This window comes from Phalacrocorax carbo, chromosome 11, assembly GCF_963921805.1.
Source record: "Phalacrocorax carbo chromosome 11, bPhaCar2.1, whole genome shotgun sequence".
NCBI lineage: Eukaryota > Metazoa > Chordata > Aves > Suliformes > Phalacrocoracidae > Phalacrocorax > Phalacrocorax carbo.
Window position 1 is genome coordinate 14,669,681 of NC_087523.1, and position 72,089 is coordinate 14,741,769.

At 38.7% G+C, this 72,089-nt stretch overlaps 2 protein-coding genes across 5 annotated transcripts; both read left to right on the top strand.

Moving 5' to 3' along the window:
* The first annotated feature begins 23,441 nt into the window (after positions 1 to 23,441).
* On the top strand, positions 23,442 to 57,305 carry FMR1 (fragile X messenger ribonucleoprotein 1). 4 transcript variants are annotated; one of them, XM_064463172.1, is made up of 15 exons: positions 23,442 to 23,577; positions 32,101 to 32,153; positions 33,192 to 33,285; positions 34,277 to 34,348; positions 34,623 to 34,771; positions 35,803 to 35,896; positions 35,985 to 36,101; positions 40,764 to 40,934; positions 41,050 to 41,128; positions 43,812 to 43,921; positions 47,279 to 47,365; positions 50,428 to 50,623; positions 51,930 to 52,109; positions 53,477 to 53,559; positions 55,347 to 57,305. In XM_064463172.1, exons 1-15 carry the CDS (start codon positions 23,527 to 23,529, stop codon positions 55,506 to 55,508), a joined length of 1,698 nt encoding a protein of 565 aa, XP_064319242.1. In that variant the 5' UTR covers positions 23,442 to 23,526; the 3' UTR covers positions 55,509 to 57,305. The 4 variants fall into 4 exon arrangements, with proteins under 4 accessions (XP_064319242.1, XP_064319244.1, XP_064319243.1 ...); XM_064463174.1 differs by having other exon boundaries at positions 55,398 to 57,305; XM_064463173.1 differs by having other exon boundaries at positions 51,966 to 52,109.
* A 4,482-nt stretch (positions 57,306 to 61,787) lies between these two features.
* On the top strand, positions 61,788 to 71,985 carry FMR1NB (FMR1 neighbor). The gene is made up of 5 exons (XM_064463581.1): positions 61,788 to 61,857; positions 63,946 to 64,059; positions 65,561 to 65,698; positions 68,422 to 68,518; positions 71,779 to 71,985. Exons 1-5 carry the CDS (start codon positions 61,788 to 61,790, stop codon positions 71,879 to 71,881), a joined length of 522 nt encoding a protein of 173 aa, XP_064319651.1. The 3' UTR covers positions 71,882 to 71,985.
* The last annotated feature ends 104 nt before the right edge of the window (positions 71,986 to 72,089 follow it).

Below are 72,089 nucleotides of genomic sequence, written 5' to 3' on the forward strand. Positions count from 1 at the left end.
GAATTCTGCTGTGCAATAATGTTTCTTACTTTGGCAGGAGGATCACTGAAGCCCAAAATGAAAAATCAGATCATTGGGTGATATGGATTCCCCTATCTTTAATTCCTGTTCTAACGATCTTTTTCCTGTGCTATTTCATTGCTTCTCTAGGGTGTTCTGCACCAATCAAACTTCCTGTAGAACTAATTTCATAGCACGTGAGGGCTGATCCCTGAACTGAGCTCCTGTTGCACCACTGAATCGTGCACTACATTAATTTATACAAGCTGAATTAGCTCTTTGTGGGATTGGGAGAGGGAATAGCAAACCAGCAATGTATCTCATCCTTGCTAGGGGCCTGGATCTAGATTGCTCCATTTATGAGGGCTAATTCCATAGAGTGATTTTTCTGAATGTGCTCATTGCTAGCTTTTTCACAAAACAAAAAAGAAGAGGAAGGATCATATGGTGATACTCATTAGCTCTTCTCAAAGTAAAAAGCCTCTGTGAAAGGCATTTGTAGAGGTGTTGCCATCTGTAGCTAGACAAATGCAGGTAGCTAGAGTTCCACATAATGTGAAGTTCAGGCATGGCAAAATGCTGTAGTAGACTGAGAAACTGAATTTCAAGCTAGAAACTAATAGTTGCTGTTGTAACAATTCCTAATGCACAAAGTTATAGTCCAAAACAACATACACTTGAAATCATAAAGGAAATGTCACACTAGAAGCGGTGTCCAGCAGAATTATTTGGAGAAAACAAGGACTAGGATCTGGGGTAAAATAAGATATAATAGGGTGATGCCTTCAAGGGGACCCAGGCTCAACTGAAGATAGACCATGGAAACAGAAAATTGATTCCTGAAAGCCACGAGTTTGTCTTACAGGAAAGATCCATTTTGTTGCTTTTGCAAGCTGTTTGCCATTCCAGTGGTGTTTCTTTTAATAATACTTTTTAAATAAATCTGCTGTTACATAGTAAGAGTAACACCTATTGTCAAAAAAAAAAAAAAGGTCTTGCAGGACATTTAACTCCTGGAGCATTTAACAAAGCAAGGAAATTATTTTCTCCCATTAAAGTACACTGCAGAGAGTTACAACAGGCACTCAAAATCCAGAAATTTTAAAGCCTAAGGAGGTGACATGAGTTTGAACGGGTACAGGTAACACCACCTTAAACAAAATCTGCTCAATTTGCCTCTGATTTGCAGGGAGAAGAGCAAACCTAGTGTGTATTGTGCTGGCTACCTGGGCTTCTGCTTACAGATCAGACCTGCACGTAGCAGAAATAACTGGAAGGCTCTTAGTAGGGTTGTATTTGCTTTGTTGCCACGTATCAGTTCACAGGTAAAGCACTAGAGACACTAAGACTTGCTCTTTGATACCCCAAGCTACATCCCTTTTCCAGCATGGAACTGCTAAATGTTTGTTCCACATGTACACCAACCAATTCACGTCCTTGCCCTAACCAAGGCTCTTCCATATGAGTCTTGTTTAGTCTTGTTCTTATTTACCAAGTTGCTTGATCAAGGCCTATGGTTTCAGCTGGGATAGAGTTAAATTTCTTCACAGTAGCTAGTATGGGGTTGTGTTTTGGAGTTTTGCTGGAAACAGCAATGATAATGTGGAGATGTTTTAGTTGTTGCTAAGTAGCGCTTACACTGGTCAAGGACTTTTTCAGCTCCCCGTGCTCTGCCAGGTGCACAAGGAGCTGGGAGAGGTCACAGCCAGGACAACTGACCCCAACTGACCAACGGGATATTCCATACCATGTGGCGCCATGCTCAGCACGTAGAGCTGGGGGAAGAAGGAGGAAGAGGGGACATTGGGAGTGATGGCGTTTGTCTTCCCAAGTCACAGTTACACGTGATGGAGCCCTGCTTTCCTGGGGATGGCTGAGCACCCACCTGCCCTTGGGAAGAAGTGAATGAATTCCTTGTTTTGCTTTGCTTCCGCGCGCAGCTTTTGCTTTCCCCATTAAACTGTCTTTATCTCAACCCATGCGTTACCTCACTTTTACTCTTCCAATTCTCTCCCCCGTCCCACCAGGGGGGAGTGAGGGAGCGGCTGCGTGGGGCTTGGTTGCTGCCTGGGGCTAAACCACGACACTCCATTTTGGCACCCAACGTGGGGCACGAAAGGTTTGAGATAATGACAGATTTGATTGGAATGTGCTAGATGGAATTTATAGCGGTTATTGCTGTTTAGCTATTGATTGGCAGGCTTCTGTGCTTGCTATGGGGCTTGCCCGACTTACTGTATGCCTTAAAATCTAGTGCTCATTAGTGGTACTTTTTGCTTTCGCTGCTCGCTGTACTGCTGTACTGCTTATCCCCTCCCCCTGCCGGGCCTGGGAACACTCTGATAACAGCAGTGGCGATGTGCCTGGGCTGGCAGATGGCCAAGGGCATCGCTGCCGTTTCTGTGCTGCTGCACTGGACAGGCTGGAACTCCGGCGTGAACCCGAGTCAAAGGGTCTGTGAGATGTGGATGAGTCCATGTGAGAGCAGGACACCCCAAAGCATCTGTGTCTATGTATAAGCCCACACCAGAGCAGGTATATCTCGAAGCATCTATGGCCTTGGTTATGTCTGTGCCACAGTAGGTATATCTCGGAGGCAACTGTGGCCCAAGGATATATCCATCTTGGGGAAGGTACACCTCGAAGTGTCTGTGGCTGTAGATAAGTTGGTGCTGCAGCAGGTACACCTTGAAGCATCAGTGGTTGTGCATGAGGTCATGCCAGAGCACCTTAAAGTGCTTGGCCATGGATAAGACCACAACGGAGCAGGCTTACTTCTGGAGGGACTGCAGCCATGGGAAAAGCCATGTTGGAGCAGGCTTTGGAGGGACTACAGCCATGGGCAAGGCTGTGTTGGAGCAGGTTTACTTCTGGAGGGACTGCAGCTGTGGGTAAGGCCGTGCTGGAGCAGGTATAGCTCTGAAAGCATTGAGGCCCATGCAGAAGGCCATGCTGGAACAGGTGCACCTCAAAGCGACTGTCGCTCTGGATAAGTCTATGCTGCAGCAGGTGTGCCCCTGGAGAGACTGTGGCTCCCGGGTAAGGCTCCACTTGGAGCAGGTACAACCCTAAAGGACTGCAGTCTGTGGATAAGTCCAAACCAGAGCAGGGGCAAGGGGAGGAGTTCATTGCAATGTTAAACCTGATGGTCTGATCCAAATGGACCAGGGGTGGAGACTGTAATGGAAATACCTTTAAATTGTTCTAACCTGGGATTTGAGTTACATATTATGGAAATTACTATAGCAGAAACCCCTTGTTGCTAGCCAGGCTGGGAGCAAGGGGAGGAGTTCATTGCAATGTTAACACCTATAACCTGGCCCAAAGGGACCAGAGGTAGAGATTGTAATGGTTCTACATTTAAATTGTTGTAACCCGTGATTTGAGTTGCATGTTATGGGAATTACTCAGCAGGAACCACCTGCACCAATGGAGGACAAGCCTTACAAGAAGCAGTGCAAGTGCAGCAGTGACCCGACCTGAGCTGGCTTTGGTGTCCAGTAACTCCATGCAACACCCCACCTCTCCTGTCCTGAGTGACCACAAGAACAGATGGAGACCAAAGCTGTGGACTAAATGATACCCGTGTATTTTACCAAAGGATGGGAAGGAGGGGGTGGAGGTTAATGAGGTTGTATTGGATAGTGTGGAACCTGGGCATGATGTAAATGGTATGGAATAAGGGGTAGATACTGTCCTGGTTTCAGCTGGGATAGAGTTAAATTTCTTCACAGTAACTAGTACAGGGCTGTGTTTTGGAGTTTTGCTGGAAACAGCAGTGATAATGTGGAGATGTTTTAGTTGTTGCTAAGTAGCACTTACACTGGTCAAGGACTTTTTCAGCTCCCCGTGCTCTGCCGGGTGCACAAGGAGCTGGGAGGGGACACAGCCGGGACAGCTGACCCCAACTGACCAACGGGATATTCCATACCATGTGGCGCCATGCTCAGCACGTAGAGCTGGGGGAAGAAGGAGGAAGAGGGGACATTGGGAGTGATGGCGTTTGTCTTCCCAAGTCACAGTTACACGTGATGGAGCCCTGCTTTCCTGGGGATGGCTGAGCACCCACCTGCCCTTGGGAAGAAGTGAATGAATTCCTTGTTTTGCTTTGCTTCCGCGCGCAGCTTTTGCTTTCCCCATTAAACTGTCTTTATCTCAACTCGTAAGTTTCCTCACTTTCACTCTTCCGATTCTCTCCCCCGTCCCACCAGAGGGGAGTGAGCGAGCGGCTGCGTGGGGCTTGGTTGCTGACTGGGGCTAAACCACGACAGCCTGTTATGATAGTCTATCTTTTTCCCATAGCTTCTCCTAGCTTCTTACCAGCTTTCAAAAACGATCAAAGTGTCACCTGCTTGCCAGCCTTTAAGCGTCAACTCTGCTGAGCTGGGCAGCCATAGCTGCAGGTTGGGTCATCCTTTCTCTGACAGAAAGGTCTCTCCAAAGTCCAGCTGGGCTACTGCGTGGTTATTGTATTTCCACCCTGTGGTCAGTGTTGCTTTTCAATATACTCTTACTCACCAGGCACACAGCCACTGTACCTGTCTCTGCTAAGAAAGATGACGATTTTTAGTCTGAATGTTTTCATTAAAAGTTAAGTGAAATTGTGTTACATATATAAAATTTCTCAGTAATATTTTGGTGGTTATGAAAGTAACAAGTATGTGCTGAGCAAGAGTTGGACCAGATAAGTTCCAGAGATCCCTTCCAACCCAGAATGCCTTGGGATCTTATGATATTGGGTTTTGAGGGATCGAAGTTACTTATGAATTCCAATTAAACTTGGTAAATAATTCTGCCTGGAAAATGGACAGAAGCATTTTCCAGTTTATGTTAATATCACATTTTCAAAATTATTTATTTAAAAAACTTAAATTGCTGCACTTTTATATTTTCTAAATGAAAGTTTTCATTACAAAACATGATTTTTCTTTTAAATCTGAACCTAAATTAGAGGAAGATTCTAGGGGACGAATCTGGAAGTTAAGAAGCCCTGAAGGGCATTGGACAGAACCAGCTACATATATAATGAATTCCCAAGAATATTTGAATTTTCAAACTAATTTTGCAAGATTTGTCCTTTTCTTAGCTTGAATTCTGTAACTATATATATAACAAATTTTAACTGCCAGCAAGGGAGACTTATTACTGCAAGTCATAAACAGTGAAGTATAAGCAAAGGCCTTTGCCACAGTTACAGTTCCTGTAAGCTTTGCTGCCGACTTGCTGAGGGCTCCTTCCAGGCCCCCCTCCTTGTCCTCTAGCCCGTGACACTGTGCCATGGGAAGCCATTAGCGATGTCCCCTGGGGAACAGGCGCTTCACTGCGGTGGGTCACTGGACTCTCGCTACTGGAGTCAGGTTTGTAAATTGCTGCAGAAAGAGCTTCAGCTGTTTGATAATGAAAGCTTTGTCTCTGCTAGAGAAAGAGAGAAATTTAGAGCCAAGGATGAGATATTCAAAAAATACCAGTCTTTCATCCAAGTTAGATTCCTGAGTGTGCTCTAAGATATCTTGATATTGGTTTTAAGTGTGCAGACCTATGCAGCAGGTGCTGAGAAAGGTGAAGTACCATGCCAACCTGACTTGGAGGTGGACTATCAGTTCACATGTGCTTTTCTGCTTTCAAGCTGAGACATTATACCTACCCAGCAATACACTACATTGCGTGGACTAACAGAGTCAGGCCAATGAGAGTTTAGGATCTCTGTCCTGTACTCAGAGATTCCCAGATCCTGCTGGTTTTTCTTGTGATTCCAACTTCAGTGTGTCTACTGATTAGTTCTGACTCTTTTTATTTTAACTTTTTATTTGATTTAATAATGCTTTTCTATTGCCAACATGCATCTTGATGCACTCTCACAGCTACATATTTTGTTTTTTTCCCTATTTGCATGTTTTTCTTTTTCTCAGTGAAGTTGAGGAATTTCTTCAGGACTTTGCTCTGTTGCTTTGAGTAAGCTATTTACCTGTTGTCACAGTAGCAGCCTGAAACCAGCAGCTTTTCTCTCTCAAGCTGCTGAGGGAGAATGTAAAGGAAGCCCTTGTGACATGATAGAAGCAGCAAGATATTATTTTCTGTTTAAAATCTTACGAAGTGTTACTGATCATGCTTTGAATGAAGCATAGATATCTCTTCCTAACTTCAAAAAGCAATTCTTAACTACATATCAACCCTGGAAGTCTTCTTCCCCAGTCAGTCAGAGGTTAGCAGCAAACAAAAAAAATGAGTGACAGTTGTATAAAGCCTTATACAACCTCATCTCCCTCTAACCACAAAACTTGCTTTCTGTTTTGCCGTTCCAGAGCACCTAAATCACTTTTCTGAGGCTTCTAATGAATTTAGCCTGGACATTGAAAGTTCAGCCTCAAATCATAAGATTTTAAGAACACTAGAAGGATTCAAGTGACAGAATAGACCAAGCCTTTATTGCAGACTTCTTCAAGCAAAAAATATAGTTCCCAATTAAATAGAGCTCTTCAGTTTGAGCTTGAGTACAATCATGACTGTCATATATATAAAAAAGGATAAATATTGTCACTGATGTATCTACTCATGGGTTTAAGGTCCATAGCTACTTGCATCTTTTCCTTAATAATGGGAGGAAAACCTGTAAGTTATACAGATATTCTTTGTTATTCTTAGATTCTTTTTGGTGCTTTGAAGATGTAAAGTGTCTTAAGACTAGTTGTGGTGTCTTACTGCTTATGAATTATCACAAGAACAGAAGACTGTAGGTTACCTGGAAAAAGATGGGAAAATTCAATAATGTCCTAAACAGGTACCATCAAAGCTAGCTTTTGGCTTTTCATCCTGCGAAGCTGAATGCTAATCACGCAAGCAGGTGTAAATCTTTAGTAACTTCTCTGCAATCTGCTAAAACTATTTAACCTGGTATGATTTAGAACAGATTGCTTCCTGAAGTACGCATTTTTCTTTCTTTCACCTGAGGAAGTTTTTCACCTACACGTAGAAAGGTGCTCCTTTATTCTGGAAAGAAAAATCTATTTTTTATTTGAAGTTTTCTTTGGCAGAAGAGAAACTCACTTGTCATTGCTCTTAGGACCCTGTGGGAAATAAAGGAACAGAGTATGCTGAAAGGTGGGGGGAAAAGGAAGGGAAATATCTTCAAATATGTGTCACTATATTATTCTGAACTATAGAGGCCTTTCACAGCATAATGCAATACAATTTATTTTAGGTGGGATAGCACCCCCATGAGGCGCAATTTCAAACTGATAGATGTCAGAACTGGGAGGGGGGAGCATAAAGAGCATACAGGGGAACTGCTGCTTGCTTCTGGCACATGTTTATATAAAAATCAATTTGCTGTGAAAAATAGTAGCTTTGGAAGCAGAGTAGAGAGAAGTGTGCAATAAAAGATGAAACAGTGCAGTGATTCTGGGTGCTCTCTTCACACATCTATGTGCGTAGTCATGTTAGATTACAATTCACGTAAATAACTGGAGTAATGAATATAAGAATTAATGCTATTAAACTAAGAGTCTTTCTGAATTCTAGGGGTGACTGAATACCAAAGCCTGCTGGTATTAGGAAGCGAATTAAGAAGTTCTTTTCAATGATCACCCAGCCCTTCAGTGAATAATCAGTAAGAAGCAATGCCCGGTATTTAAAATTAATAGCTTTAGCTGTCTTTCCCTGGAGACGACTAAAATCCATCAGGAAATTCAGGGTGATATGCAATCTGTGTGCATAAAACCATGGACAAAAAGGCTGGCTAAATGTCCTTAGCTTGGCTCACCCTGAAGTCCATAATGCCCCTAATTCCTCAGAAAACAGAGCTGCATGTTTGTTACGCATGGTGTGGCAGTCAATCAGTAAGACCTATTTAACTTTATACTTCTGAATACATTGCTACTTTCTGCCTTCTAAGACATGCACACTATTTCATGCAGTAGAAGATATTTTGGATTTGCAGATAAGCAAGCCGTTTAGTGCCTGAAATGTCTCTGCATTACAGGTCAATAGGAACTCTTTAGTCAGCTTTTTCCCCTCTCCGTGTACAGAGAAAATTTCAAAACATGTCACTCAGCCCAAGAAACAAGCTGATGCTCTGACTAGTTATTTTTAAATTTGGGTCTTCATGAACAGAATATCTAACAGACTTCTTAATTTGTTATGCCACTCATTGGCTCCAAATCTATAGCAACATTTAGCAACAAGAACAGTTTTGCTGTCACTTTTGCTACCTGCTACGTTGTACTACTCTACTACCTGCAACCTGCAGTACTTGATGACAGCCTGTATGTTTTAACTGGAACCAGCTTCAATTACAGTTTAAGCAAACTCAGTTTATTTTGGTATAGTGGATCAGCGTGCTTAGAGTGCATGTGTTTTGCTACCTAACACATACAAGCTGGGGAGTTCCTAGTTTTTTTATGTCTCTAATTTGATTCCATGCAAACATGAAGTCCTACATCTCTAATTCAGGGGGGAAAGGTCTTACAGCTACACGGTGAAATGGTAACAGTAACAGTAGATGAGTTCTAGCTCTCACTTTCCAGTATATTTCTTGGGTTACCTGTGAGAAATTCTCTATTATGCTCAAAAGGGCCTCCTTCAATCTTGGACTGCTTAAATTAACATGTCTGTACCGTAATCTTTGAGACACTGCCAATAATTATCTGAAGATGGAGCCTGCGGTGTTGCCAGCACATTAAAACTTTGACTCCACGTGCCTCAAATTTGGCGTCAGTATTGGTTACAAACTTCAAGACATAGGCATTAGCCTACCAATTTAGACTGGATATAAGGAAAAAATTTTTTACAATGAGGGTGGTGAAACACTGGCCCAGGTTGTGCAGAGAGGTGGGGGATGCCCCATCCCTAGAGACACTCAAGGCCAGGCTGGACGGGGCTCTGAGCAACCTGCTCTAGTTGAAGATGTCCCTGCTCACTGCAGGGGGGTTGGACCAGATGGCCTCTGAAGGTCCCTTCCAACCCAAACCATTCTGTGATTCCATGATTCTATGTCCTTCTGTACAGGAAACACTGAATGCTGTCTTAATGAATGCTGACAACTACGTGGAAAGCATTAACATGGTTTATAGTTTTTGTTGCTTTTCATTTGTCTTTTCTGATTAAATACCCTGCTTCTACTTGATTTCCACAGGTACCATATTCAGCCTCAAGGCCTCGTCACCATGCCTTGCTCCGTGAAAAACTTTTTATGTTCTACAACTGTGAAAAGTGATAAATAGGTTTTCTATTATCTGCCTCCTTTAGCAGCTCATTTCTTTTCCACTTTCTATTTAATTTAACAGTCCTAGACAGGCTCAGAACTTCTTTTCAAGTTACGGCATAAATTTGATAAATGTCAAAATTGTGTAGCTTACATTGCTTATGCCTTATACCCTTTCTCTAAAACCATTTTGCCTACTCATATTGTCAATGGTTTGGAGCAAGGACAAACCTACTACTCTAACTGTACCATGCCAACCAAGTGAGCTCTCCCTCTAGGCTATATCCAATGCAGTAATGCAGCAAATGTAGTCAGAGGAAACTGCAGTGCAAGTCACTGAGAAGCTGGTTGCTAGACAACTGAAAGAACAAAAGAGAAAATAAAGGCAATACATTTGCAGGTAAAGTTCAAACAAGTCTGAAACAGATTAATAGAAAAGCAAAAACGGAACGGTAGGCCAAATACAGCAGCAGAAATCAAGAACCTGACAAAGAGATCAAGGGAAGTCAGTATTTTAAACTTGACTTATTAGCTGAAAATTTCATATTCTTGCAGATATCTAGGCTCAGGCCAGTACTGATTATTTCTATTTCTTTGATTCTTTTGATTATTTTATTTATTTGGCTCTTGCATTCTTCCTACCAAGAAGGGCTTCCTGTTTTATCATGTCATTTTTCTCTTTTCTAAGATGGTACTTCAGCCATGCACTCAGAAAAGCAAGTTGGTATCTGGTGCAATAAAACAGATTTTGGTGTTACTAGCACAGCAAAGGACCACAGCCCATACCATATAATTCTTTTCCAATCCAGTCTCCTCTGTACTCCCCAGGAATGACAGCAGGCTCAGGCCTTCAGGTAGGATCAAACAGATCAACCAATACTGCCCTTGAAACAAAAGAATCTCAGATATGGCTGCAGTCTGCAAGGTGAAATCTCAGAGTTCATGGCACTCAAAAGTACCTGCAATGCAAACTTAGGATAAAAAGGAAGGAATCTTGATTATTTTTTAATGGAAAAATCTAAACACAAGTAGTTTAAAAAAGTTGGGCTTTTTCAGTGTGGGTTAAACCCCAACAATACAGGCTGACTGCAACAATGCTATTAATATAACCATCCTTATTAGCGTATTTTTACCACAGGAAACAAGATGTTATTGTTTCTAATCTCTAACATACTGAATAATATTTTCAATAAGATAATTCCAAACACGTTTCCTCTTGTAGCTGTTTTATTACATTTCCTACAGATAATGTTTATAAAGTTATCTCACTTATTGTTATTACTATAGCCTCCGGTTCAGGAGCCAAACTCTAATAAAAAGAAAAATTCTTTTTCACATTTTTTAGTGCTAACAGGGATTAAAAACCTTCCTGTGTTTAGCCTCTATTATCAATGCTTACAACAGAAAATGACCAAAAATCCATAAATTAATCCAACTTCTGAAAAAAATCCCCAAACCTGTAAGCATCAATCACCCCTAGCCTATCAAAGAGGACAGAATACCTTCAGCAATGCTTCTAAAGAAGTTATAATTATTCCGTTTCATGTGAGTGAAAGATTAGAAGGCTCATGCCATATTTGAGGGAAAAAAGGAAAAATAAATTGAATAATCACTTGTTAATGACAGGCTTTCACACCAAGATAGGAAAACCAATGTTTTTGCACTACGGTGCATCTGATAAGGGAAAAAGGGAACTAATATAAGCTGTTCTGTTTTACAGTACTGACCAAAAAGGAAATTTTCGAGCTGAAAAAGCTTTTCTTTTTAGCTTTGCACAAGAATAGCTGGTCAAGCAAGCAGCTCTAGGAGATAACAAACAACTGTAACAAAATACAAATTTCCCAGAAAACCATTTGCTAGTCTTCTGTACTGTAACTAGAGAATTTAAAATGAGTGCCCATTATTCTTTCATTAAGACTATCATCTGATAAGCACTAATTTTTCAAGAGACTAAGCATACCGGTTAGGAAACAAGCTTCATGTTTTGACAGACACACTGCTGTATTTACTCAGCTTGGATAAAATCTTAATGGTATGTGTATGTATAGAACCCAGATTTGTATTAACATATATCTCACTAACAATAGCTATTGAAGAACACCATGATGATTTTCTTCTATCTGTATAGATTCAGATCCTAAAAAAAAATTTCCCCAAAAAAACCCCAACAAGCTAAGTTCTGGGTTTTTTATGTGGTAAAGTTTGAGTATTTTTTCTACCTGTTTTCTCAGAGTCTTTCTAGTTTCCATCTAAATCACTGGGAAAATTGCCTTTGTGTCTGTGGAAACCAAGTAAGATTAATTCTTGAGAGCCTTGAATGGCTTGCACAGCACATGCTTCAGGCTCTGAAAGAGCTGGGAAATGTCTCTTTACTGGTGGATGGACTAAGGATGCTCTCCCTCACTGTTTACTTAATTTAGACTGAAAACTGACTTGCAAACAGATGCCTCAGTTGTAGTTCCTTATTTGTCTTCCTAATGCACTAATAATTTTTATTTGAACATAGATCCTCACTTTTCCCCTCAGGGAATTCTTGCTCTGTTCTGATGTAAAATTTTGTTATCCACAGGGCACATACAGCCTCTCAATCACCTTTTTATCATTAAATAGTATTTCTAAATGACTTATTTTAATCACTCTTTTTCACGTTAGGAAGCTGTCAAAGCTAAAACAAAATCAATAGAACATATCAGCAATAGCCAATTACTCTATCAACATTGCTGAGATTTGATAGACCTGTTTCATGCACAGATTATTGTTGGGTCTACCCTGCTCCTATTCAGGTAACAAACAAAACTCTTCTTGACTTTAATAGGAATAATTCTTACTTGATTTTCATATTGCTGGAGTGCTTAATTAACATTGCTGGTCTGTTATGACAGGCCTCTGCGATAAAGGAAAAAGAAGCTGTGCCATGGAGACTTGGTGACTCTTCCTCCTATCCTCCCCCATGCTCTCGCAGGGCAGAGGCAGGGAGAGGGTGGAAACAGGCTTTAGGCCGTTACTCTTTCAGTGTGCATCTTGGATTTTTCACTTCATACAGCTTCGCCATCAACATACTGTTGGCTCATAAAGCCACTTGCTCATCAGTAACAATTCTCTTCATAGCCAGGATCATGTTTTCATCTGCTTCAGTGAGACCTCCTCCTTGGCCTTCTATCCTCCTCTCAATTGCACCATTCAGAGCAGGAGTTCTTAATATTTCTCCCTGTCTTCTCTACAAAGCTTTTATTGTCATTTTGATAATAGAGTCATCTTCCCTAACACCTTAGCCCAGCGGCTGAGATTTATTTATTCTTTTCCCAATCAATAACCAGTAGTTGAGCAATTACGCAATGAGCAATATTGTTTCACATCCTCTCCTCAAGTAACCACAGTGCTGCTGTTCTTATGCTAAAGAGCATAATAGGTTTCCAATTGGCCTAAAGCTTCAACAAGCTTTACTTTCTTCTAGTTCGTGAATGACACAACTAGCCATTGATAGCCTTTACATTTTCCTACAGAAACATCGCCGTGTGTATGAATCGGTACAACCAATTGTGTTTATACCATTTGGAAGCTGCGTTACATGAAGCTGCCACACTACCTCATTTAGACAAATTCCTTCAGGGTTTAAGATGCCTATCATCATAATGTCATATAAGAACAATTGGTCTCTTGTGATTCTGACTGATAGTGCTTGTATCTTCCTGGGAAATGTTAGACACTAATTTCAGAGACATTTTCCTTCTATTCAGAGATACTTTTTCTCAGCTGTTCGTTAACTGTGTCTTCTGTTATTTTATCCCTCCATGTTCATCAGGTATCTTTTGGCAACACCTGACATACCTGTAAAGCCTGCGTGGTAGAACCCGTGTCCACATTACAACCTTTCTGTGGTATAGTTTCCAACTCAGAGATCTGCCGCAATGCACTCCGTAGCAGGTGAGCTTTGAAAAGGCACTGAAAGAGTCAATAAAGAAGAAAAATATTGTCTCTTAAGCTTTATTTTTAACGGCAGATGTGGCGCTTTAATATTTAATGAAAACTGGCCGCACGGACATCACTTCTTGTTCCATCAAATAGCATGAATATCTGAACATGCTTGAAATGCAGAATTACTGCACCATTACAGAATCATAGAAAAATCTAGGTTGGAAGGCATGTCTGAAGGTCATGCAGTTCATCACTGGGCAACTTAGACCCTGAAGACTGAAGTGGTAGGAGACGGAAGGAGTCTTGACCTCACTGAAACCAGTAGCAAAGCTCCTGGGTACCTCTGTTCAGCGGAGCACTTCACCAAAATGAATCTTATCACAGGACCTCGGTATTTGTGGTGTGGTTTAGTTTGTGATACAGAGTGAGAAAACAATGTGTGATTCCGAGTGGTGGCTTTTTGTGTGTCACCAACCCAAGCTGTCATTCTGCATGAAGACTAGGCGATGCCAAGTAGCCTACGCTCTCAGGCAACCAACAGAAAAAACAGCCACCTGCAACTGGTGCAGAGGCACAACATCTCTGCAAGAATAACCACGTCTTTCACTCACTGAAATCTGTAACTTTCCTTCCACAGTTGAAACATTTCTTCCACCAACTCCCAGATTCAGCAATGTCTGTTGTTCCAAGAAATTCAGAGAGCACTCATAAAATAAATTTACACTTCTTTTTTCCATCTCTCCTGAAAAATATTACAAGTACAAAAGGAAAAATGATGCACTGAGTGAACGGCACTTCTTTAAAATGCAAATCGATAATCACATCTGACATCAAAACACTGGCGTTCTGCCAAATCTTTTATAAAGGTGTGAATTGCTAATCTAACTTAGTACAGGACTAGATGTTTTGACAATAATGTTAACAAAAGCAGAAGATGTATAAAGTGGGGAGACAAATTAGTTTTGCTGAAACATATGGTAATCACAAGCTAAAAGACCACAAAATCTATTTAGTCTCATGAGCTTTTTTTTTTTTTTTAGGGCAGGGGGTGGGTGGAGGAACAGACACCATGTTGTGTCCATGGTGTTGAATCCCTGTCACATAAGTTGTGATGCAAAAGCCTTTCAAACTCTATTTTCAAAACCAGAACATACACCAGGCTTTTGCCTACAGTAGAATATGTAAATATAGGAATGAATTAGCAGTGAAGTTAATTTATATTTTTTTATTGGTGAATACACCATATAAATTTCGGGCTGAATTCCCTTCAGGTACAATCATTTATATAGGAAACAATTTGAATTACATTAAATTAGGTCCAGCAGTGCTTCTGCTTGCTGTCTGGTATTTTCCATAGTGGCAGAGAAAAGACCAGCCAATGGAGTCAAATACTTTATTGATATTTACACACACAAGAACCTGGCCTCCTACTAACATGGTGATACATCTGCACGAGATTTATATTAGTCTTCCAGGTGCTTTGCTATTGAGGAAGTACTGATTAATTCTGGATAATCTATCTAGATGTATCTTTGTGAGCAAAAGCAGGCTGATTATTGTAGTAATGATTTCTCTAAACTCAAGCTTATTCAAGTCTAAGCTCAAAGATGTGTCATCAATATTTTCATACCCGGATTAAGAGATTGAGGATAATGTTCTCTACAACATTTTAGTAAAACTAGTTCATACTGGTTTTACAAATGCCTATTTGTCACTTGTGTTGAACACGGGCCTTTGTTACATGAGCTGAAGTGATTGTATAACTTGATACAGAATAGTAGGAATATTCATGACAGTTAATTGCCATTTAGCTTGATTATCATTGTAAACAGAATATCACCTTCTTTTCTAGTATCAACATTTTGTTATTAGTCAAATTGCCATAATGGATATATTTGTTTAACAAGGGCAAATGCCAGGCTTTGCCCCTGGGGCTCGGCAAGCCTGGATGCACAGACAGGCTGGGGAACGAGGGGCTGGAGAGCAGCTCTGCAGGGAGGCACCTGGGGGTTCTGGTCGACGGCAAGTTGAACACGAGCCACCAGCGTGCCCTGGCAGCCGAGAGGGCCAACCGTGCCCTGGGGGGCATCGAGCCCTGCATCACGGCCGGGCGAGGGAGGGGATTGTCCCGCTCTGCTCCGCGCTGGGGCGGCCTCACCTCGAGTGCTGTGGGCAGTGTTGGGTGCCACAGGACATTGAGGGTATAAAGCTACTGGAGAGTGTCCAGAGAAGGGCCATGAAGTTGGTGAAGGGTTTAGAGGGGAAATAGTACGAGGAGTGGCTAAAGTCACTTGGTTTGCTCAGCCTGGAGCAGAGGAGGCCGAGGGCAGCCCTCATCGCGGTCTGCAGCTCCCTCCCAAGGGGAGCAGGAGGGGCAGGCACTGATCTCTTCTCTCTGGTGACCAACGCCAGGACCTGCGGTGATGGCAGGGAGATGTGCCAGGGGAGGGTCAGGCTGGGTATTAGGAGAAGGTTCTTCACCCAGAGGGTGGTGGAGCCCTGGAACAGGCTCCCCAGGGAGGCATCACGGCACCAGCCTGGCGATATTCAGGAAGCACTTGGACATCGCTCTCAGAGACATGGTGTGAATTTGGTGTTGTCCTGTGCAGGGACAGGAGTTGGACTCGATGATACTTACAGCTCCCTTCCAACTGAGGACATTATATGATTTCATGATTTGTACCATCTTTTTCCACGCTACAGGACAAATTGTCTTTGGAGGTCCTCTTGTGGTAAGACTTAATTATTGCACTTAAAGTCTTCGAGGCGTTCAGGAATCTTTAAACTGATCTGTCTTCAAACATCAGTTTCTGCAGTTTGTGAAGCTACAGAAAATGCAAGTTAATAGTAAGTGATTTTTGAAACTCACAGGAAAAAAAAAAGAAAGGTAAAAGTACAGCTATGCCAAATACGTCCAGGATATAAACCTATAGATGGCATATCAAAGCCTGTTTTTCAAACTAGTAAAGGATCAAATGTTCACTATTGACAGAAAAACGCCAGCTACGTTAGCTGAAAGACAAAAACAATACGAAAACAAAACAGAAAGCAGGACTAAAAGACTATTATTACAGGCTGACTGCTTCCTTTATTTTTTTTTCCACACTATTCACCTGTTGCCGCAGTATAAGATTACAGCTTTGTTTTCTATAACAATTTAGTAGGAAAATATAAGTCTTTTAAGTTAGATATGCTTGTAAGAGGAAGTTAAATATCACAGTCTGTCAGGATTATGACATTTTATATACTACTTCCATAACACTCCTCATCAGGGTCAATACAAATAATGTTAAGGCCATATAAATGTACTGGCACATACAGCCTTTGATATATAGACCTACTGCTGCCCGACATCACTGGGAATTCTGCTATGGATTGGGAAGAGCCATGTGATCTTTTCAGATTAATCTCAGTGAAAACTGCAGTATGTTCAAAAGAGGCAGTAATCAACCTTCATAAATCTCTGTACTAGCTTCGGTATTGAAGCATGCTGCTTGTACGCACAACAGAACAAATGCACTGCTAAAATCACTACCTGATGATGGCTCAGCTGATTTACCGTGGGTGTTAGAAAAACATGCTTGCACTCTGTGTTATAGAATTAGATGTGAAAAATTCCAGAAATGTCTATGTATCATACAAAGAAATGTATGTTCTGGATTGACTAGAAATGTAGACCCTGTAAGCTCACGAGTTCCATCCTTGACATTGATGCTGATGAATATTGCCCTTCAACAAACATACAGGAGCTGGCTGAAAACTCAGTAAAGGCTCATAATGTGGAATTCATCTAAGTGTAGATATCCACAGTGTAGCTGTCATCATCTGAATTGTTATCTACGGTCCTGCTCATGGTCACCAAACTGTAGGGCTGTGCTTGCCTCACTCTCACGACAGTCAAATGAAACAGCCATTTTGACACCAGTAACTTTTGGGTATGATTCTTAATTCTATGAACCAAAGCCACCCCTGGCGAGTTAACTCCTAATGCACCAAGCTTTTCTTTTCAGCTCAAATGTGATTTCATCAATGATTAATTAAAAAAATTAGCTGAATAAACTAATGTGCAGTTTTACATATGAATTTGTTGTCTATTAACATGGACTGTTTACAACACCAATATACTTCTGCAGATGAAATAACATGAAGGCTTAATGTACTAATAAATGCATTTCTGGGCTTACAAGAGAAATGGATAGAAACCCATGAGTGGGAAATTAAACTGAATAATTAAGTGGCAAAACACCACATGGTATGTTTTGAAATTCACTACTGATGTTCAAAAAGAAAAAAGGAAATGTGTTATTACAGTTGTGGACCAAATCAGGATATACAGATATTGTTCTGGAAGAATGCAGAAATTACTATTCATTTTAAATGAGACCCATCATTCCAACAAATTACATAAGATGCAGCAAATAAGAGATTACTCACCAGGACAATGATGTCACTGGTGAATTGAATGCCAATGACAGTTGCTGTTTGGATGACCAAACTCAACCAGAGCTTGATAGTTACTAGGCAGTATTTTAAAAATACCTATTTTTAGAAGATCATATTTTTACAATCTACAAGCTTTAATAACTTTCTCAAGTTTAGATTCTGGTGTTTACTTCTTTCACTCTTCTTTGTGAAACTGGGAAGCTTCTGTACTGCAGGTGCAAAGTAGACTTAAACCCCTCAGGCTTCCTTCCATACTCAGGTTAGGAAGATACAGTATACTACAGAAACTGAAAACCACTAGTGGAAACATATATCTACACTAAAGTAGAATGTGTGACAAAATGAACCTCAGATAGATGCCTGTCTATTATGAAATGTATAGAAAACTATATATTTGGAGGAGGAGAAGGTGGAATAACAACTTATGAAAGAACCAAAGAAACAGTTGAGTTTAATCGAAGGTCAGCTTAACTAATTATGATAGAAAATTCACCAAGATCAGTTGGCTCTTCTCACCAACATATTTTTACAATATCAAAGAAGATTACCCACCAGCCTAATACAAGTAATGAAGGATTTTTCGGTTTAATCTACTTACAGTATTAGGTTTTGTTTCTCTGTAATGGTTGTACTTTCATTGTCTCTCCATGTGAACACTACCTTTTAGAGTATTTTGTTGGGACTCCCAGATAAAAGTTCACATTAACTAATCAAAGAACTGAATGAACAGGCATAGCATAATCTGATTTCTTGTACACACAAAGTAACATTTGCAAATATTCCTTGGTTTAGTTCTGCTTTTCTTCACAAGTTCTGGGAATATCTGCCGTTCTACACCCTGATTTGGATATATATAATTTCTGGGTGTCACTTTAATTAAGGACAAGCTAATAAAACTGCAGTACTTTGGTTGTATTTTGGCTTGTGTCAGCAATGATGTGGCCAGCAGGAGCAGGGCAGGGATCGTGCCCCTGTGCTTGGCACTGGTGAGGCCGCACCTCGAATCCTGCGTTCAGTTTTGGGCCCCTCAGGACAAGAAGGACATTGAGGTGCTGGAGCGTGTCCAGAGAAGGGCAATGAAGCTGGTGAAGGGTCTAGAGAACAAGTCTGATGAGGAGCGGCTGAGGGAACTCGGGTTGTTTAGTCTGGAGGAGGCTGAGGGGTGACTGTATTGCTCTCTACAACTACATGATAGGAGGTGGGAGTTGATCTCTTCTTCCAAGTAACGAGTGATAGGATGAGAGGAAATGGCCTCAAGTTTTGTCAGGGGAGGTTTAGACTGGATTAGTTATCAAGCATTGGAACAGGCTGACCAGGGAAGTGGTTGAGTCACCATCCTTGCAGGTATTTAAAGGACGTGTAGATGTGGCACTTAGGGACATGGTTTAGTGGTGGACTTGGCAGTGCTAGGTTTATGGCTGGACTCGATGACCTTAAAGGTCTTTTTGCAACCTGAATGATTCTATGATATTCAACCTTCAGCTATTCTTGATTAAACATAAAGCAATCTTGCCTAAGAAGTTTTTCATCTTTATACCTCTATTGATTGTAACTGCTTCTTCCAATTGCTGACCTAGTTATTATAGCATCACCATTTCAGTTAGATTACTGGAAGGCACTTTACTGAGAATACATTGTACGCCAACAAGAAAAAAGCATCTGACCATCTTTAAACTAGTGTGATAGTCTCCTGCTCTCTGAAACTTTTGGCTACAGCTATAAACTGACAAGACAACTGTCTGAACTATTTGGTCTAATTGAAATAACTCAAAATCCTATGTACCTCAGATGAATTCAAAATCTTTTTTTCTCAGTATCAAATACAGTGTCAGAAGTGAGATACATATATTGTGACTACTAGGCTTTGATGAAAACACAGAAGAAGTCTAAGGATCATTTCTATGCCATACTGAAAGCCATAATGTAGGGGAAAAGAAGTCATCCAGCAGAGGCTCCTGTCTGAAGTGATGCACAAGGAAAACCAGCAGATAAAAATTTGAAAGATCAAATTAAGGTCTCCATGAACCTGGGCAAGGCTAAGCTGAACCCAAAATGGGTGTGTAAATCAAGAGAATTTTACAAAATTCCACTAACAGGCTTTGATAGTTAAACAGATTATCATCTTTTTTTAAAAGAATGTTTCCATGAGTAACTCTTACTTGTGGTCCCTGACCAACTCAGTTGTTCCTGTCACTTACCCCAGTGTCTATATGAAGGGTCTTTCACAAATCAATTAATGAGTAATTCACAGCACTGGGAAAGGCTCTGATTGTTGGTATTGTTCTGAAAGGCTGGTGTTGATGGCTACATCTTAAATTCTTAATTCCCTCAATGTACTGAATCAAAGGCAGCATTTCCTGGTGAAGACCAATAGACAAAGAACTGGAACACCTAAGATACAAATCCTAGGAAAATAGTATTAGCTAAAGTGGTACCACCCTCAAGGATCTAGGACTCTGATATGCCCTGAGGAGTGCTGTTTACCTTAGCTCCCTGTCCTTCAGCTTTCCTAAGGAGGACAAGATGGGAGGAGGCCTTTTTCTTGTTTTCTCTACAAACATTTTAAAAAAGCATATGAGTATATCCATTAGTGAATAAAAGTCAAAGCTGATGTTTTTTAAATTATTTTGATGATGAAGAGAGGTATTCCAAATGCAGAGTGACTCAAGGACCTTCCAGTTAGCAGATCGGCCTGCAAACACCAAATCGTGTAGACCTGAGTAAGAAATAGATGCACTGAGCATCAGTAGGACCAAACCCAAGACTTGGAACAGGCGAGCTGAGATTGTTGAGGACTAAGAAAGAATTCAAGGGTGTAGAAAGGTGGGGCATATTGATTGAATTATAACCCCATAGCCACTGCATAATGTAACTGAACACTAGGATTATAAATAAGAAGTGAAGTCTAACATTTGAATGAAGTAACATTTTACCTTTAATATTAAAAGACTTTAATGGAATTACTGAGATGTATTTTTATAGTGTCACTGCATTTGAAACACAGATACATTTAAAAGGATCTAGTCTAGGACACTAAGTCTACATAAGAATGAGTTAATTTGTGAACACGTTTCGGAAGGTATGGAAAGTTCAGTCTGAAGATAGAGTAAAACAGCAAAAACAGTAAGTAATTTGGAAAATAAGAAGAAAGGTTAAGAGTCAATCAGCAAAAAACTAGAAAGTGCACCCTGGAAATATGTAAAATATCTCATTAAGTAGACATTCACTAGTCAGGACAAAATAAAAAATGTTGAATTTAAGAAATGGCAAGGAAAATTTAAGTTAAGCATTAGGGAAGGTTATACATTACAGCAGCTTTTAGCTTAGGGAGAGTGGTGAAATCATCACTGGAAGTCAGAGCTAAATTAGACACCTTCATATTCTGTCTGCTCAGAGATAATCTGCCTGCGTGACAGCAACCTCTGTTATTACCAAGGGAATAATATGACAAATAATGAATGCAAAAAAACCCCTTGAGCTAACTTTGTTTTAGAGCTGGGCATCATTTCTCCCAGCAGATTGTTGAAATTTTGAGTTGAACCATTTGTATGGTTTCTGGTTTCTAAAAAAGTATTCATAACATGAACAAGTCACAAGGGAGGGCTTTTTTACCTTTTTTATGGAGACTCTGTAAGATCTAATCTCTGATATGTTTTTATTCATACACAAATCTTGTGTCATTGCTCTCTACACTCTTCCTCCTTCAGCCCTCTTGAACCCTCTGCCACCCCCAAGCAAGTCAGTCCTGCAATGCCTGTTTGATGACCACAGCAGGCTGTCAGACGGAATCATTAGAGTGAATGGACCCTTCATCATACTCAAGCATTTGCTGAAATGAGTATCCAAATCTGATGAAAAGAGAATCAAACGCCTTCCCTTCAAGGTACATTGCAATCATTCTATTCAATTTACATCAATACTGTGTATGCATACAGTAAACACCACAATAAGCAGGCAAACATATATACAGAGATTGCTACAGGCAACTCTCCACCTCTCATACATTAAAAGAATAAACAGAAAGGAAACCTTTTGATGGTCAATAAATACTGTACACCCTTTCGCAGCCTAAATGTAAAATGCAGCATACCAAGAAACACTGATTTGCAAGGTTTGAAACACAATAATGTAAAAAAAACAAGAGGAAAGATTAAATCATACTGATTTCAAGAGTTTTAAAAATTCATCAGTAGGTGCAGAATTTCACTGCATGACTTATATAAGGAGAGCATCACATACTTATTCAGAGAAATCACAGCCATGGCGATACATTGTAATTGTGATTTTTGATGGTAACGGTAGAACTTTTTTTTTTGTCTTTGTACTTAGTAGGAACAAAACCACATAGGAATATCACCTGTTTGTGCAGGTCTAATGAAAGGCTGAACAAGCAGCTTTTGTGCCAGTATGCTTTCAGTTATAAGTGCTCCATCATGGCTACAGCAGCTCTTTAAAATATTCACCATCAAGTTCTACTGTGGACTGTAGGCACAGTGTTACCGAAGCACAGAACGGCAGGGGCTGGAAGGGAGCTCTGGAGATCATCTCATCCAACCCCCTGCGTGAGCAGGCACCCCCAGAGCAGGGGGCACAGGGCCGCGTCCAGGCGGGGTGTGAATGTCTCCAGGGAAGGGACCCCACAGCCTCCCTGGGCAGCCTGTGCCCCTGCTCTGGCACCTGCACAGGGAAGGGTTTTTTCTCATGTGGGACTTCCCGTGTTCCAGCTTGTGCCCATTGAGCCTTGGCTTGTCGTTGGGCACCAGGACACAACGCTGTCAGCAAAGTCTCGGGGTCGAAACGTCCCTGAGTGTTTAAACGTAGCTAAAATATGTATGTGTTACATGGCGAAACTCGCTGGTTTGTTGAACAAAGCTTAACTCTCAGATGGAGATGAAGAGGTAGAGGGACCTGGCAGCACATCACCCTCCCAGACTCACTGGCCCGGCCATCCGGCCTTGCACCCCTTAGGAGGTGTTCAGGTCTCCAGCCTAACAACGGCCAGCCCATTCGTCAGTGCAGAACTCCTTAGGAACCTCCACAACAACTGGCGTTTTATTCTTCACCCCTGGCTACAACCAGGGAGGCAGAGCCCCCCGCACGGCTGCGCCTACATCCCCCCCAGCAGCCCCCGCTCCCTCGGCGCCCCCACCCCGCCGCCCGTCCCGGGCCCCGCAGTACCGCCGCTCCCAAGGGCCGTTACCCGGCCCCGTTTGTTCCCCGGGGTCCGCCGGCGGCCCCGCAATGCCGCCCCCAGCACGGCCCCCCGCCCCGGCCGGGCCCGTGCAAAGGCACGGGAGCCCCGGCCCCGCCCCCCACCACAGCGGCCCGGCGGAACAAGCCGCGCGCCCCGACCCGCCCCCCCCCCTCCGGTCGGACCGCACGGGTGCAAGCGCGCCATCTGATTGGCCGGCGCGGCGGTCACTCGGGCTGCGTGGCAGGAGGGGAGGCGGGACCTCAGTCACAGCTGCCGGCTCCGCTAGCCACTCGCCGCTGCGTCTGCGCGCGCGGCCCGGCCGTTAGGCGGTGGGCGAGCGGCGCGTGCTGGCTGGGGCCCTCTCCCTGCCCCGCCCCCTCCCCCCCCCACCGCCGCCGCGGCCCGCGTCACGTGACGCGGATTTAGCGTTTACATTCGAACCGGGCGGCCCCGCGCGCCCCCCCCCCGCCCCCCCGCGCGCGCCGCCCGGCGGTGACCGTTTCGCTTTCATTTCCGGGCGGCCGAGGGCGAGGAGCGGCGGCGCGTGAGCCTCCCCGCGGCGCCCTCACCCTCCCCCCCGCGGCCCCGCCCCCTCGAGTCGGAGTGAACCGAGATTCCCCTTCCCCTCCCCCGCCCAGCGCACACACACACACACCCCCCCCCCCCCTCACCCTCCTCCTCCTGCGCCGAGAGGGAGAGAAAGGGAAGGGAAGGGAGGAGGCGCCGCCGCCGCCGCCGGGCCTGGGTCTCCGGCACCGAGCCGCCGCGGCACAACATGGAGGAGCTGGTGGTGGAGGTGCGGGGCTCCAACGGGGCCTTCTACAAGGTACCGGGTGCTCGCGGCTTGCTCGGGCCGGGCCTCAGGGGAGGGAGTGGGGCCTGCGGCGGGAGGAGGAGGAGGCGGCGGCGGCTCCTCCTCCCCGCTCTGAGGGAACGCGGGGGCCGCGGGGCAGGGAGGAGAGGAGGAGGAAGAGTGGGGCAGGGGTGGAGGCCTCGGCGGCTCCCTCGCGGTGTCCGAGGAGGGGGAGCCGGGCCTCCGGGGATAGCGGGGCCGGGGCCGCCGCCGCCCCGGGGTGAGGGAACGCGAGGCCTGGTGGGGAGGGAGGACGAGAGAGGCCCCGGCCTCGGGGAGGCCTCGGGCCTTCCCCCATTGTGGGGAGGGGCGGCCCTGGTGCTGCCGGCGCCGGAGAGGAGGCGAGGGGAGCCCCCTCCTTGGGCCGCCTTCTCCTTGGCGGCGGAGCGAGGGTCAGGGCCGGGGATGGGGCATTAATTGCTAAATCCTCAGCTTGTGTCGCTACTTAAGGAAAGTCCTTCTCGCTCTCCGGGTTTCCAGGAGAGCTGCACTGCTGGTGCACGGCGTTTGAGGCGTTGGGGGGGGGGGGCTTGTTAAATGTACGTTCGTGATAAAATGCTGTCGTGGGTTCCTCCTCTTGATGCCATGGCAGGGGACCTTGCCTACTGACGTTAAGGAGAGCGTTCCTTGAGCAAATATATGTCCTGAGTTGCTAAATACATGTAATTATCAAATTTATTTCTTACTGAAACTACCTAATGGCATTCCACGTTTGTTTCCAAGCCCTTACGCGGGTGCTGAATAAAGCCATCGCTGAGCCTTGAACGTACATGCAGAGTGCTTGATATTTTTATTAATACTGTGTAGTATTGCTGTGGCTTTGCATGAGTTGGAGTGTATTCATCAGTATATTAATAGGGTATAATTTGTGGGTTTACCCTGTTCACAGAAAAATAAAATTTGGACACAATGGGGTTTGGGCCTACTATCCTTGACATGTTATCAACATACCAGAAACAGTCATGGATTGGTTTCTGCAAGTTTACCATCATCTAATTGTTCCTAGTACTTTAAAAATTGGGCCTAGTTATTGTGCAACATCCAATATTTATGTTAGCAATGAAGGAACAGGTAGAATTTCACACTCTGATGTGAGTGTGGTAGGGCAGGTTGGTATCCCAATGATACAGTTCCAACAGCTCTGAGTGGTATGAAAACAAGTCTGTAAATATGGTAAATAAGCATCCTGTGCGTTTGCAGTATTGTAGCCAGTCCTAGGTCTCTGTATTGCTTTCTGGAATTAAATTATTTAGCACTTTCAAAAATAAGTTCTGCATTTTTAAAGATACAGTATTTACTCAGAAAGAAACAGAAGACAAATATATTGTATAAGAGAACTTCTAATGAAGATTTGTCAAATTATATGAGGGTATTTACACAATCATGCAAAATAAATTACTTTGTGCATTCTTTACTGACAAATATTGTCAAAGAAACCCGGGAGAACTGAAAGCTTCTGTAACTTTTTTTGTTGCATGCAATTTTGACATCATGAGGTCCTGTACCCCTTATGTCCATAACATGCCAACGTTTCTGGTTGTAGTTCAGGTGAAAATTTCATTTGAGCATATGTTCCTGGGAGCTTATTCATTAAACATGATTTAGTGTATCTAAGTTATAACACAGGCATTACCTCCAAGTTGCATATTATGTTTGCCTTTTAACTTTTAGAAATTTAAACATAGGAATTTTTTTGTCTCTTTTTAATCTCTAACCAAGAGGACTTGGTAAAATTATCTAAGGAGACAAAAGGGGCACACAGATTTTTCTGGTCTTCACCTGTATTACCTTGTCTGGATGGAGCGTCATACTGAAGATAAATGCAGCAACTTTATTTTTTAACAAAAAAAAAAAGTGTTTAGTGTTTTTTTTGTTTGGGTTTGTGGTTTTTTTAAGCCCTCATCCAATAATGTCCAATGTAACTCAACAATTTTCCTCTAGCTTGAATTACTTGAATTTTAGGTACAATTTTTTCTTTCATCATAATGTCCATGTCACTCTGTTATTAATTTATCTAAATGTTTTCTTGAGAGTTTTGTGCCCATCTTGCAGATGGGCAATTTGATTATCAAGTGAATTGGTTGACCAAGCATAACAAGAAGTGTGTGATGTCAAGTGCAGATTTAATTGCAAGATTATTTTTTTCATTTAAAAAGTTTCTTTAAGCAGCTTCTTGAGAAATGTTTTACAACAGTAACACTGCAAACAAATCAAAATTAAAATAGTTCTTTTTTTCAGTCTCATGGTTTACTGATAACTTGTGATAATTTCTTTGGCTTTGAATCATTCTGAAGATTGTCATCAGAATATGTAAATGTTTTGGAAAAATACACCTCTATCTTGATGTTAAGATATGGAAGGGAGGAATATGAGGCTGCTGGAGTCATGAAGGGACAAAGTGGCACAAGTAGGCACCTAATTGCTACTTCATGCTTTCGTATCCTCCTTCGTAGCTGTCTTTGAGGACCTTGTAAATTCAAGTACCTAAGCACTTAGTTTCATTTTTGAGCGTACCCAGCAGCAACTTGATCTCAACAGTACAAAATTGGTTCCTAATTGTTACCTAAGCCCTGCTGAGAGTAATAAAACAGTCTTTTCTCTGCTTGTATTACCTGTGGGACTTGGTCCAGGACATGTTCTGAGATACATCTAGCAGGGTTGTGTTCCACACAAACGTAGGAGGTGGTTGGAGGATGCATGCATACTCAACTGAAGATTTGAATTGAAATTTCATACTGGTCAGGTGCACTACATCTCACAGAGTACTGGGTCATGTTGGTCTGATAGCTGTAGTGGAGACTAGTTCTTTCTGAATGGAATTAAAATATTACTTGGTGAATGCTTTGTACTTTCATGAATTTTTTCCCCTTGGCTAAGATGAATTATTCCATGGGAAGTGCAGTGCAGTCAATGAGCATGATTCAGGGGTAATTGACAATCTAGTACCTAGAGATGCTTAGTCATGACTTGGTATGTTGCTGGGCCCAGAATCCTTGGAAAGAAAAGATGAGCTTCCCTTACTTATTTCAAGAAGGCTGGTGCAACAAACCACCAGGACTGAATCTGAAGGGGAGGGAACTGCCTTTTTGCAGCTCATACCTAAGTAGCTAAATCTTGAAGATGTATGCTCTTAGAGCATATCTTTTCATGTCTATTCTTGTATACATGTAATAAGTTGGGTTTTGAACTTCTTATCTCATTCTCAGAGGATTAGTAGAGAGTCCTTTGTCTAATCATTCTGGGAGTAGCTTTAGATACTATTTGCCTCTAAAAGGGGACACACTGAATGCTTTTCCAGCATAGGATTGATTTTTTTTCTCCAGTTTGGGAGTGATTCTGTCTTTGTATCCTCTGCTAAAGATGAAAAGCATCCTGTTTATGAAGCAGATAGTTTTGGAATGATGTTTGCTGTTAACATCTATGTTGTGTGTAATCAGTTCTTGCCACTTCTTGTGCTATAACCTTGGTACATATCTTCCACTTCTTATCCTGATAGTTTTAGCACTTTGCCATTGTTTCCTTGGTTTTATAGTTAGTTCACATTTTTGCATTGAAACTACAATTGACAAAATAATTCATCTTTTGTAGTTCTTGACTACTTCTGGTCTTGCTGTCAACAACTGTTCCCTTGGCCTCCTGTTGCATCATGTATCAATTTTTACCTTTTGTTCATTGTTCCACACAGACATACCTCAGCAAATATCTCCAATCTCTTGGTACATTCACAAGCCTGTCTACTCAGTCCTTCTGAGGATGATAGCCTGTACCCTTTTGCCTCGTTTGGTCGCTGTTTCTGTGACTATTCTTTCCCTGTTCTGTTGCTTTGTATGGCCTGCCTTTCTCAGATTTGGCTAGCCATGTGGTTCCCTTTTGACTTTCTCCTTCCACCAGGTATGAAATGTTACGGAACTGTTACACAAACAGTAGATGCACGTTTGTATCAACATATCATTTTTTATCTTAAAAAGCATATTTTCCCTACTTTCACTCCTTACAGTTAATTATTCTTCTCTATTAAAATGGTTGACAATGCTCATATCATCAGATGTGAGCAAACTTTAAAAAAAGCAACAAAACTTCATGGCAGCTGGAGCCTTTATTTGTTCCTTTGAAGTGCCTGTCATTCCATTTAGCATAAAAATAATAAATATATTGGTGTTTCCAGTAATTCTTCTTTTGTATCAAATTTGTAAAATTTAGACCATATCTTCATCATATAACCCTTCTTTGAATGCTCATGTGCTTGTGAAATGCTGTGACATGTCAGTGTTGGGTTGTAAACTTTTTTACTTATTTATGTCTGAAGCATGGAGAGAAACATTGAGGGCTTATGTGACTGAAAGTAAAATTTAGTGTAGAAACTTACCATGTTTGTTTTTTGTTTGGTTTTTTTTCCCCCCCCACATTAGAGAAGAATCAACCTCAGCCATTGTAAAATGTTGTTCTGGTCACAGAAATAAAAGCAAACCTTTTTCACTGATTCTGATTTCTTTTTGTGTACTCCTGCTTGGTATCTCTGCTGTTAGTGATGGGGATCTCCCAGCTGCTGTAGTCTTTTGCTGTCCTGTTCTCTCATTTTACTTCCATCTAGTTTCACTGTTTTTAATGCTTTTCATCTATGTGTTGACATTCATCGTAGCCAGTATTCTGTCCCTTCTTGGGTGTGCATTTCAAACTTACATATATACACCTTTATGTTTGAATTTCCATGCCTAACTTACACTTTGTATTTAAAATAAAAAAGATTGATGAATGCTTATTGTACTTCTCATACTTTATGTTAAATCAGTACCTCTTCTCTGCCTTTACTGATGTCTGGGGCTGGCTTGTCCTGTGCCTGTGAACTGGGCTTACGGTGTTAAAGGTCTGATTTCTTTTTAAGCATTGTATATAATTTTACACATATTACAGAATAAAGAAAACCAAACAGTTTGACAAGCTTTACTTTTGGTTTTCCAAAGTTATTAATGGTTAAGTTTTTTACGAAAACTTTCAAATGTTTCAAAAAAAATCTATTTGTATTTAGAAGTGTACAAATACGTAGTGCTGTAGGGTCCAAATTTTATTTACAACAGATCATAATGCTGTGATAGAGAATATGAAAGACTGACGTGATAGAGTGTCTCTAACACCTTTCTGTGTCACAAGAAACTGAAGAAAAAGGAAAACCACCTTTTTATGGGTAGATGGGATTAGACAACCAAATATTTAGGCTATTAATAAATTGTTTAAGTGTTTTAAACATAAATATCATAGCAAGGTAGACAGAAGTGTGGTATATACCGCATATCTGAAATTAGCTATTTGGCAAGGCATAATTCACTTTGTAATTAATTAAAAATTCATTACAATGAATTTTTGTAATTTTATGAGGCTGTAAATTAAAAGGTAAACTACAGTGTTAAGACGTCAATGTTTTGGGGCAGGCTGGAGTGAAAACTAGGTATTCAATCTGTTTCTGTGGTTGAGTCTTCTGAACTTGGTATAAACTAAAGAAATTATGTCCATTTTATAATTTTCACTAGTGATGTCTGTATTGATGCTACCTGTGTATGGTCAACAGTTACCCTTAATGTTCCTGGTTCACATTCCTTCAGGTTTCTTGGGCTGTGACCAAAGCAATGTTGAAGACCTGTTTAAGGAGAGCTTTTTGTAGTAGTTGCAAAGCAATAAGACCCTAAAGTAATTGACTTGAAAACCTTTGCACATTGTTGGGATCATCTTCAGCCTAATGAAGTTCATTGCTCTTTCTATGAGGACAGACACAGTGACAATGACAAGAGCACACCATCCCCTATACTAGATCTTCAGTCTTCAAATTACAATGTGATGCAGACTGAAGACAAGAATTGCCCATAGTTCCATACTCTTTCAACTAGCTATATGTCCCGAGTTTTACCTTCTCCAAATAACATTAGTAGTAGACTGTTTAAAGGTCTTAGGCCTTTAACTTTATAACTTACATTTGAGTCACCACCTGGTGTACTTATTAATGGTAAGTTTTAGCATTACTGCTGCTAGGTATGTGTATTGCTGTAGTCACTAGGATTCTACTCAAGATAACTTAGATGTTATGAGATGTCAGATCTGAACATGAGATTTAGTCTTGCACTTTGCTGTCTCATGTATTTTTCTGTCATTTGTAGTAATTTTTATGGAGTGCTACTTAGAGTGTCTTTCAGTGTTTTTGTCACCATAGAGTGTGTTTGGAGAAATACTCCAAAAGTGTTTTTCATAGCAGGAAAAGTTATTTTTATTCTATTTTATGAATATGAAAAAATCAAGTATCAACAAATTCTTTCTGAGAGCATTGTGTTGTGTTTCTCTTGCCTGTTTCCCTCAAGGCTACTAAGTGTTCTTGGTGCCATTTCTGTTGGATTTGGTTTATAAAATTATCTCTGCTTTTGCATACTCAAGTGTTACTAATAATACCAAGACCTATCCTTTCCCAGTCTGTGGTGTGAAGGGGTCATATCAAACACTTGGTATTAATTACAGTATTTTTCAGGTATTAAAGGCATCTATTTCTGCTACATCTGTAAGAGTAGGTGCCTCAGATCCGCACATGACAAACATTGGAAGAAATGGGGGTGGAGCCTTTGAAAGTGATGTGTGTAATGTCATGAAATGAGTCAGGACTACAATAGTGTTTGTCAGGTCCATACCTGGTTCTGGAATTTTCTTACAGAAGACACAGCAATATGTAACATGAGATAAATGTTCAGTATCTGTAATGATCAACTGGGAGCTTTGATGCTTTTTTGTGTAAATAGCATTTCTATAGTACTGTCAATGTGATACTGAGATGTGATCTTAAATCTGTTTTGTATTGTGTCGTTAAAAAATATCAACTATGCTTGTAATCCCCTTAGAAGGAATATCTTGGGATTTTGAAATACGTAATTGTGTAAATACTATTAGAGACTGTTTTAAATGTCCTTTGGATGCTCACAATAATAAACATTCTGGTAACCTTATTCTTACAGTATCGAGAGGTGAGCAAGGTATAAAACCATTTTTTGCTGTTGTCATTACGGCTTTGCTTTGACTTCTATTCAACGTGGCATTAGTTATTTTCAGATTATTAACTAGCATCGCACTTCTTTATTGTACTGAATGTCCCTAAGTAATGATACTTGCATGCAGGTACTGCATAATTTTAATATAACCAGTTCTTGGAGCTCTTTGTCAGGTATCAGGTATTGCTCTTGTGTGATACTGAGATAGTGCTGCAACTCAGGAAATAGTTTGGCATACTTTATAAAGGAAAAATGCCAGAAGAATTTTTTTAAACCATTTAGATTCCATATGAGAAAGAAATTCTTGTCTTCTTTCAAGAGATAAGAGCTGTTGTTGTCTCAGAAGCTTGAAATGCAAGGAGAATAAAATGTTACACAGTTCATTAACTACCTCTTCTTCAGAAGTGATGGTTACTGCTAAATTATTTTCAACTTACTGAGAATTTTTCAATCTACTAAGGTGGATCTCCATTGGTAGAACAAACTTTTATGCTCAGTCTTGCTCATGGACTTTTGTCTACCTACTTTGCGAGGATATATTATATGGATGAATATTAGTAGAATACTCAGCATTTCACCAATGTTTATCTGTTTCAGAAGTTTGTAGAGATATTTTTAAAAAGAAATAAACGAAAAAACCCCAACCTAATCTTTCAGTCCCTGGTTGCCCTGTGACCTCCATCATCTGAGGCTGTGAAAAATATTTTTGGTGGTAAATCACAAAGTTCTTTGAGTATTGATCTTGCTGTTGTTGTAGATGAGGGGACATTTGGGCTTAAAGCTGAAAATTGATCGAAGGTCTGTCAATTGAGTAGCATAAGGCAGGGAAAGCCCTCTCGGTGCTGAATCCTAGTTCTGTACACTGCTTTGGGGTTGCATGGGAGACAGCACAACTGCTTTCCAGCCCCCAGAAGAAAACTGAAGGAAGGCTGCAGGGTGTTTATCTTGAGTTTGCACACTACGGAAGTTAAGTCTGATGAAGTAAGTAAGGGGAGAAGTCTGCTGAAACGGTTATAGATGAGTTTTGCTAGTGCGATATTCAATCTTACCTTGAGGTAAAAGAGAGAAGAGACAGGATTTTTTTTTTAGGAGTACTGACATGGCTTAATTTCTACACTAGTCAAAATACATAAAATGTGGTTATAAAAACAAACATTTTAAACTTTAGTTCTAAAACTATTCAGAATGTTCTTGCCATTAATTAAATTCTCTCATTACTTATGAAAAATAGGAAGAATGCATGTATAGCTCAGTGTTCTGTGTATCAGGACTCTGGCAGTCATGAACCCGAGGAGGTTAGCAGCTTTCAGCGTGTGTTTTGTATAAGTCTATTGCAAAATTGAAAAGAGTGACTTGAAAACATACTTAAACTTTGAGTTTCATCAATATCTGTGAGAGGAATGTGTTGTATGAGCTTCAAATTATTTTTTCAAATATCCATAAGTAGACCATAATTATACCTTTTTTTTCTACACAGGCATTTGTAAAGGATGTGCATGAAGATTCTATAACAGTTGCATTTGAAAACAAGTAAGTGTATTACTGATGTTATACCTATAAATGATAGAGTATCAAACTTGCATTTGATTAACCTAAACATGACTTCATAATGTAGAGTGGCATCTTTTAGATACTCTAAGCTTGCTGCTCGCATGTTTTAGAATTGTTTGATATTTACTATGTTGTGACATTTTCTGTATAAATGTGTTTAATAGTTTAAATATTTTTAAGTACAAAACTATAGTAATGTGGGTTTTGCTGGGAAGATAAACATGTTCTTGAATTTACAGGGTGACAACCCAAGTTTGAGTAAGTCAGCAGTGGTACCATGGCTGCCTCTTTCTCATGTGAATATCTTTGGATGTAGTAGATTACATTATTACAAAATTTTTTTATAGTCAAGTCATAAGTACCATTTTTCTAAGCTAGAAATAAAATTATGTTCCTTTCCCATCATTTAAGGGCGTAAAAAGTTAACCTTCCATTATACCATTTAGTTCAGGTCTGATTCCCTTCAGAAAGGCAATAACACACTGCTATATACTTTTTTTCTGTGAATCTTTGTCATGGCATCATCTGCTGTATTTTGGAAATTGTTTTCTAGTTTCTTTAAAAATTATCTTTTCTTGTCATGCTTATTTATTCTGTGTTAAAGAAACCGAGGATTAAAGCTATTCAGACTGGATCCTGATCAAGTTTTAATAATCCATAGTAGAACCAAAGAAAAAGCAGAAACAGGCTTGTTTTGCAGGAAGTGTCCAAGTGTGTTATGTAACATTTTTAAACTTGTGTTTCTAATGTTCAGGTTAAAACCTGTAACTGTAAACAGAGTAAAAGCTGCTGCTGGAAGATTTCAGAACAGTGCAGGTGGCATCAGGGATTTATTTAAGATGCTTAATGGTCACTTAGGTGTGTTTCTTCTTGTAATGTGATCCAATGTATATATAACCTTTAATACATATATGCACAAAAGCTCCACAAAATTTAAAAATTTAATTGATTAAAAATGATTTCTATTTACAAAGAAGGTAAAAATGTTTAGGCTGTTCACTGTATTTTTATTTCTAGCTGGCAACCAGAGAGACAAATACCATTCCATGATGTGAGGTTTCCACCACCTGCAGGCTATAATAAAGATATAAATGAAAGTGATGAAGTAGAGGTACGTATGCTCCATTAGTTACATTTCTTCTGAGAAGAGAGAGAACTCGGGGTGAAATATGTCAGCCAAGCCAGTGGAAGGCTTGCTTCCATGTTAGACGCTGTCACCTTTTTTGATTTCAAGTACTACATAAAATGCAATGTTAAGCATGTCATCGAAAAGAGATTTTGACAGTTGTAAACCATTCTGGAATTCCATGTACCATGACCTCCATGCTGATTTACAAGCATGATCACTGTTTCTTTGATTACAGAACAGTTCTTTATCAGAACTGAATTAATGTAGAAATAGATGTTGGTCTGTAGTTCTTCAGCTCTCAGCTAATCATATCTCTATTATTAAAACTCTAGGCTGAATGAGATAATTTGCATTATGTGTGTGTATGTACCGTAAAATATATGTGTATATGTAAATACTTATAAAAACTTCCATATTTAATAAAATGCATTTTTATAATTACTTCAAAAAAAAGAACACTTTCAAGATTTAGATTTTGCTTGTATGCTGTTTAAGTTTATTTTGATTTGAAAGCTAAGAAAATGTCAAAACTTCCTTGGTGTGGGTGTGACCAGTATCATATATATGCTAAAAAAGTGTATATAGGTGTCCTCTTCCTTCTACCCACTGGTAGGACCTCATCAGACCTACGCACAATTAGAAATATTGTTGATTAAATATTGCAGATGTAAAAGGCTAAATTATCTCTCTTCTGACTGTATGCAAGACTGAAGCAATTAATGCCAGTAGATGGGTACAATATTATTTATCTCTACAATCTTATATACATAGTTTTATATCCTACCTGTATTTGCAATACACATTTCAGCTGTCACATGCTTGCTATGTAGTGCTTAGATTAGAGACTTTATGTCCCAATATATTTTGCTGGATTTCGCTCCTGTAGCAGAGTTCCTGATCATATGAGTCAGTGTCAGCTTCTGTGATGCCTTTTAAGAATGCTACAGATACATAATGTGTGTATTTTGTTTAGGTTTATTCCAGGGCAAATGAAAAAGAACCCTGCTGTTGGTGGTTGGCTAAAGTGAGAATGATAAAGGGTGAGGTAGGAATATGCATATATACATATATATATTTTATATATTTATTTATACTTTTTTCTTGTGCTCTTTTTTATATTGATGTGCACGGTGTATTTAACTTGCCCTTCATTTTCAAAGGGTTTCTTGATTAGGACTGTTAAAACTAGCATTAACCTCAACCTTAAAAGTTCAAATTTGATTTGTACGGTTAACAAAAAGTGCCATTTACTTAATAGTGTAATGCTCACTCTTGTCATAAAATGTGTGGCTTGGATGATTTTATTATTTTTATATCAGTTCTACGTAATAGAATATGCAGCCTGTGATGCTACATACAACGAAATTGTCACAATTGAGCGTTTGAGATCTGTGAACCCCAATAAACCCGCAACAAAAGATACTTTTCATAAAATCAAACTGGCAGTTCCAGAAGATTTAAGGCAAATGTAAGTACAAGTGTTTCTTTATAACTTCTTTCAAAATGTGAGTAACTTCTTAAGCCTTGAGGCAAGAAGGAATAAGAGTGCTTTTTAATGTTCCTAATGAAATTTTAAAATTTTCCTGTAAGAATTTAGAAAATACAAATGTGGACATGCTTATACTTTGAAAGAGAGTAGATGATTTTTGAAATGCATTTTAGTCCTGGAGGAGGAAATACTTTCTTCCAGGTTTTAAGGTTTGTGTGCGGTATAGATTAAGGCGCTTATTCTTACATCTGTTCGGCGATGTACACAGATTAATCTGAATCCATTCTTTGTCAACTTCATTGATCATTTTCAAGTGGGCACTCTTTCATTGACAGAGTATCAGACAATCTATGCAAGTTGATACTTAATGACAAAAGAAAACACTGCTTTATATTGCTGTTAGTTTTCTCCTAGAACACGGACGTGTTGTTCTCATGTAAATACAGCTCTAAAACTCAGATTAATACTGACTCTGGTTTTATAGCTTCATATCACTTTCTGCTTTTTTGAGATACATGTTATTGCCTCAGTGTGGATCAAGCTATAGATACAGGTTAAACTAACAATTTGTGAGGTTATTGTTACAATACACAAGTTAACTAAGTAGCGAGTGGACAGAAGCCTGGAGAGGTAAAATCCAGCATGAGATAAGCATAAAATCATTAGAATGCTGCAGTGATTACAGTGAAGTCATAAATCCTACTGGTTCATGGTGTGTTTGAAATTTTGGACTTGCCATTTGTAACGATTAGAGCTTTTTAATATAGTTTTACTTAACTGGTTTGTCATTTTGTAGATGTACCTACAGAAAATTTCTGAAATATTTCTAATCCTGCTTATGTGAAAATGAAAGAAAAATGAGTAAAATAAATGATAACAGAATAAAATAACACCTGCATTAACAGGGAGAACTTGGATATATTTAGATTCTTTGTATTAAGAAATTAATCTTTTTGGCTGTGAACCGTAAACGCAGTAGTTTTTTAACTTTGTAGCATTTTTATTCCTAGGTGTGCCAAAGAATCTGCACATAAGGACTTCAAAAAGGCAGTTGGAGCTTTTTCTGTAACATATGATTCTGAAAACCACCAGCTTATTATTTTGGTAAGTACAAATGTCTAACCGTATCATTGGCAGTGGTTTGTTTCAAAAGTTCATGTGTAAACCCGTGTTTTCTCTATTAATAATTTAGTCAATCAATGATGTAACAACAAAGCGGGCAAATATGCTGATTGATATGCACTTTCGAAGTCTTCGTACCAAGTTATCCCTGATACTGAGAAATGAAGAAGCTAGCAAACAGCTGGAGGTATGTTGTTTTTCCCTGAAATAATTTGAGTTTAAAAAAAATAATACTCGCACATTTGTTAGCTGGTGGGACTTGAAAGTAACTATTATGTAATGATACTGTTCTTGGTGTTAAAAAGACAGGTGTAACCCAACAAAGAAGTTTATGGTTCTTGTGAAGGCTCATCTTTATTCAAGCTCATTTTATTCAGCAGGATTTTGTGTAGGATTAAATAAAAGTATATATTAAATTTTTTCCAGAGTTTGAAGGATAAAATAGTTAGCCGTTGTTGTTATTATCATCATTACTATTAGCACAAATAGCGCCACATATTCGATAGCTTTGAATTACTGTTGGGTAAAAATAGATGGGAGTGAATATAGTGTGATACTGAGATGGACTAGAACTGGATCTTGCAAAACACCACAGTGAAAACGAGAGAGGGAAGGGGTGAGACTGATGTTGGTAGGATGTATGAAGGAATGGGTTTGTCTACAGATAAAACGTTAGGAAGTCATCTTACCAGCAGATACAGCTTCTGATATTCCTGTGACTGGAGAGTGGGTGTTGACTGGCAAGAAACTTGACTCATACTTGTCCATGGGAGGAAAAGAAAGAGTAGGCTAGGAAATAAGGGGATCTTTATACAGTAGAATTAACACTTCTTCATGGCTTTTCTCCTATCTACAAATCAAAAAAAAGCAACATTTCTGAAAACGTCTTTTTAGCTTCACTGTTAAGAACTAGAAAGTACCACTTGAACTATTGTAATTCAGTTTTACATGGGTGTATACCAGCTCTGCTACTTTAGAGCCAGGTTTCATTCCTCCACACTCCAAGGTTTGCATCTATTTCGTTTTAGTGTGAAGTGAGATGTAGTGTAGTAGTTCAGGCCACTTGTAACACTGAGTAGCCTACCAGATACAAGAAGTTCTCTCCTGTTGTTCTCTTTCTAGTCTCTTGATTTCTGTATTTCAGGGCTGTAATCCAAGTTTGTTTGGGGTCTTGATTTTTCTCAAGACCAAGAAAGAACCAGTTTCTTCTCACCGGTATTCCTTCTTGAGCACCCCACTGTAGCTCTTCAGTAATCCATTATTCTCTGTCTTCCTTCAGAACTGACAATTGTGTGGGCAGTTTACCTCCTGAAGTGCAAAGTATTATTTTGGAGGTGGGAAGAACAACAGCCTCTTTAGAGCTAATTCTCTTTACATGCCCCCACAAATGCATGCACCAACAGCTGTTGTCATTGATTCCTTTCCCAAACGAACATTAGATCATTGCTGTTGTTGTGAGGCTGAACCTTTTGGCTGCTGTGAATGACTTGAGAACTTGGATTTGCTTCTCACTAGAAAACCATTATTGGGCTTTACTTTCGTGAGCAGTACTTAAGTGAAGATTGTTGTGAGACAAATATATACGGTTATAGTTTGCATGACAACAGTTGTTTGGTATTTTTCATGTTGGCATCTGTGTCAACTGTACTTACAATAAATATAAAATCAAATTTAACCAAACCTGAGAAGAAAAGCTTCAGACAGTAATAATCATACTCATGATTTCTGAGACACTGACATACAAACAGACTGCACATGTCCTTCTGCAGAAGAAATATTTAGTGAACACTGTGGGCTTTACTGCGTTATTAATAGTTCATTGTTTCCATCAAATAAACTTTTCAGTGTCTTATACTCTGAACTTTAAATGTCTGCAACTTTTTTCTTCTAGCAATTTTACCTTTCTTGATTTCAGAGCTATAATCACTAGACCAGCTTCTTTTCTTTGTTTCTTTCCATTTGTTGTATCTTGTACCTTCTTTCTTTTCTGTATATTAGCTTCTTGACTTGCAGGGCTCTACTTCTCAAGCGTGGCTTTTAGAGCATCAAGTAAAATAACCAATTATTTGTTTGCGTTCTTTCCCCGTAGGTGTGGCTTAGTCGTTATTTTGAAATACTAAAAAGCCTGAATTTACAAGTGTACTTCTGCATTCTGGTTTGTTGTTTTATTCTATCTAAATGCAATTCAGTCATGGCCTCTAAGTAGGTATTAATACATTATTTGCATAGCTGTTTCTTACTAATTTATTGGAGAGAAGTAGAATACAGGATTATGTTTAAAATAATCTTGTAATAATTTACAGAAAAACTAATGATATTGTAGTACAAGCAATATCTCTACAGTGTGACTGTCATAGCCAAGGTTCCCAGTGGTGATGTAGCTTCATCTTTTTTGTATTGTAGATAGTTGTGTTAACAACTGATCGTTAATTTGATCATTCTGTTCTCTACTCTTATGTGGTGGCCTATTAGTAAATCAGCATTTGGATTATCTGTTGCACTGTAGATCTGTGGGCATTTAAAATAATTTCTGCTTTCTGAGTTGTCTATAAACTAGTTAATAAAATGCTTGATAAAGCTCCCTGAGTATTTGAAGTATTTCATGGCACTTTCATGATGCGTTGATACTTATACCACTATCTACTGTAGCCCATTCTCTGTGACAGGGATTTAGCACAGGATATTTAACATCTTTAAGCAGGAGCAGGTCAGATGAGAGCAGTTTAGCTGGGATAGAGTAGGGCTTCCTGTGGGTGCTTTCTTGACATTTTCTTGACCTCTCTAGGATCTCATGTTGCTGTGGTTAAACTAATTTAACATAGGCTAGTATATGTCTTCACAGTAGTTACAGCTTTGATTGTGATACAGAAACATGTATAGAATTACGTATCTTGGCTCTGGAAAGATAATATTTTAGCTTTATCTTTTTTTTCCTTGCAAAACAGACTTTCAACTTTACTTAACAGATTATCACAGCTGTAAACTCTCCATATTCCCTTGATGCATTAAACTATTGTTACTTTCCTGTGTTCTGTTATGCTCAGATGCTGGTAGATAGTGTCCACATTTTTATGTAGGAATTTTACTTGCTATGGTAAATAATTACTTTTTAATGCTTTTTATATTTGCTCTTCTCTGTAGATTGAAGTACTATGACTTCCTTAAAATATCCGACAACTTTATGATAAACAAATGGAACAAAATATATATTGTTTATCTTACTGATTTCATTCCATTATGTTTCTTCTAGTTCTCATGGTGACCAAAATTAGCAATCTTCCTGCTTCATATAGCACAAGCATCCTATAAGAAAACTGTTTTTTGAAAGTATGAAGAGGCTGTGTAGGAGAAATTTACCTGTCATTGTTTTAGTCTTTTTAAACATGTTGTTCTGTTATTGAAAAAAATGCCTCCACTTATCTTTTTTCCCCCCACTTGCTTGACAGGTTCTGAACTGCATGCAATTCAGCATTTCCCAGGTGTCTTTCCTTGCACTCCTGAGGTCTGTTTGTGCTAATAATCTAAGACACCTGGGATTAACAGAGACTGTTCATATCAAAGTATGATTTTATGGGTGTTGACAAAATCTAGGTTTCCTGCATGTTTGAGTATTTTCAGCACTGTCCAACTCCAGCGTGCTATGAGATATTTCTCAAAAGCTTCCCTCTTCCCAGCTCTCTTCCACATGCTTGCTGTGTGGTGGAAGCTTTATACAATTAAGGAGATATTGAAACTGTTTTACATATGGACATGTATATGCATTCCTGTGCATCAAATCAGAGCTTGCGAGCAGGATTCTCTTGGAAGCTCAGGGCTGCTTTAGGAAATTGTTTACTATGGTCATTGGAACTATCTATTAGTTTGGTTTTTTTCCCCTTTTGTATATTTTTTGCAAGTTTTATCCGGGTTTCTAGTGATACTTTTTCAGTTATGTTGAATCCTCTTGTACATTCAAAAGTTCGTTAGTTTTATCCAGTTTTTTCTTTTTCTTTCTTGGTTTCTTACGTCGTACAGGAAATCCTCGTTAAGAATCTGTAAGCCACTTTGTATCGTTTTGCTGCACCATAGCAGTTGTGTGCAAAGGTGATGAGAGTTGCAAAAGAGTAACCAGGTGTTGAATTAAAGAGTTACTGAGCCTCAAACGTGATCAAAAGTTGTTTTAGTAGTATGGTCTTTAGTCATTGTTACTGCCCTGCTGAAGCAATGAATTTTGTCTTGACAGCATATGACAATCTAAAGTTCTCAGGCTGACCCTTCTGTCTTTGTAGAAATGTGATTCCTGGATGAAATTCGTAACATACTTGTTTTCTGAATTAAAGCAATATATTGCAGTTACACCTTAATTTTGTGTTGTCTTGCATAGGCATGGATTCTTCATTTTATTTTTTAAATGCAGTAGATACCCATAGTTACTGTTCTCTATATAATTTTTGTGTCCAGTGATTGAGTTATGGCTGTTGCCCCTACCTGTTGAGATGGGTGTAGGTTTTTCCTCAGAGATCATCAGGTTTGGTTTAATAATCAACAGAGCTCCTACTTTACTATCATACTAACATGCTGTCTTAACCTTGTGGTGACACTTGAAAGCTGTAGATATTCTGTGGTAATTAAAAATACAGAGGTATCAACAGAACTAGGGGCTAGCCTTTACATTAATATTTAAAAGGCAAATTAGGTCTTCTGAAGAAGACACTTCAGTGTTTTTGAAGTGAATGTAAGTGCATTAAAAGGATTGATTAAAATAAAAAGTAGGCTAAGTACCCAATTAAAGAATCAGGTCTAAATTTCTGTTGATTTCTCTCTCTGGTATACTAAAAATCAAAGTAAGCTAGCGTATTTTTTTCTTCAGAGTTCTAGACAACTTGCATCACGATTTCATGAACAGTTTGTTGTACGTGAAGACCTAATGGGTTTGGCCATTGGTACTCACGGTGCTAATATTCAGCAAGCCAGAAAAGTCCCTGGAGTGACTGCTATTGATCTTGACGAAGACACTTGCACATTCCATATTTATGGAGAGGTAAGTTCCCTTCTTTAGCCTTTCAAAAAAAAAAAACCAAAACAACCACAACCAACAAACCAAAACTCCATTGGGAAGATGGATCTCGTTTCTCTCATACATCTATCTATTTTAGGATCAAGATGCAGTGAAAAAGGCAAGAAGTTACCTTGAATTTGCTGAAGATGTCATACAAGTCCCAAGAAATTTAGTAGGTATGTCAGTTCTGGAGGCTAACTGTGAAGATAGTACGGAAAAATGCCTTCTGAGAACTTTTTACTTTTAGAAGGGCAGCAGGGTAAAAGCTTGAAGAAATTCTCTTTGTGAAAGGGTTCTAGATGGTACAAACTTTTGGGGTTTGGGGCTTCTTTTTGTTTTGCTTTTCCAGCTCTATGCAGAATTTTTAGACATGTTTACCTTAACGTTGTGATTACATCCTGGTTTGCAGTTCAGGGATATCTTAAACTAGAAGCAGTGTGCTGATGTACAAAGTAAAATAGCTTCTGTCCTTTCACATCTGAAATACAGTTTGTTTAGAAGCAGCACTGTGGGATGAACTGAAGGCCTAGTTAAGGTACCTAATGGCCAAGAAAGTACCCCAAAGACAATCTAATAGATTTCCCTCATTGAACACCCTGAAGAAAGTCCTCTAGAATGCATGCAGCCCGTGTGTGTGTGTGAATCTCTGTGAGCTTTTGATGCTGCAAAGCAACACAAAAATACATGGCTAAATTCAGTAGATAAGAAATGAACAGGGAAAATACTGTACGGTATAAAATACCTCTAAAAGCAAATACTTTCATAGGTTGTCAAGTAATATATGAAAGCTGGTGTAGAAGCAGCGAAAAATTCTGTATTGGACAAGTACTTACAAATGTGGCACCTCAGCTCCAGAACTGATGTAAAAACAGTAGTTTTCCCTTACCACTCCCTCCTGATCCTACTGGTGATAAGTGAAAATGATAAGCTGTCATTATTTGAACTCGAGGTTTTAATTTCTTTGTTTCTATTTTCTGCTTAGAACTGTGCAATTATTTCTGTTTTGGCATTTTTTAATTTCTACTCTGCTTCTTGGCCTGGATCCTTTATAATATAAAATTGGTGAACCTTATGTTATATCCAAAAAAAGCGACGTTTGATAACTTCTTAAAATTTCTAATAATTTGCCAGAAAACTAAATAATTTGCTTTAAAAAGGCACAAGGCTTTTCTCCTTTTACTACGTTATTGATATGCTGAAGGGTTTTATCTAAAGAAAACGCAAATATCTAGATTTTCCTACTTAATTATTCCTCAAAAAATTTCAAACCAAAGAAAACCAAAACAACAACAAAACAAACAGTCAAGATTATGCTTTTTTTTTAAAGGGTGAATGGAAATTTGTAACTTGAAACATAATTTAAAAATACATGCATATAGTCCTTAATTGTTTTTAAAGATTAAGTATTTTGCTGAATTCTAACTAAAAGCAAATATTTAAAATGGCGTATTTCTTTCACTGGGACAACCAAGGTAGTTTGCTTTTTTCTTTTTGGTTTACTTCTTTAAATCACTACCAAAGCTTTTTTTACTTTTATTAGTAAGCTGCTGTTACATTTGCCAGTGATGTGTAATGGAATAAAGTACTCAGAAGAAGGTTTTGACTCTCAGAGTAGCCTTTGTCATCAAGGAAGAACTTATTGGCCATCTTTTGTCAAGTTTTCTACAAATATGTAGGATTTAAAATTTAATAGTAGAAAAACTGAAACACAAAAATGAAAATTTATTTAGCTTTGAATAATAGGAACAATGTCCCATGTGATTAAAGGTGGGTTTTAATTTGTTCTTCGTGGATTAATTGTATCAGCAAAACAATAGCTGCACGCACTCGGTATTTTTGCCTTTATTTCAGTGATGTGCCTGTGAAAAATGTTATGTTGCAAGTTTTCCAGCAGTTCAAAAAAAAAAAAATTGTTACATGCAAAAAACATCTCTTACATCACTCTTTTAAGCTTTTTTTTAATGCTGTGATTGGAGGATAATGGCCTTTCCTCATTACCTCCCAAGCAGCTTAGTTTTCCTATCAGTTTTCAGACAAGTTATTTTGCTTATGTTGGAGAGAGCTAAAGTTTGTTTTCATTGTCTCAAATTAGAATGTCTGGTTCCTAAGATAAATATATGCATTACTGGCATTAGAGTATCATTTATTTCCATTTTTATCTTTGACTTTTTAGTGAATTAAACTGTTTTCAAGTATCTCTTGAAAAGCTCAGTTTCAGAGAAGAGAATCTTACATCTGGCTCAAACAGTACCTTCAGTAGTATCAGAAAAGTTTATCAACTAAAATTTTTTGTGAATGAACTGAGAGTTTTGCTTTGTTCTCTACCTAAAAGGTAGTTACAGCAAATGTTAGGGCATTATAAAAGGGGGTTTTGGTTTTGGTTTGGTTTTTTTTAAAGTAACCAGCCATCTTTATTTGTAAATCACAAATTTAGGTTATTTTAAACCTACCAAAGCAAAGCCAAATAAGCATGCAAGGTACTGAATATTTCTGTAATTGAAATGTGTAATTTCAAATAATTTTATACAAAGGTAAGGCATTTGTGATGGAATTTCCTTTGTTCTCTTACAGGAGCTTTAAAAAAGAAAGAAAGTATACCCAGTAACAACCTTTCATAATAAAGTATCTTCCTATATGCTGCGGTGTTTGCTTTGGAACATTACCAAAGTTAACGCCCCAAGCTTGCTTAGACATTCTAATTCACGGCTCATTAACTCAATCTTTGTTGTGGGGTATTTAGTAATTTTTGACAAGTTCTTGCGCTGGTACTAAATAGTCTTGTTTAATTAGAGTGTAGTAATATTATTAGGTTGGGAGAAAAACCCTAAAGGTGGAATGTTCTGTATGTTCTTTCTGTAGGAAAAGTAATAGGAAAAAATGGAAAACTGATTCAGGAGATAGTGGACAAATCTGGTGTTGTAAGAGTCAGAATTGAGGCTGAAAATGATAAAAATATTCCACAAGAAGAGGTATGTTTTCAGTTAATGTGATTTTCTCTGTGTGTTAATTGGTGGTTATGTTCTACATGGTACTAAAATGAATTCTTCCTTTGTATCTTCATAGGGGTGAGATAAAATTTTGATTGTGTGTTTTTCTGATGGGATCTATTTCGCTATTAATGCTGAGGGGCATTTTTATGCAAATTTGGCTTGTTATCTGTGTTTGAAAAATGGTCTGTGAAATTTTTTGGTGATGCACCTTCTTAGAGATTTAACTTCATTCCTGTTAGAAGCAGTGACACTGTTTCCCAGCACTTGCTAACCAGTATATGTGAAACTTACTGATTTCATTCATTAATTTACTTTGAGTTTGATCTCTTAGGGTTTTACCTGATTTAAATTTTCAGTAGTAGTTTCTGATATTGTAATGAAAAGCCTGCGCTTTATGTATAAACCTCTCCTCCTTTTTTTTCTTAATATTACCTATATTCACAATAGCCTGTAATTTGTAACCTAAAGAAAAAACAAGCATGAACAGTGTGATGCTCCACATTTGCACAGTAAGGCTATCAGCCTTGTAAAGGTCCTTAATGAATACTTGAACTTGGTAATTTGAGGAGCTTTATGTGAGGCTGTGATGGGAAAGGTTGCAGGTTTGCAAGGAAAGCTTCAGATATGAAGCTTTTACCATCTCCATGCTAAAAGAGTCACTGCAATTTCAAATGTGAAATGTGCTTAAAGAAAACTGAACTGTCTTTAGTTTACCTGGAAATCTAAGTAAGTACCAGGTAAGGAACCTTTGCTGCTTTAAGATATGAAATACATTTCTGGAACCCTTACATTCTTGCTTGAATAGTTACTAATCTTCTGTATTATCACTGTAAAACTATTACTGAAGACCCACAACCCAGTTTCCATCTTTCTGTAAATGGTGGCTAAACAAATAAGTTTTTTACTAGTTTTACATGTACCTGAAAAGGTAAAATAGTCAATGTTTAGCTTTAAAGGATTCACTGCTCTGTCATATTTCTAGAGATAAATTCTTGCAGCATAAAATCCTTGAACTACCTTAATAAGCAAGAGGGTGCTATTATTGCTGCAGGCTAAAACTTTCAGCGTGTTTAATGTGTCAGCCTAGAGAATAATAAAAGGGTAAAAGAGCAAGTAGTCATTGCAGCAATTAGTATGTCAGGTTTTCTTTTTTTCTTCTGGCTTGAAAAAGCCTATTTGTTGATGTTCTTCAATCCAGGATGCAGCTTTTAAAGGTTAACTCAAGGTTTTTTTACCTGTCAAGCTCTGCATTCATACTTCTCTGTTTTACCTGTTAATGGCATTGCTAACACTGGCATTGCTTACACTGCTTTGTGTGTTAGTTGTGTCATACCAGGAGCAACACAGAAACCTGAGATCAAATCTTGGCAGGTAAGAGTTAGTTCCTGTAAGTTTATATTTCATATCTGAAATAAATGTGCATTAACCTCTTCCCGTGTGTGAACCTGGATATTACAGCCCTTCTTTTTGTAAAGAACAACAGTTGAGGTTTAAATTTTAATACAACATTGAGTTCTTTCTCTAATGACTAAGATGTTAGAATACTGCCCATGAATTTCAGGTGTAATTTCATAACTCCCATTTTTTATAATAGGACCTTAAGGCTTTTCATCTTCTTAAATGAGATATATACCATTATAACAAAAAGTACCTATTATTTTTATCTCTATATTATGCACATAAGGTCTGTTCAGTATTCACCACTGAAACTAAGTTGAAGATTGGTACTTTTGCTTTGAAGACAGAAATAACATTCAATAAATAAGCACTTGGATGCTTTTGTATGGCTAAAATTGCTTGACATTTTACCAGCTCATATTCTTGATAGTTGGCATTGCTGTATCTAGAATCCTCTGCTAAAAGCAACAACAAGCTGTTTCCTTAAATGCCTTTTTAAGTCGGTTGTTTTGTGGTCTTTTAATAATCGATACTACTGCTAACTAATGGCAGTTTAGCAGAAATGTTGTGCTTCTCTATCAGGTTATTTATGAAACCAGATAATAAAACATGTCAGTCAATAATGCCTGTGGCTGAAGGATTGCTAATGCTTATGAAAGTTAGTGTTAGTGTTTAGGTTTGTTAGGATTAGAGGATTGTGTAATTTTTTTCCTTGTTACTTAATGCAAATGTGTACAAGCTAACAAAAGTTTTCTGTATGTAAAAGAAAAAAACAAACAAAACTGCACAAAACCAAAAAGCAGAGACAAATTATAGGCTTGCCACTGTTGGGGTACCTCAGCATGCTGTGTGCATATAGGTTTTTAAGACATCTGTGTCTCAAATCACTTCACTTATGGAAGAAAAATCCTCCTTTGGTATGCAGCCCTGTAAAGGGTATGTGTACAGTGAAAATTAGAGGTGTCTTTAGATGTCATGATGAGATAGCAAAACAAAATTTAAATTAATTCAGTAGGTGTAGCCAAGCTCTTTGTCTGCAGCTCAAACTCCTAGGTTTCAGCAGCTGAGTGTTCACAAGACTTTGAGGTTGACTTCTGCAGTTCATGGTGAAGCTTATACTGCCATGGTGTGGCTGCAGCTGCTACACGAGTCCAGTAGTTTAAAGCTAGCTCATTGGGTCTGTGTGGGCTGCCATCACGCCTCTGAAATGCTGCATAGGCCTATTTTAGTGCCAGGAGTTGTGGTGTGGAAATTATCCTTGTATCTGCTAAAGTTTACATGATTCCAGTGCTCAGGAGGCCTCTTTTAGGTAAATTTCTTAGCCTGCTTTTGCTGCCTAAGTTAGTCTTCAGATATTTTATCTCCAAGTGTCATAATTTCAGGCATTAGAATTTCTAACTTTTTACATTTTTCAGGTATTTGTTGAATCACTTAAACAAAATGCTTGAAAGGTAAAAGAAATTGAAGTTAGCAATTGTTACCTGAAGAACTAACTATATTTCTTGAATTTTTTTGTTTGCCTTTTACAAATTGAAAGATTGTCAAGAAGCAAAAGTTTTGCTTTATGGCATGGTGTTGATTTGATTTACTTTTTTTAAAAGATGAAAGGTTTCTTTTCTGACATGTAGTCTAAAAGAACCTTGTAGGAGAGAGTAGATGTAATCAGCAAAGGTGGTATTAATTTTGAAGGGAGGAAACCTTAAGTGTTTTGAGTTGACTCTTACTTTCCTGAACAAGTAAAAAAAGCTCTTTGCGTAAAGGGAATTAGTCTACATTATCTAGTCAACATAAAAATTTAAATACACTATTGTCTCAATTTTTTTAACTTATGCTTATCCCCATTGTAAAAATTGTTTTCAAGTGTTGCAGTAATGTTTGGTTATCTTCAGTGTTTGATGCCTAATCAATAACCATAGGACTACTGTTATTGTGTTTTAGGGAATGGTACCATTTGTGTTTGTGGGAACCAAGGATAGCATCACCAATGCAACTGTTCTTCTGGACTATCATCTTAATTATTTAAAGGTGAGGAAAATGATGCTGCTTTACCACTGAAATGTTTCTATCAATACCTAAGCTGGTAACAATAAGATGATGAACAAAATATGTTTGGGCCCGAAAGGCTGCTGAAAAATTGTTGTTATAACAGATTTTCAGTCTAAAAAGGCTTCTTATGAAAGCAATGTTTTATTAAAAGAATCGTTTATCTGAAGGATGGGGTGAAAACAGATTTTTTTTTTTAGAATACAAAAGGAAAAAAAATCTATCTCAAAAAATGCTGCCAACTCTTTATATATAAAAAATAGTTCCTCATGCAACTGCAAAGCAAGCAGTGTTCTATGCAGAGATCTTGTATACAGTGGCATTTAATTCTAAAACCCTAAACTTCTTTTTCTGTAGTTAATTGACATTTCATACTTGTAGGCAGTTCAGCTTTATATGCTGTGTTTTCCTCTTGGCTCTGTAACTTCTCCAGTAGCCTGCAGTGCTTGTTGTCTTTTGTATAGGAAACAAAAAATATCCCATGTTATTGCTTACAGTTGTTATGGCCAGATGCTCAATCTTTGGGAGGGCCAGATGCTTACGGTAGGGACTGCTCTGAGTTCATTTAATTTAAATATACTCTTGCATCTATTTTGAAACCTCCAGACCATTCATATTTTGATACAGTCCAGTCTGTGCAGGAGCTATCATTGAATCTTCTAGAGTGCTAAAGTTTCTAATGCTAAAAGAAACTTCTCAGTACAGGTACCAGAGGCGTTAGAAGAAATGTCTTTTGTTCCCTTACTTGCCTACTCAATAACTGTACCTTTTAATCCTGCTTGTGGAGCACTTGGATTTTTCAGTGTTTTGGAGCAGAGATACAGCAGCTCTGCAGCTTATCTCAGGTAGTAGAGGCAGAGAAGGACCGCATGAAAACTAGTACTAAAAATCAAGCTCCTTTCATGCATGCTCACTATTTCAGAACATATTTCTAGTTATACTTATCTGGCTGCCTTAAATGGGTACTTGCATGTGAGTCAGTACTTAAATGGGTATGGACATGTAAGTGAGAAGTGCTTAATAGCCCAGCTTTTTTTTTTTTAAGATTCTTCAGTTCATTGTCAATTAGTCACTTTCTCTTGGTACTGTCCTTCTAGCCTTTCTGAACAGAAGGGCACGTGAATGTTCATCAGTCTGTATAACAGAGGATAGATTCTTATCTTGGAGGTTTTGATGTTGGCCTTCTCATCCTATTTAACATACACATGCAAAATGTTATCATCTTAGTGGCCTCTTGCCTTATGGTTCAGTTTCAGAATAGTGTCCTCCTGTTCACTAACAAGCACTGGAACTGACTCCTTCCTTTAAGATTTTTCTGTGTTTCTGTGCCTCCAGGCAGAGTTTAGTAAGGAAACTTTTTGCGAAAGATACACAATAGGGCATCAATGTCAATTCAAAGTACTGAATTTGTCTATAAAAGAAGAAAGCAGGCTTGGCTGGAGTGACTGTTACATAGTCAACTTTCACGTTCCTGAGAGGGAGGAGAAAGACTAATACCAGAATCACACCTCCAGACTTGAGGGTGGACTTTGGCTTGTTCAGGGATCTGTATGGAAGAACCCCACGGGGTGCATTCCTGGAAAGAAAACGGGTCCAGGAGAGCTGGCTGATATTTGAAGAATCACCTCCAAGCTCAAGAATAGTCTGCCTTGATATGCAGGCAGTCACATGAAAGTGACAGGAGGCCAGTGTGGATGAACAAAGAACTTGTGGCAAAATCAAAATCTAAAAACGAAGCACACAAGGGGTGGAAGTAAAGACAGGTGACCCAGGAGGAATATAAAGAGACAATCTGAGTGTGCAGGGATGAGTTTGGGAAAGCCAAAGTCTATCTAGAGTTGAATATGGCAAGGGGTGTGAAGGGCTTCTATAGGTGTATTGGCAGCAAAAGGAGTACTACAGAAAATGCAGGCCTGCTGCTGAATGGAGTAGGAAACTCGGTAACAAAGGAAAAGGGTCAGGTACTGAATGTCATCTTTATTTTGGCTTTTTATTGATAAGATTTGTCCTAAGGAATATCAGGACCCTGAAACAAATGGGAGAGTCTGGTGCAATGAAAACTTACCCTTCCTAAAGGAAGATTGAGTATGGGAACATCATGGGGTGGGGGTGGGGGGAAGGGATATACACAAGTCAGCGGGACCTGATGGGATGCATCCCTGAGTGCTGAGGGATCTTGACAGAGTCCAGAGGTCCCTTCCAACATCATGCTGAAAATTTAATAAATAGCTTTCTCCCTGACTTAAGGAGAAAAGAAAAATAAAGTGATTGCCAGTTTATGTTAGCTAGACAACATCTCAAACTGACAAAAGTACTCTCTGAATACGTGTCAGTGTAAATAATTATTGATTGTGTTTCTCTCTTAGCAGTTACGTGTGGAAAGTATTCTGTGTGCTGGCTGCCTTTCTATGCCTGAGTTACAGCACTTTGCTCTCTATGCTTTTATGCTTCCTCACTTCCCTGGTATTATTAATGGTAATTAAGTAGAATTTAACAGCCGTGTAACCTCTCGCCCTTTTTATGAAACAATACTATTACATCATAATTGTTTAATAACTTTATTTGTTACATGCAACAGTGTAAGAAGCTTGTGTTGGAATATGAAAAGTTAAAATGGCGCCATTGTTGGAATGCTATAAATGGATGATATTACTGTGTTCAAAAATAAAGGAATGTTAATTTTTTAAAGAAGGTTTAACTTTCTTAAGGGTAAAGATCTCATAAATTTAATGCTGAAGTAGAGTTAATTATATCTCCTCGAAACATTTGATCTGAGTGCTTTTTTTTCTTTGATATATCTATTTTAAACAATCCTAAACTTGCCAACTGTGACACAGGGAGAGTTGTATTGGTAACAAAAAGATTTGAATATCTGAAAGGTTTTTTCAGTAAAAAAATTATTCTCAAAGCAGAGTTACTATTTAAGTATTAAATATATTATTAGTTGCAATACTTAAGTGCTCTTCCTTTGAGAACTGCATGTCTGTACTTTCAGATGATTAAATAGTGGTTACATATGACTTGCTATGCTTGTGTTTGTGTAGGAAGTGGACCAGCTGCGTTTGGAAAGACTGCAAATTGATGAGCAGCTTCGACAGATTGGAGCTACTTCTAGGCCACCTCCAAATCGTACAGATAAGGAAAAAGGGTACATGACTGATGATGGCCCAGGACTTGGACGCGGTAGTCGACCTTACAGAAACAGAGGGCATAGCAGGCGTGGTCCAGGCTATGCTTCAGGTAGGTAACTAGAAGTACACTTACAGTTTTAAGAGTGGCTTATTGGTCTTTCGATTTTTTGAAAAAAACTGGACTCGGAAAGAACTGTTACAACAGAAATTCAGTTAATATTGAGTATTAATATTTGAAGATTATCTAAAGCGTTAAGCTTTAGAAAGTATTCTGGAGTAAAATCTAGTGCTTATGTAATCTAAACTTATTTCCATGCAGTTCCTGTCTCTTAGAGGATGCTTACATCTTCTACATTATGAACTCTTTAGGGCAAGGATTGTTATTTTATCTGTATTTTGAACAATTCCTAAAAGTAAAGCCTCAGTTTTCATTTGAGCCTGTAAGATGCTATCTTAGTATAAATATTTGTAAGTGAAAATACTGTGTAGCTCAATTAGCAGAAAAGCTATTTTCCTCATATTAAGTTGAACTTTGTTTTTACTAGAAGAGCATAGTCGCCAGAATATAGTATTCCTCTTTAAAACCTTGTATAATTCATTAACTAATAGTTTTCAGGATTGTGCTTCTTCAAGCAATCTATTACTTCACTGTACACAACGTAGGACAGCTGGTGTTTGTCCTGACTGAAAGGCCTGTAGTATGAGCTTGATAAGACAGTCTTAGCTTACATTCTATGTAATACAAAATTAATGCTGTTGTGCTGAACCTTTTTTAGTATTTTTAGACGATGTGAGGTCATCTGGCTAATAACAGGGTCATAGCAGGGAAAAAAGCTGGAGAAAAGAATGAGCTTTTATCAGTGAAGGTGATCTGTTAACTGGAAAAATCGTAACAGCCGGTTATTTTGGATTTGCTACCTTTCTGGCATTCTGACCTTGTTCTCTGCTTTTGTAGTGTGTGTTACAGGCTGGTTTATGATGGAATATTTTTTTTCTTAGAGGAGAGTTGCAGTGGTGAGGGGAGACAGGACAGGTTATATTCAGAACTTTCAGTTTTAGAAATATGAAAGAAAGCCTAATCTATTGGACTTCTTACATTTTATTAGACTTACATATTTGCATAATAGATTCAATATATTGATAGGCTGGTAACACCCAAGTAACTATAAACATGTGGCACACTTAATTATTTAACCTTAAACACACTTCTAATTTTTTTTATGTCTGTCTTGACTTTTTGAAGAAGTAATGTGTATTCTACATATTTCTGACTTATGTATGTTGTAGAGGTTGGGAGGCAAAAAAAAATCCCAGAACTGTTTATTAAAAAAAAAAAAGATACTTTTTTCATTCTATTATAGTATTTTCATGCTAAGCTACACTGGCATGTTTGGATTTTTTTATCCTCTTGATAGGAACTAATTCTGAAGCATCAAATGCTTCTGAAACAGAATCTGATCACAGAGATGAACTTAGCGATTGGTCAGCAGCCCCAGCAGAAGAGGAGCGAGACAACTACCTTCGTAGGGGTGACGGGCGAAGACGTGGAGGTGGTGCAAGAGGGCAAGGAGGGAGGGGTCGCGGAGGATTCAAAGGTAAATGTAGACTTAATTTTGAAAAAGAGGTCGGTGTCAGAATCCTTAAGCAAACTCACTTCTGTCAGTGTCTTGTTTTGTCATCTGCTCCAGCCTCCTAGCCATCCTGGTGGCCCTCTTCTGAATTCTTTCCACTTTGTCAGTTTCTTAAATTGAATATTTTATTTCAGATGTGTTGAATGTTGAGCAGAGTGGAATAATCCTTCTTTTGACTTGCTGGCGATACTCCTACTAACACAACCCATTAGTCAGTCAGCTGTCATTGTTGCAAGAGCACACTCATGTCTTACTCAAGCTGTCCACCTGGACAACTCCTTTTGCGTGGAGCTGCTGCGTACGCAGTCAGTCCACAGCCTGTGCTATCGCATGGTGTTATCCTGTTGAAGCTGTGCGGCTTGGGATTCATCTTTAAAGTTGATGAGCTTTCTGTCAGCCCATTCCTTCAGCTTGTTGAGGTCCTTGTGATTAGCAGCCCTGACCTCCAGTGTAACAGACCACTTGTGTCTTCTGTAGAATTGCTGAGGAGGCACTCCATCCCAGTGTCTCTTCATACATTGTATAAAGCCCTTCCTTATATAAATAAATTGGGGTGGCATTCTAAATTATTTGCTTTCCTAATATGCAGCTTGACTTAAGTTTGTGGGCTGTGCTATCACATATGGAGGTCAAGGAATCAAGTTCTAGTTTGTCAATAGAGGAAAATCTTCTATAATCTTACTCATTCAACTATCCATATTCACATCATCTTGTGTTTGATTTTCATGCAACAGGATTATATAAGGCTCTAATTTATGTGTTCAGTGGAAAGGACCAGGCAAAAGTGAGATGGGAGAACTTATATCAGTTAAATACATATACTTTATAATATATTACATTATCTTTCTTTGTTTCAATATTTCTTGTCTACAACTCTACTTATTTCTTGAAATGTTTGTTTGGTTTTTTTATCAAAGTATGGGTATTGCTTAATTTAATAGGATTCGTTTGAAAAAGGTAATGTGGATTGAAAGCTCATGAATCATTAGAAAAAATGTGAACGTGTTAAACCTAAAGTTGACTCTGTGCTTCTCTCCTATGATTAATCATTTTGAGAGGTGTGTTTTCTTCAGTCTGTAGACAGTCTTGTGAAAAACTGTGGTGGCTTTAAACACTGGTTTTGTCTACTTCAATTAACACCTGAGAACATTTTCTTTAGTGATCCTTGGCCCATATTTTGAGAACTGTTTTTATGTCATTAAGAATATTTGTTTTAGTGTTCCATCAGAATGAAAATTTTGAAGTAATACCCCATTATGCTTACTTAAAATTTTAAGTAAAAGGATCTTATGTCCTTGTTGAACAACTTAGTTGATCAATTCTTCTTACAGGAAATGATGAACAGTCACGAACAGATAACCGTCAACGTAACTCAAGAGATGCAAAAGGGAGAACAGCAGATGGATCTCTTGAGGTAACTTTTCTTTTATTGGAACTCTGCGCTGTTTAAAATTGCATAAGTGTCATATACTGACATTAGAGTCTTCAAAGCTGCAAGCGACACAGTAGCCCTGTGGTTCCTTATTCCCTAATCAGATCTACAAGAGGTCTGTGTCATTGTGTAATATATATGCAGGAATCTCAATACATCAAGTTGTGTGAAGATGCAACTTCAGAATGAGCTTAGCTCTCCCTTTGGTTAGAACTCTCATCATGAGTCTCAAGGATTTACTAACCAGCTTGGTTTCAGTCTTTGTTCTTACTAGCTTTTTGGTTTTAGCTTTTCTTTCTTGCTGCGTTGTGTATTGTTGTCTGTCACCTATATACCTGAGCGAGGAGAATCTTAATGCGTGTTATAGTGTGTTTGTAGCCAGAATCTTCAGAGTAAGAAAGATTAAACTTCAGAAACTACCTTCACTACTAAATTAAACATTTGCGATTGAAGGCTATGCAATCTAGAAAGTAAGTTAAAAATTCACATTAAGAAACTGCTCAAAACTTAAATTAAAATATTCTATAACATTAAATATTTTACAGGATTTTTATAAAGATACTTCTACAATTTTTTCAAATATGTTCTGTTGTGTAAAGTTATTCAAGCTGATAATTTATGTTTATATGTCAAGTTTCCCCACATAGAAACTGTTCTTGCTTCAAGGGATAACATGCAAACCTTCTACCATCTCTTACTGCATAGACTGAGTTATGCTGGGAGAAAGAAGTAACGAGCAGCTGCAAGCTGCCGCCTTCTGTGTGGTGTTACCACGAGTTATGGTTCTGATGGGGACTGAGAATACTCTTGGTTTGGCTTTAGAAAGTCTGTTTAAGAAAGGGGGGAGGGTGTGTGGAAATGGAACAGGTGACCAAGTGCGTAGTTTTCCAAGCGGGAGTGCTGAACTTGAAGGTGTAGTACCTGAAAACGCATCCGAAATGCAAACAGGTAACATAAAAAAAAAAAAAAAGGCTACACAACTTCTGTAGTTAATCAGCAATTAACTTATAGGTTGAAGTAGACAGTGGAGAATTGTGGTGCTGAAAAAGAAATTAAGGCGCTTATCAACAAGTCATGATTTTTTTCCACTGCTCTGAGATTTGGATGAGATTATATTCTATATGAAAATAAGTATTTGCATATCTTTGAAACATGACTGATCAATTCGTAAAAAAATTTTGTAATATTTCAGGGAATAAGGGCTTACCCCCTTTACAAGCATAAAAGTTTTGCTTTCAAAATGCTTTTTTTGAAATCTTTTATGACCACTTTAAAAGGCCACCAAAGTCTTTTTGGTGGATTGAATGAAACTTTTTTCAGATTCAAAAGGTGGCTAAGTAGATTTTCTTTTTTGAGTGTTAGTATAATTTCATGGCAGCTTTTCTGTGTTAATTTTTTTCAATAACATTTGTACGTAACAAGCAGAGAGTTGAATTACTGAAAGCAAAATGATGTTTGAAAGTTCCATCTGCTATTAGTTCTTCAACTTTCTCTTGCACAGACTGGAACAAAATTTTTTTAGCTTCCAAGGCTAGGTAGACAGGTGGTGTGTTTTGGTCTTTTTTGCAAAGACACAAATATGTGGCGATTTTAAACAGAAAAGAATTCGCATGCCCTCCGTTTCGTTTAACAAAGCCATATGGGTGTGGTACTATTTGTGTCTTCTGACTATTTAATAAATAGTGCTCCTCCCAGGCTGCTTAAGGTATCGAAGCATAAGGGGTGGAGGAAAGGAAGAGAATGCTTTATATAACTCTGACTTGTTCCAGATCAGAATTGACTGCAATAATGAAAGGAGTGTCCACACTAAAACATTACAGAATACCTCCAATGAAGGTAGTCGGCTGCGCACGGGTAAAGAACGTAACCAGAAGAAAGAGAAAACGGACAGCGCAGATGGTCAACAGCCGCTGGTGAATGGAGTACCCTAAACTGCATAATTCTAAAGTCATATTTCCTATACTGTTTCAGTAATTCCTATTCCATGTTAGAGAAACTTGTTAGGCCAAAGACAAATAGTAGGCAAGATGGCGCAGGGCATGAAATGAACATATGTTCTCTGTTAGCCTTTTTTAACATCAACAGTATGCAGTTGTTTTCAGAATAAGAAGTTATTCAAATATTTGCATAAAAATATCAGAGTTTCCGAAAATCGCTTTCAAGTACATATTGCAGTTCAAACAATGAAAGATTCTTTTTTTGTTTGTTTTAAAAATACTGAGCTGTGCATTGGTAAACTTTCTGTTCAGTTGTACCATTTTAACACATCGGGTCAAATTCACTGCTCAATTTCAATTTTCAGAATAAATAGTGTTTGCAGTAATCAAATTGGCTTCTGTTTTCAATCTAACTTACAAGTTCTTCATGAAATGCTATGTCGTTTTATGTCCTGTGTCAGTTCACATTCGGGTCCACCTTTTTCAATATTTTAGTGGACCTTGAAATATGTGTGATGTAACAATTGTCATTTTCATTAGCAAAAAAGTTGTATGATCTGTGCCTTTTTTATATCTTGGCAGGTAGGAATATTATATTTGGATGCAGAAATCAGGGAAGATGAGTTGGTAACACTAAATGTAAAATATATGTAGCAATCCTTGTCAGACGTTAGTACTTTATAGACAAGTGCATGCTTTCCATAATTTTTTCCTTACATAAACATTGAGTTAGGCAGTTATAAGAATAGGAAATTTATTTTGCACTGAAAATTTGGCAAATAGTGTTATTGAAAAAGGGGTGTAATTTTTTTCTTTGTAGGCAGTACAGAAGCTTTTTTTTAAAAAAAAAATAAGAAAAAAAAACCTTTCCATTGTGGAAGACTAAAAAAACTCATTGTAACTGAGGGAACAAGTGTAACGTGTTCACAAGCTAGTAATGTGTGCCTGCTGTTTGGCCAGATGACCAGTTTAAAGTGTTTTTCATCCTCCCAAAATTTTTTGAATTGCTTATTTTAATTTGGGGATTGTCTCAGGAGAGGTAGGAAGAAAATCACCACGTGTAATGCCCTGGAAAGTACAGATACAGTAGTCAGAGAGATTGGAGGTAGAACAAAAATTCATCATATTTTGAGGTACAAAGTCTCAATTACCAGCCAATTTGAAGGTGTCACAGAATTTGATCCAAAGTACAGTCATACACCAGGGAAGGGTGGGAAGTGGTGGGAGGAGCTGTGCTTTCCTTTATTTCTGATCACACATAAAACTTACTGGGCAAAACTGTATAAGGAGCTTCATTTTAATCCATTTTTATTCAGATTACTCCAGAAGGAGAGCCACTGTTTATGTACAGAATTGTACAAACTTGACCTTGCCTCTGATGTATTTTTGTGAGTTTTGTTTCTTTGCTTTTTCATTCTTTTTTTTTTTTCCTTGCATACAGGTGAGCATACTAAAAACGGCAACGAACTGCACATGATTTAACAAATATAAAAATGTCTTAAAAAGTATTGCCAAACATTAATGTTGATTTCTAGTTATTTATTTTGGGAATGTATAGTATTTGAAAACAGAAATTGGTACCTTGCACACATCATCTGTAAGCTGTTTGGTTTAAAATACTGTAGATAATTAACCAAGGTAGACTGACCTTGTAATGTAACTGCTCTTGGGCAATATTCTCTGTACATATTAGCTACAACAGATTGGATTTTATGTTGACATTTGTTTGGTTATAGTGCAATATATTTTGTATGCAAGCAGTTTCAATAAAGTTTGATCTTCCTCTGCTAACCGACGTTGATGCAATCCTTATAAATGATTGCTTTTAAAAATCCCAACTTAAAGTAGAGAAAGTATTTGTTTATACTTTAACTGTAGCCATTGTTTATTTACATGTTTTAGAAGTCTTCTATAAATATTACCATTTTTCAAAAATATGGCACATAAGGCTCAAGAAGACACAATCTAATTATGAAATGGTACAGTACCTGTTGAGCTGTGGCACTACATGCGCTATATTTCTCACGTTCAGTGGTTGAGTTCACTACGGTGCTAACTAGGTTAAATGTGAAGTTACTGAACTAGTCTGACTAATTAGCCGCGTTCCATTTTCACGTGCGTTTTGGGGTTATGACCTTTTTCAGTATTTGTGTGCTTAACATGTATCCCTTTCAATTCAAATTCCAGTGGTTTTAGATGTTATTCAATTTCAACAAATTAAACTGTGAATCTAAATGTACAATTTTATTTTGAAAAGTCATGTTGTTACGAAACTTAAAAGTGCAACAAATGTCTGATGCTTGAGTTCAGGTCCGTCCTATTGGTAACTTATAAAGTATGGTCTAATGAATTAAAGTTATTTTTAAAATAAAGTTCTTTAAAAAGAGTGAGAGGTATTTGTGAATGATGGCAAAATCTAAATCCAATAGGGCTAAGCTGAAATCCTATGAATTAACAAATGCTTATGAAAATAGAAAGTTTGTTTCCTTTCTTTATTAAATGCATTTTTTAAATGGTGGGAAGTTAAGATTTTTCAGAGTTGGTATAAGATTTTTTTTTTCCTTGGTAAGGTTTATACAGCTTTTTTAAAAAACAAAAATCTCTCTGAGCATTCATGAGTTCAAGAAGCAAATAGGTCTAGTTTCTTCAATACAGAAATTATTTAAATTACTTAGTTATAGGTGAGTTTTTCAGCCCTTTGTGTCTCTAATATAAAATATTGTGTACCATGCTTGCTTTCAACAGTCCAGAAATGCAATTAAGTACCGCAAGCATTGATACTGAGTGTAGACTCTGCGTTCTTTGTAGGGGCACTTATTGTGAAAGATAACGTATTTTCTTGAGCTGCAGTAAGTTTCTCTGCAAAACCCTTCAGTATTGAATATTAAAAGGGAATAGACTGATTAGCTTCCAGTATCCCTCAGTCACTCCAGGAACCCTGCTGTCTGGTTCTGGTGAGTGGCGTTCGGTATTAATCTGCAAGAGGAAAGGTGGGTCTTGAATTTTTTTCTTGTGTATTGTTGAAGATTTTGACTATTTCCAGAAACAGTAATAAGACTTGTAGCCGAATGCCTGTACTGAGGGGTGGGGGAGATGTTGATGGTGGTTCTGGTGGCTAAAAAGTTTTTTTAAAAGTGACAAGGCTTAGCTTGATGTTGTTTCTGCAGGAGTGTGTAATAAGCTTGTTTGTTGTCCGTTTGAAATCAACAGTACTCATGTTTTCATCCTGAAAGATGCTAGTCTCAGTCTTTTTCCAGCTGTATTCACATCTGTGAAACCAGGGTGACCAGAAGAACTTTTAATACCTTGATGGTGTCAGACAGCTTTATATGTGTTATGACAAGCGATGCTAGTTCTGGAGTTAAGTGTTCTGAATAGGCTCCAGGTTGATCTGCAGGGTTCTCCTTACCAGAGTTTCACTAGGCTGAAGTGCAGTGTAGCTGTCACATCACATTTTTATGCTGTTTTCACCATTGAAAGGGTTAAATTTACTACAGCAGCTCTTTACTGCTCAGCAATATGAGTCTCTCACAGTGGCCTGTGGATTTTTTGCCTGCATCAGGGAATGAATCTTTTTCTACTAACAGTTTTTTCAGATGTGTCCCACATCTGTCACTCCTGCTTTCATGGTTATGAAGATCATCCATCTTCAGCACTTTGTGATGGAGATAAATAATTGCTACTAAACCATGAATATGAATTAGTTGTCACTATTATTTTTCATGCTGTTTAAAAAACTTCTTTATAATAGGCTTCAAAGTAGTAATTTTTGCGTGCTTTGAGTGCTGTGTGGAAGTGGATAATAAAATGGCCAACAATCACAGATTATTGTTTAGCATTTCTCTGAGGGTTCAGTAGGGCAAGACTTTCTCCTTATATTTTTACACAGAATATAAGAAACTGATTTACAATAAAAATGTTTAATTTAAAGAAAAAAAGTGTCCCATGGATGTAGACTATAAATGACTAGGAACTCGGCCATTGCAGAAATGGTATAACAGAATTGTTTGGTATGGTTTGGGGTATTGGGTGTGCTTTTTTGGCTAGTGGACTCAGGCTGAGCCTTAGGCATAGGTTACAGTTACAGCAAGCAGAATCAACAGTCTTAAATTTATTAAAAAGAAAATTAAGTGGTCACCATAAACTGTGGGCGCAGTTTTCTCAAGTTCTTAGCAGTCTGAAAAGTACCGTATTTGTGCATCAGAAATGCATTGCACTATATGCAGTGTTCCCTGAGAGAAATCAACATGGGAAATCTTAATTGCGTGTGAAATCATGCTTCAGAAAGTGTTTGTTTTGTATTAGACACTTCTCAGTACCTCCTCATTGGTGCTACTGAGAGTGACTGTGACTGGTCTGTGTATAGAATAAAACAGTGAAATCGAAGATACTGTATTTTGTTGCTTATATTAGCAAGCTAATGCTGCATCCAGATTAGTTTAAAAAGAGTCACCCTTTAAACTCATTCAATTAACTGAAATTTAAAAAATCCACAGCATTTGCAAGATACATTTGCAATAACTTTTGTCAAGATCATGTATCTGTTCACATGGCTGTTGTAGCACACTCTTTTCTAAAACAAACTGCTCTAGGCAGCTCAGCTGTTTGGAGAACTGCTGTGTTTACTTAGGTTTCTGTATTTTTTTAAAAAAACTGTTCCTAGTCTATTCAAAGAGCTTTTCCTTAATAAAAGGAATGGTAATGTCTAAGAAAGGTCTGTGTCAGACTGAGCTTTTGCTTCAAGTGTGCAGATACTTTGGTGAAACTACGAGATGATCCTGTTACCCAATTAATTCACGTTTACTGAATTGCTGGGAAGCTCTAACCTAAGCACTCTGACCAGACTTTGTCTGTTCTGAGAGGAGTGTATTTTGATGTCCTATTATCTGGTCTGTTTCTGTGGTACACACTGAAGTGGGACCGGTAAGAGCATAAACTTGGTTCTAACTTGGTGAATTAGAAGACTAAGAGGCTCTGTAACAGTCTCTGGGCAGGCTGATTTTTCTTCAAACTGTGGGTGCAGCTTTTTTCTGGGCTCCCTGTTGATGCATTTGTCACATCTGTGCTGTTCATTCTGAGCTGCTCCGTAGTAACAGGGAGCCCATTGTGATGAGCTTTGATTCCATGTCATCGTGTGTAACAAGTCTGTAGTTGCTGTACTCTGGATAGCTGTAGTCTTCCTGTTCCAACAGTAGCAGAGAAGACAGCAAAAGTATGTAATGGGGAAAACTGGAATTGTCTCTCCATCTCCTTTGTTTTCCTTCTCCCAGGAAGTGTTTTCCTCTTCCCAATTTTAATAGGTATATTGGAAAACATGATTCCTGTCCTCTTAAGAAATAATTTCACATTTAAGTACCAAAGCAAAGTTTCTCTGTGAGACAGAAAGTGTTTGTCTGTTACGCTACAGAACAGGTATGTTCTGATGCAGGAAAGCTTCCCTCCTTTAGCAGCAGGAGTGCAGAGAGAGCAGACCCTTCAAAGGCCAATACCTGTGTAAAATGCACTCTTTCTTTTCCCTGTATGGCACTTCAGAAAATGGGGGTCTCCTCCCTCACCAATACTAACAAAATAATCGCCAGGTTTAAGCTGTCTTAACAACTAAATATATGTGATGATAATTGAAAAAGACCTTTATAGGGTAACAACAGGAGCAGCAGGCAAAGGGAAATACAGCATGTGGCAAAGCAATCTTCAGGGGTTGGTTGGGGGTAAAAAACCCAGCTTAAACAGGCTGTTAAATTACTATGAATGACTTCTAGAAATCCCGAAGTGTTTTTATCCATAATACCATTTTGAACTACCTCTTTAAAAATGTTTTATCCAAAGCATCTTGTACACTTGACTTTGAAGAGACTGAAGGATTCAGTGAGCTATACTAGAATTCAATTGTAAGCTTCCAACAATTTTTAGTTCTTCAGTCCTGATACTGTTCATTAAACCCAGAATAAAATTTTTAGCTAAAAGTGATCTTTTTAAGGTGTCAGGTGTCCAGCTCTGGGGCACTTCAGAGAGATCATTTTTTTGCTAGTATCTGTTAGCAAGATGCCTCCCTTTAAGCTCTCTTTACATGAGTAATTTCTTCAAAATTACTTACTGAAAAGAAATAATAATTTACTGGGTTTGGCGTCCTCCTTACTGCAAAAAAAAAAGGCAGTCCTGCTTTGTGCAGCAGTCAGCTGTCATGTTTGTTCTAATCCATAAATATCAAGTTAAATCAATACATTTTTAATGCATAACCACCTACCTGTTACTACTGTTGGTTTTATTGTAGTAATGCTGCTAACTGGCACCCATCTAGCGTGGAGCTGTGTGGTACTGGTACTGCTCTGTAGCTTCAATTCCAGTGAGTATTGCAAGGGGAAAAGCACTTTCATAGAAGCAGCAAGTATTGTTACTAGCAAGAGGTTAAGTTTACAATTTTGTTGTCTTGGTAATAGTGGAAGAATACTGAAAAAAATTCTAAACATATTCTGGATGGGGTTGATCAGTGTTGACGCTTAAATACAGCAAAACATGGTTTGGTTTGGTTTGTTGGGGGTTGCTTTTCTTCTGGTTTTGTTTTTTTTTTTTTTGCCTGAACTACCATTCCCGTTTCCCTCTTTGAGCATTTGTATGAGAAGCACACGCTGCTTGTTTCATCCCTGGTAGCGTATCTTGCTTTTATTTTACCTTTGGTTAGATTCTTCTAATTTTTCCCCACTTTGACTTTTTTCCCCCAGTGTACAGTTAAAGGTGTTCTCACAGTCTGTTGATGTGATGTATTTGCTTACTACGGCAGGCGGCTCAGAATAGTTAGCAAAGATTTTTTGGCGGATAACTTGCACTTACACCAGAAGTCGCATTTGGTCACCTGACATGTCATGGATCAGCCCGCATGTTGAGCTTCATTTGATCCTGTATGCATTGAGAAAGCAGACTGCAGAGACTGCCCCTGCAGACCCTGGTGAAAGGGTGTCAGTGGCTGCAAGTGTCCCTGTAAAATGCTTCTGCGATACCTAGATGAGGACGGCATCTAGGTGGTCTGAAAACAAAAACAAAAACGAACAGAAACACTTTGCCAGGGGATGTGTGAGCTTTAATGTAGGTAGAAACGTGATTCATAAGTATGTGATGCAGCTTGTATTGGCAGTGCCTGTTACACCAATGTATATGGCTTCTCTCTCTTTACTCTCATATGAGAGTAAGGCATAGAAAAACCATGGTCATATTTTAAGATAATTCTTAACAAACTGATTGTTGGATACCTCGTCTCATGAACTTCCTGTGAAATCATTATAAAATCTTTCAAATTTTCTGTTCTTCTGTCTTGATTACTGGTGGGCAGCAGGACTATGACATACCTGTTAGTGAGAACTTTGTTGGTCACGTTTCTGTTATGCGTTAGTTTCAGAGTCTCTATTTTGACACATGTTCAATTCTCCCTGCTCTGCTTCTTTTCCCCAAGGGGGTTTTGTGTGGCACAGAAGAGGCAGGTTGTGCACCCAGACAAATAGAGAATTTATGGTCCTGACGCAGAAGAATCATCCAGAATACTGAAGTTGTTCAATACCTTAGTTTTTGGTTAGGCTGGGATCTCACTTCTGACACAAGGAACCATAAAACCGTGAAACGGTTTTCGATAAACTCCATCACTGAAAGCTATTAAAGTTGTGATGGTGTAAGTTTCTCATACGGAGAGAAAAAAGGCAAGCAAATAGGTATACTGGGGTGTTTTTTGTTTTTCCTCATTGTGCAGTGGTTGATTGGTTGATTGCCACTGGAGTCCCACTGTGGTTTGCACTTTTGGTTTAATGAAAGAAGAGATGTAGCAAGGCAGCAAGGTTTACTGATGCCATGTTTTTCAGAGCAGTGTAAATAAAAGGTGATCAAGAAGTCCCAGAGCCAAAAATCAGTAGGGTTTGGGAAAATACTCCAGTACCTCTATATTCAGGGATGTTTTTTCTACACAACTGCTGTAGGTCACTGTCTGAAACAAGATGTTGGGATAGATGCGGGTTTGGTTGTATCCGATACAGCTGCCTTTCACCACGTTTAGGTGTTTCAGTGGGCGTCTGAACTTTAGCTAAAACAAAGGCTGAAAGTTCTGCTTGCATACATAAGAGAAAAACACATCTATAGATACAACACAGAGTTTCCATGTAGCCCTAACAGTGGGGCTTTTTATCTTGACAATTTACACTTGAATGGATTCTTTAATTCAAATTTCACAGCTTTAGTTCTTTACTCATTGTGGTTCATGAAGCAATTTGAAGTAATATAAGTGAATACAAGAGAAATACATCTAAGCTTAACCTTGCTAGCCAACAGTAGTCACAATTCATAATGACTATAAATGCGTTCATAATGCAAGATAATCAGTATGAAAATGTCATTGCATTTAATTAATTATGGATATTTTGGTGGTAATGAGCTGATCACTATGAGCTTTCAGGTTCTGCACCACCACCTTGGCATATTTTACAAAAAAGGGAAGTGGCACCCAGGAAACTTAACACGAAACTGAAAGATGCATATGACCATGTCTTGGGCTTCTTCAAGCCAGTGAGTAAGTGTCCCTTTGTCACTGCAGCAGTGCTTTCCCTTTCCCTTTCTTCTGCCTCACTTCCAGCCCACCCTCCCACCCCTGCCTGTCAGGTTTTAGTGGATGCAAAACCCTCTGTCTGATTCTTTAAAACTCACTAGGTCTCTTCAAAATGGTGTGGTTAAATGCCCCTTTGGAACAATGATAAATGTGCTTCCACCATGTTGCTGCCCTCCTACGCAGCCCTTCATCGCTGGTGATTGTGCTGGAAATGCTGGACAGCTGGGCGTAGGACCCACCTTCCCTAGTTCTGTTGTATCTGATCCGCACTAGTTTTCTAGTCTTCCCATGTATGTGTAAAAAGAAAAAATGCAATTTGGCGCATCCTAAGTGAGAGAAGGATTTTGCGCCACAGTAGCGTCTCCCACTTCTACTGGCGAGGGAAGCTCCAGGGCCGTTAGCTTAGGCTGAACCTCTCACCTCTTGGACTGCTGAAGTTAACTGACAAAACTACATTATTTCAAAAAATTATTGGGAAGGAAATTGCAATGCTAACTTGCTAGTAAGATAATCTCTATGAATACGGAAGGGGCTTGGCAAGTACAAAAGCGGCAAGCCTGGTTCCATAATTGGATCCCAGACAAAGAGAAAGGAGAAGCAGAAATACCACTTTTCACTCAGTGTATTTCTGCAGTACCTTACTATCAGTGTACCTCGGCTGCTATTACTGCCGCCTAGCCCTGAGTAAACACAGTGGTCTCACGAAGGGCCTGATCCCCCATTTAATAAACTGAATTTGGCTACCACTAATGTCTCTGCTAAACATGAGGCTGACAGTGCAGCCAGTCTTGGGAGTGTTACTGGAACCAGACGATGCCTTGTAGCTGCTGTGAAAGTGTCACGTAAGGGATGCGATACCAAGTTTTACAGAAATTAAATAGAGACATACTATTTATAACTACCTTATACATTTAAGTCCGTCCCACAGAGGATGTCATGATTATCAATGAATCTGTTATTAAATAGCAAATTTTTAAAATTGCTTTAATATTTTGCTCAATAACTGGATTGGATATCTTGGGGGTTTGCTCCTGTCAGCTTGTAAAAACATGCAATTAGTGCCAAACAGAGATGGTTAATTGCCATATATTCTATGCTGGGCCCCTTAAAAAAAAAAAGTGTTAGATTTCTGTTTTTTTAATTAGAAAGGGTCCAGTCAGAAAATTTAGTCCATCTTCCCAATTTACAAACCTTAGTACAAAAAAGTGGAACAATGGTGTTTAGATTCACTTTTGTACAACTTTCTGAAACAAAGCAAATTACTTAAAATTCTCTGTTCGTTTTAGTAAAAAAGATTGATTAGTTTCTGAGAAAGAACATACGTCAAAGTCAATGATACTGTTTTCTGGCAGACTTACCCTATCAAAACATACTCGGGACATGAAGATGATAACTTCCCCCAAGTTGAGCATTGCTCCTAGAATAGAGATCTTATTTAATTTCTTTTTTTTGTTGTTTTTTAAAGCATGTCTTCACAAAGACGAACAAACCTTAATTCCTTGTCATGTAGGAGAGGGCCTTAACACAAGTGAATGCTTGGAAAATAAATGTTGCCCTTCTGAATCCAGCCATGAACTGAAATGTTACATGCCATTTAAAGACAGTAAGTATATTTCTGTAGATTACTGCCTCAGAGCCAAATGCTGCTCCTGGTCAGGCAACACGATTTTCATTTCTGTTTCTTCCTCTAGTTTTTCAGGTCACCACGCTCTTCAAAGTAAGTTTAAACTTCCATTTATTTCTGCATATATATTAATACAGGAAACAATTCCTTGACAAAGAATTGGCTGGATATCTCGCCAACCCCAGGAACAAGCAAAGAACAAGTAATACAATACAAATAAACATAGTCACATAAGTTAGTACAAAAAATGGAGTAAAGGCTTTATTTGTGGAAAGGGAGGTTTAATACTCTGTGAAAGTGCTATGAAGAAAAGGTGAAGAGACTGGATGTATTTCATCTGGTGAAGAGGGGGATGATTGGTTCTTTAATAGCTACTGAAGCCTATTTAGAAGGGCAATTACTAAGATGAGGGACCCACAAATTCTTCTTGGTAGAACCAGATGGTATAAGAAGTGGGAATTGCCACTAATGGATGCTTGGGAAATTTAGCTCTGACATTATGGGAAAAATTCATGAGGAAAGTAGCGCAACTGAAGTCATCAGAAAGGTGGTGGAAGTTTTCAAGACTTGGCTAGACAAAGACAACTTACTTGACCTCATGTTGTGGTAGCTTTGCTTCAGGAAGAAGCTTGGCCTACCTGATGTGCAGAATTCTCTTAGAACCAACATTTCTGTGGTTCTAGCTTTAACATATTTTATCTTCCTTTTCTTCTTTGAGCATGGACTTTGTGTGCGTGGGTTTTTTTCTCTCTCATATGAAAGAACACAGCAAACTATTTTTGTACATCCTACCTTTGCACATAACTCTGGTAATCTCTGCTTTACTGAAAGGGTTGAATCAAATCCTGACTTTAGTCATAACTTTTTTCCTGTTTGTACAGCTTTGTAGAACAGTTGTTGCTTTTCACGGTGAAGTTGCTTCAACAAACTGAAAAATGCAAAAATAGTTAGAGGTTCTTTATTAGACACAGAATTATGTGGTTTGGAAGGGACTTCTCAAGAACATACAGTCCAATCCTCCCTGCTCCAGCAGGGTCAGCTACAACAGGTTGGCCAGGCCTGGGTCCGGTCAAGTTTTGAGTACGTCCAAGCACAAAGACTCTGCAGCCTCTCTGGGCACCCTGTTCCTGTGTTCACTGTTCTAAACCTCACAGAGAGAGAGGGGAAAAAAAAAGCAAAACAAAAAAAAACACCCCACCAACCACAAATTATTATGTTCACGTGGAATTTTTCATCTTAAAATGCATCAAATTTAGTTCCTTTGCCACATGCCCTGACACTAGATACGTATCTCATGGTTTTCTGTCAAGACAATGTCAAGATATTAGGGTGATGTTTGGAGATTCATCATAGACTAAAACAGGAATAGAGCCAAATATTACCATGGTTTTTTTCTAACACAACATTTTTTGTTATATTGTTATATTGTATACCTTTTTTCACCAACAATTAAGCAGGAAGGGTTCTCAGACACAGGCAATCTTGCTGAACGTGGCAAGTTGGTAAAAAGGAGGCATAGTCTAGAACTTAATGGTTTAGGTCTTCCTGAAAAAATTCAGCATACTTCCATTGATTTCAGAGATACTATCCAATTTTCAGGAAGAGCTGAGTTAATACAGACATGAAACCCCAAGGGAATACGTGTTAGCTAACATGAATTTACTTTCTGCTTGTTTGTGTTTGCTCAGAAGCAAGCAAAGTCAGGATCAAAACTTGAAATTTTTCTTGTAGTTGAGCAGACCCACATTCCAGTGCTAGAGCAGCTGTAATTCCTACCAGCTAGAGAAGTTTTGAGAGAAGAAAGTACCGTTCAGTGTGAGGCCGTCAGAACCTGCTTGTTAATTAGGGCTGTACTGCAGAAAATAAAATGTTTTAATAATATTCATTCCCTACTTGGGCCTATATATTATGTATAAAAGACGCTTCACTATAGTGAGAAGAAAAGCTGTACAGTGAAAATTATAGCTCTTCTACTCATTTTTAGGACACACACTCAAGCAAATGTTAAAATTAAATATGCTTATTCAGCTGTGACTGCTTGATTCCTCATCCCAGTTAAGCTTTTATTGTTTGGACATAAATATCAAGGGCTGACTATTTTACAGAATTATTTGTTCATAGATTAATTAGCTACTTGAATGCTCCTGGATGTACAACATATGTCCAAAGAAAATACAAACACTTACTGCCCTGGGAGCACATGCTGTTTGCCTTGTAGCAATCTGTTGACAAAATAGAAGCACTCAGCAGATACTAGACTCAAGGCACTTTTGTTTCTGTAAGATGGTCACAGCCTGCATACTTGAATGGTCCTTATCTGGGAGTTCTGTCTTGAAATTCACTAGGAACAAAATGAAGCTTTAAGAAAATGATGCAAAAGTTATAAACAGAATTAGGTAATTAGGATTTATTTGCATGATTTTGTCTCCATTCTTAAAGCTTCTAAAGGATCTTATTTATTTATTTATTTTCCATTCCCTGGGCTCACTCAAACTGCAGTTGTTACTAAAACTAACTAAACACTTGGGCTATTCAAACTCAGGTCAAAATTAAGACTTTGCCTTTCTCATCTGAGCTCATTTCTAACACCTGTTTTCCATTGTGTTGCTGGCTGGGATACATACATGTCTGTCTTGGAGGCTGATTTCTGTATATATCTCAGAATAATTCATAACTAATGCAAACTTCTGCTGACTCTACAGATATACAACTGACATTTCGACTGCTTGTGCTTGTGGCAGGAGGATTTTTGATTTTGGGGTGTCTGCCGTTCTGTTGCTCTGCCTGTTTGCAGAGAAGGTAAGCATTAGAGCATGACCAGACAAAATCTATGATGTCCTGTTTCTAAACTTAGAATATATGGACAACTGATATCTCTGAAGTCAGTGAGGGGAAAACAGACTGGAAAAAAGGCAGGAAACTAATGTGCAAACATAAAAAAAAAAAAAAAAGAGTCGTCCTATTTTGAAGCTACATGAAACACAGTCAACTTGGCTTAAGGAAAAAAGTTTGTTAATGCCCCAGTATTCATTCTAAAGACCCGGTTATAAAGGACTTGCACTTAATCTTACTTCCCTTGCTTCGGAAGGTGCATGTAAGACATGAAGGCATGCTGCCTGCAGGTTAGACAAGAAGCCTATGTGTAAAGCCCTGAATGGAGCTTGAGCAGCGGTGCCTGAACTTGACTTCAGCTCTGCAGGAAGCAGTTCCTCTCCTGGGCTGATGTGCTGAGGTGTGGAAGACCAGGCTTTTGCTCCCTTGCCTCTCCAGTTATGTCCCCCCACTTTCTGTCCCTGCTCCCCGCCAAAGGCTAGTGTGTGTGTGTATTTATATATATATATATATGTATGTATGTTAAAGGAGCTTGGTTTCTGTCATTCTCTTTGGCAGGAAGGCAACACCAATAAACTGCCAGTTGTGAGCAAAAAGGGTGGCAAGTTTGACTTACAAGCAAATCAAATGAGCAGGCAGCAGGCGACACTGCATGCGACCCATCCTGTCCCCCCAGAATAGGTTTTTAGGACACAGTGTCCTGAATGCAAAGAAAACCCAGAACAGCAGAAAAAAGAAAAGGAAAGTTTTGAGGAAAAGTTAATTTCACTTTGTAGCATAAGTTTAAACAGAAATAAGTTGAGAAAGTTTCCTGCCGCTTGCCCTAGCTCCCAAAAAGCATGGGATGAAGGGAGACAAAAAGGGTACTTTTACTACTGCTTTCAAAGATACTTCTACAGAAGAGTAACGTTGGCTGCTGCACAGGAAATGACACGTGCAAGCAGGAATGAATTAACTGGAAAAAATAGGGAAAAAAAAATGAATGAGAGAAAGCAATTTGTAAAGAAGAACAAGCAGAAATGTGTCTCTGTGGGACAGACCAAGAGTTATGCAGTAAGACCCAGAAGGAAAGAACACAGTAGTAGCCCTGAATGGAGGAAGAGAGATGGGCTGGAACTGTCCTTGGGAGAAAAGCAAATTAATGATCTCTAATTATCTCTAATGCTTCTAATGTGCAGTGCTTTTTTTTTTGTTTGTTTAATGTATAGGGCACATTACAGCCTGTGAGTGTGTGAGTGCTATGCAAGCAGTTTAGTGTTTGATATTGTGAAGAGTTTTGGCACGTGTCTATGTTCTTACGATAATGGGAAAATCTAAGCTCCACAAGATCAAAATCATTAAGATGGAATGTGTTAACATAACTGTGTGTTATTTTTCTGAGGTGGTAGTTCATACTGGATGGCTAATGCTTGGTTAATATGACAAAATTGTCTTTTTTGTGAAGATATTCTTTTTTCCCTTAGTGTTAAACTTTTGCTTTACTAAGATTAGTAGTCTGTGTGGGATCATATACATGCACATACACATGCACACGGAGACTTGACTAACGTGGCTGCTTAGCAGATGGCTATTTGCTGTGGAGTTCCACATTTAGACAAAACCTGCTGTGCAAATCTTCACGTTACCTCTTACGCTGTGCTCAACAGCTGATGTTCAGCATACAGATAGCTGCACTGTCATCAGTGACTCTGAAAACAGGAGGCAAAGAATTAACATTAAATTATCATAAATTTTCTGGAAAATGAATTAATATGTGTTCATTTTGAGAGAATTCACATTAATGTTTCAATTATAATTTCTGTGTTTTTTCATAGCCAGTGAAACTAGGAATACTGCTGTTCTGCTCTGACTTGTTTCTTGCTTTGTTTTTTAATGCCGTGATTAACCAGATGCTAAATGGCTTTAATTTCCAACATCATATATTTGAGTTCTAGGAAAGGAGCAAACCTGTAACACTGCAACTTTGAGTTTTACCAGTTTTAGAGACATGGCTTTGAAAAGCATTCCTTTAATGAGCCTAAAACCTTCAAACCTTCTCTCTTTTCTTTTGAACGTTGTATGGTCATTGTTGAGAGGGCTCTACATACAATGCCAGAACTACAGAACTGGATGTGCACAAAAGTAAAAATTGTTCTCTAGAGTTATCAAAAAGTAAGAGGGCTTCTGCTGATGAAACCTGTGGTAATTGATTAGTTCCACTGTGGCTCTTCTAGAGCAAATTCCAAGGTTTCCCATAGGAGTCTGTATTTATATTAAAAAAAAAAAAAAAAAAAAAAAAAAAGGGAGACTAAACCTGGGCAACTATCCCTGAAAAGCTTTTGCAGGCACTTGTGCTGTGTAGCTGGGGGTGGCTGTTTGTCAAGAGATGCCCAGGACTAGGACAGCAGAGGTAATTCTGTAACGTGGCCAGGCTAAGAACGTGTAGAGCATGGAATTCCTGTAAAATTGATCGAGGGAGCTGAGTACTGCTCCCCTTGCCACGCTTGATCAGCGGACGTCCTGAGTCAGTGAGGCTCTGTTACTTCCACATCCCCACTGGAGAACTGTGCATTTGCCTCCTCCTAATGGTGTTTGTCATGCAGGAAGCAGAAGTGACATCTGCCCGTCCCCTGGTAATGGACAGTTTCTCTTGTGTGCTTTCAACATAATATCTCTTTTCTTGAGCTGCATTCTCTGACGTTTTTGCTATGTCCGTAATTGTGCTATCCTATCTTATTTCAGTTTTGTTAGCCTTCATTAACAACGATGTGCAATGATGGGTAGGTTAAGATGCTGAAGGGTAGGAAAATGCAGGTGCACTTGACTAGTGCTATGTATGAATAATACTGTGTAGATTTTTAAAATAGAGTAAGAATTAGAAAAGTCCTTATTTCCTTCTGCTGAATTCCTAGTACAGCTGTGGGAATCAGGCCATAGAATTTGTTGACTAGTTACTGGGAAAATTTCTGGTCATGGTTGCATTATATGAATCAGAAGGTGAGTTGAAATTCATGAAGAAAATATAAAGAGATAGGAAAAGCATTTCAGTAAGCTTTTCCCAGCCTTAATCTGTCTGTGTTCTACTGATGAAATCTTGTGATGGCCCCTGAAATCAACTATAGCTCTGTGTTTGTTAGGAGATTTTTTTTCATTGGAGCTAGGATTTAATGGCTAAAGTCTTGGTGATCTTCTCTAAATTCCTTCTTTAGAAGTCAACCAATTTCAGCTGTTGTTTTAATATGTTGCAGTGACTGTGTCAATCCTTTACGAAGGGCAAACAAAGAAGTAGAGCAAATTGTGCAGAACAAAAGAGCACATAGTGACGACGTTTATGGCCGTTTACTGGATTGACTTAAAGACTCTAAGGACCATAAGAACAAAAATAAAGGTAAACTAACCTTGGAGTATTCTTTTGTTCTTTCAGTTTAGGATTGTTGTATTAATTCTGTAAAGAATACTAAACAAATGCAGGACTAAATGCCTGTTGCTTCCCAGTCCAGTAGACTTTGTCAAAAGGGACTGTTTATCAGGGATGACTTCCAATTTCTGTTGTGGGAGA

Bases quoted from the DNA above. Each gene is read 5' to 3' on its own strand.
- FMR1 (XM_064463172.1), top strand. From the start codon at position 23,527: ATGGAGGAGCTGGTGGTGGAGGTGCGGGGCTCCAACGGGGCCTTCTAC. The intron at 34,349-34,622 runs GTAGGAATATGC...TTTTTATATCAG, and splicing joins TGAGAATGATAAAGGGTGAG to TTCTACGTAATAGAATATGC. The intron at 47,366-50,427 runs GTGAGGAAAATG...GTGTTTGTGTAG, and splicing joins ATCATCTTAATTATTTAAAG to GAAGTGGACCAGCTGCGTTT.
- FMR1NB (XM_064463581.1), top strand. From the start codon at position 61,788: ATGCTGCTAACTGGCACCCATCTAGCGTGGAGCTGTGTGGTACTGGTA. The intron at 61,858-63,945 runs GTGAGTATTGCA...ATGAGCTTTCAG, and splicing joins GCTCTGTAGCTTCAATTCCA to GTTCTGCACCACCACCTTGG. The intron at 65,699-68,421 runs GTAAGTATATTT...CTGACTCTACAG, and splicing joins TTACATGCCATTTAAAGACA to ATATACAACTGACATTTCGA.